Source organism: Aptenodytes patagonicus, chromosome 3, assembly GCF_965638725.1.
Source record: "Aptenodytes patagonicus chromosome 3, bAptPat1.pri.cur, whole genome shotgun sequence".
Classification (NCBI taxonomy): domain Eukaryota; kingdom Metazoa; phylum Chordata; class Aves; order Sphenisciformes; family Spheniscidae; genus Aptenodytes; species Aptenodytes patagonicus.
This window is the reverse complement of record NC_134951.1, coordinates 86,113,075-86,185,163: the sequence shown is the minus strand read 5'-3', so window position 1 is coordinate 86,185,163 and position 72,089 is coordinate 86,113,075. Positions and strand designations below refer to the sequence as shown.

Here is a 72,089-nt window from a genome sequence, read left to right as displayed (position 1 = left end):
GAACACACTGCATGCAAGGCCCATAGGCCCATCCATAGGCCACTCTTCCATTTGTCTCTCCTCACTGAAGAGGCATTACATTCAGTTCCTTCTTCCTCTTGGGATAAGAAGTTCCTTTAAACCTTTCTTGGTTATCCAGGACAGTATTAGGAAAGTTCATTTTCTAATGAAGAGTTTGATTTTTTCAGCCAAGACATCCAGTGTACAGAGTCTGCGGTCTGCAGGTCAGGACTGAGCCAGCAATGCAGATTCTAGATGATTTCCCTGAATTTATAGAATTTTTTAACCTTGTGACAGCGTCTCTAGCCCGTCAAGTTTTGTCCTGGTTTCGGTTGGGATAGAGTTAATTTTCTTCCTAGTAGCTGGTCCAGTGCTGCGTTTTGGATTTAGGATGAGAATAATGTTGATGATAACACACCGATGTTTTCGTTGTTGCTAAGTAGCGCTTACACTAGTCAAGGACTTTTCAGCTTGCCATGCTCTACCGACTGAGAAGGCTGGAGGTGCACAAGAAGCTTGGAGGGGGCACAGCCAGGACAGCTGACCCAAACTGGCCACAGGGACATTCCATACCATGTAGATGTCATGCTCAGTACATAAACTGGGGAAAGCTGGCCGGGGGGGCCGCTGCTCGGGGACTGGCTGGGCATCGGTTGGGGGGTGGTGAGTAATTGCATCGTGCATCACTTGCTTTATATATTCTGTTATTGTTATTGCTATTACTATTTTATTTCAATTACTAAACTGTTCTTATCTCAACCCATGAGTTTTCTCACTTTTATTCTTCCAATTCTCTCCCCCATCCCACTGGGGTGGGGGGAGTGAGCGAGTGGCTGTGTGGTGCTCAGTTGCTGACTGAGGTTAAACCACAACAAGTTTCATAGCTGCATGTCCACTTCCATGCAGATGTGTGCATTAGACAATATATTTTGACCACATTTTTTCATAATGGTGGCATTAATACTTGAATAACCTCATAATGACGTACATTCTCTTTCCTCCATCACTTTTTCTCCAAAGCAGACAGCATTTAAGAAGATTAATTGATTTTTGAGAATGAGTCAGCAAATTACATGTTGCGTTTTATCGTTATGGTACACAGAAAATTAGTGTTACAGTGTGTCAGTAATTCACGATGACATATAAATTGAACCGAATCCAGCACAGATCACAGAGCGGTGAACAATGTTCATTATTCAATTTAGATTTATGGACATCAAGAAGAATTAAAAAGAAATCTGTAAGTGTTATTGAGGCTTTTGCTGTTTTGTGAGGATAGTCCCTAAGTATTGCACATACTTAAACAATTAAAGAGGTTAAAAATAGTGCACAAGCTCAATGCCACAATGTAAATAGTCTTTCACCCCTTGCACTGTAAAAACTTACTGGACTGCTGTATTTTCCTTACTGGAAAGTGCAATCTTTAGTTTTGTAGCTGAAGTTTTAGATGAATCTTACTGTTTGTTGTAGGTATTGACTTCTTATCATAAAGGATTCTCAGTAAGATGCTGAACCCAAACACATGCCGTAAAACCCATGGGAGGAAGTTTTTCCAAATGGTTTTCAGTCTCCACAAAGTAGCTTTTCCTGAACTACTTACCACTTCAAAACTATGGGCTTGTTTTTTTTTTATCCTCTGATCTTCGTCTCTAGCAAGTGTGATGCACTGATTATCTTGCAGGAGCCACTGAACTCTGACTTCTTACTCCTTTGACGCTTCTTGTGTTTGATTGCTTCTCCACTACATCTCCCAGCCAACAGCAGGAGTAAGGCAAGGGAGAGGGTACAAGTGGGGAGAACTCCCTGTGCTTAGAAATGAACAAAGCCATGAATTATCATTTATTCCACAATTACAGTTTATGGTGCACTGGATGTATGTGGAATCCCAGAAGAATTGTGGTGTGTGAAAAGTCGGTTTCTTTGACTTCTCTCTGTCTTTGCAGTGATGCACTCTGAAATGAAAACAACCACGCAAACTATTTTTGGTGTCAGATTTCCTTTTCAGCCTTGTTTCTGCTCCTTAATCTTCCGCTGGGGTAGGTCTTCAGGGGTTCTGGTCTATAAAAACACTTAAACGCTTGTGTTCGTGTAATTTTTCTTCCTTTCACACAGAGTCAGATTAAAAATTGCTTCCTTCTGTTATGCCTCGTAATAGCCTATTCACTTTACAGCCTCACTAAAGCCAAAAATAAGAGGCAGAATGTGGCCTCTGGAGTGAAACTGAGCAGGAAGTTTGGCTCACTGTGTTCTGACAGGATGGCGGAACATCCTCTTCTATTCCCTGCCTTTTATTCGTATAGAATTGGAAGAACCTCTCTTCTGTATATGTTGTCCTGTGAGATGGAGGGACAGATTTAGGCAGACAGAGGACCTACAAGATTGTATCCCAACTTCCGTCTCTCCTTGCCATTACCAATCTGACACAACGGGCACTTAGGGTCATGCAGTAGGGGACATCTGAACTGTTGTGCTGCCTCCTGCTCTGCATTGAAGCTCCACCAGTGTATGAATATGTTGAACAAGAACACATACTGGAGTGCACAGGAAAACTGGAAAGCAACAAGTCACCGGGAACTACCGTATTGGTCTGATTCTGAAGGAACCTGAGAACAGAGTGGCTGAGTTGCTAACAAAATGTCTAGAACTGTCTAGAAAAGAGAGCATTGTCCTTGACACTGGAGAAGAATTATTTAAGAGGCAGGTAAGGGAAATAATTATCTGGAGAAAACCAGACTTTAGAAAAATAATCTGCTTGAAATATTCAAATTGAGGGGAATGCAAATCAGTGAAAATTCTTGTTAAGGATAATCAGTCTATTTCAATCTACTCCTCCAGTCTTCATGTGTCACGGAACATAGTTTGAAAAAGAGAACTGGTGGCAAGATACACTTAAAATAATGGCAGACAGACAATACATTCTATACACCTGTTTGTATTTTCCTATCATAAAAATACACAGATTGTAGAAGACCAACTTCGACTTTCCTGTGGAATTTTCTGCCAAGAGGATTTGCTAATTTAAAATGAAAACAAACAAACAAACAAAACCCAGCAACAACAAAACCACAACAGAAATAGTAATAATCCTTTTTTTAATAAGCTCATGTGATTTGAAAAGGCTGTACTTATAGAAAAGCTATTTCAGGACATAGTCCGTAATAAAGATGATAGTCATTTTTCTCCTCTTACCTCTTTCCTAGATATCTTATGGTCCTAGTAAATACCAGAGAATGCATAACTCCAAATCTTAAACTCTTTATAATTAAAATCAGCTGTGAATTTTGTATGCTTATTACAGGTTGTAGCCACCAAACATGACTTTTGGCAGTGTCCTCAGTCAAAGGAAGAACGGTGAGGCTAGAGTTGTTTCTTTGAAAAAAAATAAATTCAAACGAGCTATGAGGGGTGAATGGAGGAACAGCTTTTTGTACTGTGTTTGATATCTTAGTGGAGCTGTGGCATGTCTGTGTCAATAGAAACACTGATTTCCTTTATGCTGCTAGCTGTCTTTTGTACAGGAAAGGTAGAAGTCTTGCTTGCAGTTTTTTGAGGCTAAGAAAGTACTAATGCCTCGTCTAGAGGATTAGCTTTTGCCTGTAGCATGAAGAAAATACAAGGCCATTGCATGGAAGTTTGCAGATGATAAAAATTGGTGGAATGAAAAAAATGAGCAAGGTAGGTCATTTAAGAAGAGCAGCTGGTATTGCATTATGAACTAGGTGCATTTACGCATGACAAATGAAAGGCTGCATGTTTCGGAAGCAAAAAGACATAGATCCCACTTACATAGTGGTGGCTGTGCCTTGAGAAAGAAAGCTTCAGAAAGGATGGGGAAGGGCCAGGGGCTGAGGGGTAATTGGTTGAACATGTACTCCTGGTTTTACGCTGAGGCTGAGTAGCTAGCACAGTCCTTGGCAGTGTAGCAGAGGGAATCCAGAGCAGGGATGGAGAAGCACATTCTGCCATTATGCAGCATTAGTGCGCCTGTTACTGGGCTTCCTTGTTCTGTGCTGGTGTTAATACACTTAGGAAGGGAGAGATGAGAGAACAGTGGTGTAGAAAACTCATTAAGTCTCCCAGAATAAAAGGTAAGCAAGCTCTCAAATTCACCCATTCAGGTGGCTTGAGGTGACTTAATCACTCTTAATACACACAGGAAGATTTGTAGTAGGGCAGTTTTAATGAGCTCTGATAGGGGAATTGGACCAACTCATATTGGAAATAATGTGCCACATTTTCTAATGGGATGGTAATTAGCTCCTGGGACATAGCAGACATGATGGATTTTCCATCACTTCCAAGACCTTAAATTTGATTGTGCACTTACTTCTCCATACAATTAGTTTTGACTGCAGCTTATTTAAAGTGACTTGGGAATTGTTGGGTGAGGGTGTCTGCTCTCGCTAGATGAGTGTTTTCTGTTTTAAACTTACTTGTAGTTGATGTACAGTCCTGGTCTGCAGAAAGTTCCAAGGTTCAATTTTACTGAAAGCGCAAACTGCCTTTAAAATTGCAAGTGACTGGAACCTGTGTTGGCAGGAACGGAAACGCTCTCCCTCATTGTGGTCTTTCTCTCAGGCAGCACTAGTTTTTTCAGTGTGGTCTCTGCTCATCCTGATCACCTATGTCCTCGCTGGATCTCCAGTGAGACCTGGCAGATCACTATGTTCTTGCTACTATTTTTCAGCAGCACTTGACCATGTGAGTGTGATTCCCTGCACTGTTACACCACTTAGCCCTAGTGGAGAGTCCTGTAACTTCCACTGAATGCTGCCATGGTACTTTCGGTGTGACAGAATGGGAAATCGAATCCAAACCTCTTAAACTATATGTACAACTGTGGAAGGATTAGATGCTGCTAACTCAAGAGAGGTTGTTCCATTCCATCTTCTGTAACTGTAGCTTTCAATCCACTTGTGTTCAGTGTGAAAATATATTTCTTTCGAAGCTGGCTGTAACAAACTGAAGGCAAGTGCTGCAGTTACTTCAGCACATGTAATTTGCAGTGGTGAGGGGAAGTAATGAAATTACCTTTCATCCTGAAAGAGATGGATGTCTGTGGAACACATTCTGCTCCATGATACCTTTGTAACTTGTATGGGATTGTACTGGTGCGAGAGTACAATATATTCCGTGGTGTCCTTCCCATAGATAGGCTTGTGTTTGATAGGAGTGACGTCTCACATCTCAACAGTGCAAGAGGGAGCTCCAGGAAAATCAAAATCCTGTTTAATTTTGCAAAAGGGAATGTGTCTCACAGTGCCTACAGTTTTCTCGCCCCCCACCCCCCGCCTTCATTTTACTTGTACTCTCTACACATCTGCTTCAGTCCTGCGGGCTGTGCTGAAGAGATGCCATCCACAAGAAAACCCCCCATCAATTCACTAGGCACAGAAGAAGTTCTGGTAGGATCCAGCAGCAGTCTGAACCTGACCTTGGCTGAACTGGTCATCTAAAGATACCAAAGCATCCATTATTGTGGCAGGTTTAGTTGCATCTGTTCCATCTCACAGAAAAATATCTGTGAAGGGAATTATTTTATTAGCTGTAATTTTAGCTAACCACTTTACTCCCGGTCAGAGTAATCTCTCCTACTTTTATGAGTGACTATAGTAGCATAAATCTTTTAATATTGTGGTTTCTGGACTAACTTGCTGGTGGTTCATCACAGCAAGGTTTTCGTTTGTTTGCGTGTTATAAAACCAGTGTTTTTTTGGTCAGTTTGTTTTGGAGGAAATTGTTTGTTGTAAAGTCCCCAACACAGGGAAATGCATTAGTTCTCAAAGCTGTGTAAGGTAGCTTCCCCAGCCTGCCCAGAATCACACAAGACAGTGGTGCAGTTTAAAAAAAAAAAAAAAGGAGGTCACCTTTTCCCTTTGAACATTTTGAATGAGTGGGTTCAAAGAAAGGGTCTCAAAGAGAGTCTTGCTTTTCTTTTTAATTCAGTCCTGTTCAGTGTTGTGTTCAGTTCACATTTTAATTGTGTTTCAAGACTGAAGCAATCATGCAGGAGAGGAGGAAATCATCCATTCACCTTCATGGGTGTAGTGATATATGTTGTAGTTTCTAAGTTACCTGCATCTCTGACTTCCCTGTGGTCCCAGCTGCAACCTAGGGAGGATGTCTCCCTTGCTGGATAGTCCTGCTGTTCTCTCCCCACTGTGCAATCCCAGGCTGAGCCTGTCTGCAGTTCTCAGAAGACGCATCTCTACAATTGCAATGGAGTATGGCATGGAAATGCCAAAGCTATAAATGACCTGAGATGGTATTATCTACTCTGTGCTTGTCCATGTGCAGATTATAGCTCTGGAAGGGAGAAACAGCACAGTCTTTGTATTGCAACAAGGCTCTAAGTTGCAGAAAGGTATCTTGCAGAGCTGACACGCTTGCACTGCATCTGGATACAGAGCATGTGAGGTCTCTGCCCTCCCTCCAGCATCTCTGCCCTCTGCTCCCAGCGTGCATTGTGGACATGTGCCCTGACTACCTTGAGAGGTCTGATTTTGTCATAGAAACCACAAGTTAAAGCAACAGTATTGCTCATGACCTGTCAGGACTCATAAACCAAATCATTAGCTCTTCAGAACAAAAACATTTAGGAGTAACCCTCCGTTCTTTTAAGCATCCATAGCTTAACAGTTAGTCCCCTGCCTTTCACCAGGGCTCTTCAAAGGCCAACACCACAGAGCACTGCGCACAGCTGGCTCTGCTTGGTTGTGAGTTCATTCCTGTTAATAGAGATTGACTGGCCTCAAACCAGTAGGTGTTATCGACAGAGGCCTATGAATCTAGTCAAAATATTCCACACTTTTTCTTATGAGGTGAGGATGTGAAACTTCAAAAGACTCGTTATCTTCCCTATTTTGTTATAGAGGATTTACATTAACTGGTTCTCACTGTCTTGAGTCTGTAAAGGAAGTGGATTTTTATCTTGCTTTTCTAGCTCTGTAGACAAAAAGTCCTTGGCTATACATACAGCTGTCAGAAAGTTCATACAATACTTTTTGAGTTTTCCACAACTCTGGGGCATCTGTCATACTGTCACACAGTAAATGCTGATTTATTATATTGTACTATAGAGACCTTCTGCCAATCCATTCAATACTGGCTATTTAGGGTTCAATTTTTTTACACTAGCAAGCTTTTGAAGAACAGGGTGATGTAGACTACAAAGAAATTTTTCCTGCCCCTTCAGCCAGGGAAGGAACTGTTTAAGCAAAAGCAAAGATGGGTGCCCGTAGATAGCAAGGAAAAAGTCAGACAAATGACAGAAATTGCAAGTCTTGTTCAGTTAATTGAGAAATAACAATTCAATCCTGCTGTAAAAGTCTAGTGGTTTGGGGCTGGTGGTGGTGGGGGAGGGTATTTTGTTTTTTGACTCTGTGAGCTGGTTTGCCAGTCCTGACTCCTTGCTACCTCAGCAGCCACAAAACACAACCACAAATCCCACTGACACTGTGGCTGTAGAAAAAACTACAGTGAGTTTTCTCATCTGGGAACACGGCTGCTGTGTCATGCTGTTTTCTCAGAATGACTTTTGCAAATGTTTCTGGTGCTGCGTACCTTTATCGTACACTTCCTCCCTTCCTCTTCATTCAGGAAAAAGTTCAGTGAAGGGAACTCTGTAGGATTTTTTTACATCTCTCTCAGTGCAATGCAAAGGGGTACAAAAGCATCTTCTACCTCTCAATGAAGCTGCAAAAATGAACACAGCTGTCTTGTCTTCTTACAGCATTTTTTTAAGTCAAGAAGTTTTTTGGGATCATGCCCGCCTGTCCCGTGAACAACTTCTGAGATGGACCAACACGTTCAGGCAGATTGGCAGGAGGGCGTTGATCTCAGAGGTGTTATAATCCTACAAGCTTCAGGAAGAAGGCAAGGAGGAGGGGAGAGAGAGCCCTTATTAGTGTCTCCACAAGAAAAAAACCTGCGGTACAGATTGTGTTTAGACACCAGAGAGTCACATAGGAGAAAAACAGTATAATGCCCTAATGGCAAAAGATTATATAAGCAGCTCTGCCATCCTATTAAATATCAGCAAATCCAACCACAAAATAAAGCTCATAGTAAAATAGGTTTGATTAGCTTTGCTGCCTATGGAACTGCTTGTTTATATTGAGACAACTGCAGTAATTTCCTTTAATGGAGATTCTGAGAATGAAAAAAAGCGTTTATGTTCATTTTGGACTACAGGACACATCTGATGTTTTGACTTTTTCATCTCACATACTCAGAGGATGTGGAGGTGCTCCTCTGTTCCTCTGCTCTGATGGGACCATCCAATTTTGCATTCTGGGTCCCCTCATTAACAGGGACTTGCCACCTTGACAGACTGGTGAGCTCAACAGGACAGCAGAGAACTGTGAGGCAACACCCATACTATGTACTAAAATCTTTGCCTGCAAGGAGTCTGACTGACAAGATATTTAATATTTAGTATTTAATATTAATATGAATATTTACTTTAAAAATATTGTACATCCATTTACATAAAGCAGTAGTGCAACTGTGGAACGGCACACCTGAGAGAAGAAGGAACTTTGTACGGTTTAAAACTTGGGCAGCACAGACCCTCCCAAAGACTCCCAGGGAATGGCATAAGGAGGAGGAAGGGGGAGAGCACAGAAGGGGGGAGACTGGGATGATAGCATAACCTTGCGCCCTCCCTTTCTGCTGGTCCTACTGGCAGGTTGTCTCCAGGCTTCAAGCAGAGATCAGGAGACCCAGTGAGAGTGTTTATGTGGAAGCCCCTGCTTTGTGTCCTCAGTGGCACAGTGACAATCCAGCAACCATAAACTGAGGTCTGGTTCCAAAAGGACCCCCTTGGATGTTTCTTGTGATTGGACTGCAATTGCAGCGGTTAAGACTTTCCCATGGTTGGAGCACTAGGAATGTCTCACTTTCCCATGTGCCTTCCTTGGTGTCCATTAACATGTGAGATTGCCAGACCTCCTTTCCCTCAGTCATCGCACTCTCGGTGGTCTTCTTCCCTTACCCAGTGGACTGTTTTGTTTTGTTTATCAGCATCTCTGTCAAATTTTGTTTAAATTGTCCAAGGCATTGAAAAGATATGTGGAGGACAGACAGATACACATAGGAAGCCTGACACAAAATGTAAACTAGATGGCTCTTGAAACTGGCAGTGGGTAGTGCAAACTTCCTGTGCGTCAACAGTTAAAAAATAAAACAAAGAACAAAGATAGGGAAATAACCATAAAACATTTCTTCAGAAGAGTGCAGTTTAGTGGGAGGCAGTACTTGCAGCAGACAGCGGTTGAGACCAGTATATTTTTGTGCCCAATTTTTCTTCTTGCTGTTATCTCTCTGGGACAGCACCATACTCCTATTTCAGCTCGTAGCATCGACATAATGGAGCTCCTCCCAGAGGTGCTGCTCTCTAGAGCGGGTTGTGTGGTATTGTGCAGTGTTTGCCTTCCTTGTTTTTAACCAACTTCATTATCTCTCTGGTCTGGACTTTTTCTGCGTCTGTTTCAAATTGCCACAAGGATAAATCAAAGGTATTTGAATAATGGGTGTTTGGTGTGCCTTCTTGCAGGAAGTGATGGCTGCTTTCAGTATCTGAAGGGGGACATTAAAAAAAGCTCGAGCCACTGGAAGGACAATAGGTTTGGATTCCAATTTATTATCCAAATAATGCCATTTAGTGCTAGATGGGAAACAATTTGGAAGTGTTAGCTCAAATGTCCAAACTACCAAAAGTTCCTTCACAGCCTGGCACCCTCGTAGACAATTTCTTCATTCAGTCTCTCTGCTTAGGAATAGAAGCACTTCCCAGGGTTATCGCCATTAACCAGAGGTGTGGAGGCTGTTCATATTGTACCTGTTGAGTAAGAACGGACTGTCAGCTTCCTTAAATTATCACAAAAGTCCCTTCTTTTTTAATGGAAAGAAAATAGTTCAGTGAACTTTTTAGTTTGATTACTCATCAAAACCAGTGGCATGTTTGGTATCTATAGACAATTTCTGGTGACAATCCAGCAAATCAGAATCTTGTTAGAAGAACGTTACGAATAATAGCATCCCCTTATCAGCATAACTTTGAGGAAGAAAAATGTGAATACTTTTTCTCTAAGAGTTGGCTCAGGAAATAGTATTTTCTGATTGTGCATCTGAGGAAAACAAGCTTAGATATTACCTAAACAATTCTGTTTACAGATTATAGTTGTGCTGGAAATATGCTTACTTTATTATCTGTAGTTCTTTTCTACCAGCCTAATGTACTGTAAACTGTTGCTCCAATGACTGTCAGCAGTTCTGTTGCAAATATAATACTAGATTTGTGGGAGTTCTCACTGAAAGTTTATTTGCAATTTAATACCAAAGGGTCAACTTGAAACATTTAGTATTAAAAACCCCCTTTGTTTCTTAACGTCATACAGGAATAAAAGCCAGTATTTATTTTCCTCCGACTTAATTTTGATATAGGAATACTATTTCAGAATGCCTCCTCTTCATGGTACTTTTTTCTGCTAGTTGTCTTTGGGGTTTCTGGACATGAGTGCTGTGCTTTGGGCTGGGTGTGCTGAATGGTTCCTTAAGGCTAGTAAGTTCCATTACTTCACACACACATTCCTAATCACCTTGAAATGATAATAAATGACAGCTCATAAATTAATTGTTTGCACCTGCTTACTAATATTAGAGTCAGTTTGGAAGAAGCCACCTGTGGGATATTTTTTATTCTTTTCTTGTACGTGACAAATACGGATAGATAATCCAAGATGCTTCAAAGAACTGGTCAGGGAATTGCTTATTTTCCTCACGAAAAGATTGTGATAAATGAAAATGCTTGATTTTTATGAAAATCAAACAACCCTAAAAGGTCACAAGTCCCAAAACTGTGTAGGGATTTTCTTTAAGGGGAAAAACAGATCTTTTAATTAAAAGGTCTGTATTTTTACCTTTTACCAATGCGGTTTCTTTAAATTTTTTTGTTTGTTTTTATAGTGGGTTCAAGCAACTTCAGTTTCTGATTTCCTTTATATGAAAAAAATGTATCTACATATCTTGAAGTTTGTTTGTTGAGGTATGTTTTGTAAGATTATAGCACTGAAGCATTTTTTTAACATTTTAACATTAACTGAAGCTTTTTTTTTAACATTTTTTAAAAAACTGAAGGCAATTTGACCAAGTCATGCAAGTAAAATACCCTGTCCTTTGTCAGAGACTAAATGTGGATAATTTTAGATCAGGAGGAAAATGTTTTGGAAATGTATAAATGTCAGTATTTCTAAGACAGCTAAAACAGATACTGTCTGGTTTGCTGACTGAAAATTTCCAAAACAGTACAATAAATTGGAAGATTTAGTTATGCTATGTGGCATCTCTGTGAGAGTATTTTATTCCTACACTGTGAAAAAAACCTCAAGGTATAAAAAAAAGGCAAGAATATGATGTGTTTTATGGGAACTCCCCCAAAAAGTTATATGCCAAAAAATATGCAAATATATCTAAAAGGCCTGGGGACATATGATGGAAAATGCAAGATGTTAAGATGTTTCTCTACCTTTGACTATAAAAGTTGAATTGCTTGGTCAAAGTGAAGGGATAGAGGGAGAGTTCAGCAAACTGTAAAATGGGATTAATATACTCAGTATGTTAACAAAGTATGGAGGCTACTTGGAAGGATGGCTGTCAAGCACACAGGGATAAGTGAAAACTATTGAAGTGAGTACATAAAAGGCTTATGCTTTCCTCTTGCTAAAGGGAGATACCCTTCTAATAAAGGTGAAACAGGTTCAGTGTGGTGGGGAATGCATTAGGCCAGGTACACACTAAACTTGTATTTCTCGAACTATGGGGTTCATGGAAAGGCAATCTTGAACGGTTGAATCTACTTTTTAAAAACAATTTTTCACTACTGGTACTAATAGTACTACTATTTCTGGAAAGCATGCATTTATTTGCTTTTGCTGCCAGCAGCTGCACATGCTCCAGAGCAGGGGAGTCAGTATTTAGACTTGTAGCCAGTATTTGCAGATGCTTTTCACTCCCTTAGTCTGGTTGGGGCTTAACAGCTGCTCCCAGTGGAGAAGTGCTGATCAACATGGCAGTAGCATCAAAGGGGGGGATTTACTGCTGACAGCCGTGAAGGCATGGTTTGCGTGGTCTCAGATGAAATTTGTTTGAAAGAAGGGAAGGATAATCACATGAAAATGGATAGGCCCAAATAGAGAGGCATGTCTGCAAAAAATTTGAGATATGTTGGCTTTACTGTAACTAAATCTAGGAGTACTGGTTCCTAGAGTCCTATCATGAGACATGGTTTCCTCCATCTTTGTCCTACTCTGCAGGGCTACTCTGAAGGAAAAACTTGAAAAACAAACAGGGTGTAATACATACACTCAATAAATGTAACGAGTTTGTTTAGCCCTTTCAGAATGGGGCTCAGTACAGGGTGTGATACGCTGGAAGGAACGGGACAGTGGTTTTTTGGTGTCTTTTATCCTAGCCTAAGTGAGGTGGACACATCAGAACCATTTGACCTCTGAAGTCTTTCATTCTTTCAAGTCTGTTGATACTAATGAGGCTCCCAGGCAGAATGATCTCCCCTTTTCTGTCATATCTCCACTTTCTTTATCCATTCCTGGCTCCCTACCTCTTTGTTCTCCGCACCAAAAGCTCATTTACTTGTTTTCTTGCTGACTGTAGCTGCTGGGGTTCACTTCCTTTCTGTGCATTTTCTTCAAAAGCCTTGAAATGTCACATAGCGATACGTCCTGCTGAGATGCTCTTGTCTTATTGATGTACCAATGGGTGTTTTTTAATGAGAAAACATGAAAGTACCATGAGCCTTCCTCTGCGCCTCCCCAGACTGATCATGAGAAATTGAAGTCCACAAAGACTTGGGAATTCATTTTAAGTGTTCGGGCAAATATGCACAAATAAGAGTGTGTTCTTTAGGAAATGGTTTGAAATTGGTTTTTCCGAATAGCATACTTTGACTAGGGCTCAGGGCTCTGAGGTTGAACACAACCTGACACAATATCCCCAGAATAATATGACTAATGAATTCCCCGTACGTGATAAAGGCAACTTATGTCATGGACTTTGGAACAGAAGCTTGCATTAATTGTTCTCACTGACTTTCATCTCTGCAGTTAACAATTTGGGGCTCATATATATTCTCCAGTAAGAGCCATCAGATGCTCATGAGGTGGGTGCCTACTCTCTGCTGCTGATCTCTTGAGGAACTGATGCAGCAGCCCCAGCGATGGGGACCAGGTTCCTCGTCTCAAGGCTGGGCTTGTAACTTGGATGTGTGTGATTGTTCCTTGTTTATAGGCTGAGGCAGCAGTCATCCCAACAGTGCTTTTGAAAATCTGGTAGGTGTTTACTTGTGAATTTGGGAGCCTCACTTTCAACTCTCCTATGTCAAACTCTTGGTCTAAGTTAATGTTTGCTTTGGCTCCACTTTTTGTTCCACGGTGTTCATTGTGTAAGAGAGAGGAGAAGGCAAGAGAGCAAAAACCAAGCACCAGCAGGGTAGGCAGCTGTCTAATTGAGATGACTAGATTTTTCTCTGCACTGTGTTTTAAACGGATCTGGAGAGACCTGTCTGTCTGCCTGCCTGCCTGTCTGCAGTTACACTGTGTGAGGCAGGCCCATTGCAGCTTGCTGAAGGAATGGTTTGCTGGTTTCCTTAGCGAAGACCTTATTCTCTTGGTTCTTTCTACCCACCATGCTTGGTCTGTGCGTGACTTTTAATGAAGGGATGTGGTTGGTATCAGTAGGAATCACAGGATTTCTAGAGCCAGGGCAAAATACCCAGGACCACAGATTTCAACAGCCTCAGCTTTGGGTTAGCAACAGGATAGTTGCTATGACAAGGGGTTTTTGTTTGCTTTCTCAGTGTCTTTGAAAGTGTATCAAGCTGGAGAGGCGACATCACTAATTATTTGTGTCTACATTACTTTCAGTAGAAACTGAGGCACAGATTCTGGACCTCAGAGGTCCCAGAACGGTCACACTCGATTATATGATGAGGTGGGGACATGTGCTAGGCTGCAGCTGGGAGCATGCCTTTGACTGCTGCGTGCCTTTCTTGAGCAGTCTCCCCTGCCAAGATACCTCCCATCCTGCAATGTAGCATCCTGGTGTCCCTGCTGCTTCAGGACCCCCCATGCCAGATGGAGCCACTCAGCACCGCCATTGCCCTTGAGGCTGGCTGGCTGCACTGTGGGGGTCTCCAAACAAGATGTGGCTCTGTGCTGCAAGCACATGAGAGGCTGCGCTCTCAGCAAAGAGTAGGTCCTGTGCTTGGTACCTGAGATTCGCTGGAGTCTGCATTATAGTTTCAACTTTGTAGCTGAGAGTCATCTGCCAGCATGAAACTATAAAGTATGGGGCAGAGCCCGTCCCGTATCACCTACAGGCAATTCTATGTAAGAAAATGCAAAGAGCTACCCAAGGTCTGAAGAAAGGTTCACCTAATCACTATCCTGTCACCAGTGATAGCCAAATGGCGAAGCCTGGAGAGGAGTGTAAGAACAGAGCAAGCCTGTAGCGATCCCTCCCCAGAATACTCTCCCAAGATCCAGGGATTTTTGGCTCAGGGACTCCCTAAGACAGTGGTGGTATCTTTGTATTTAAGAGTCCTTAACAGATTTTTCATTGTGAATTTGCCCTTTTTTGAACATACATACATTTTTACATGTATTCCTGTGCTAAGATGTTTTGCAGCTTAACCGCGTATTGTATCATCAAGAACCTCTCGTTTGCTTTGAACTTCTTGCCACCTGCTAATTTCATTTAATGCCCACAGCTATAAGTGGGAATTATACTTTAAGACCAGACGATCCCTTGCTTAGCATGCAATGTGTACTGAAATGTGTGCTGCATGGGCAAATGGGAATCATAAAACAGAGATTCCCCTGGTCCATGCTTTGTGAAGGCACATCATGCTACCACTAAAACTCCTACAGCACTGCAGGAAGAGTTTCCACAGAGTGACTCACTTTGTATTGTCATGTACAAAAATTTAAATCCTGAAATCTAATGTGAAGCCTAGGGGAAGAGGTGTGGGAAAGGGATGATGAGGAAGGTTCAGATAAGACTTTGTTTTGATACATGCATTAAATATGGTAACCTAAAATCTGTTTATAGTTAGGTCAAAAGTTTAGAAGAAAATAAAACACGAGAGGAAAAGTACAGCAGGGGCTTCCCTTAAAAAAATATGTATCAAAATGTTAGATTGTCCTTGAAAATAGGAACAGTAAGATGTAACAATGGAGCGCAAGCAAGACTGGATACATAAGTTATTGATGGCAACAGATCTTTAAATTACATACAGCAGTGGGGAACACCCAGTGTTAAAAGATAACACGTGCATATCCACATATCGACACATGTTCTTTTTTAAAATCTGGCCTCCTGTGTTGGTGTTTTCACTGGCAGCAGGAAAATAAATTTTGCCTAATCTCTGATTTTCATTCCAGATAACATCTTCCTTTTTCCAGCTGCCAGTAGTTACAAGGATGTCATGCAAGAGTAGTAGCTTACTGGTCTGAACTGGTGCCTTGGCCTTGCAAATCTCATAGTCCCGACTCCTGTTCTGATGAGCTGAGGTGTTTCCTTCGTGGCTTCTGTACCTTCCCCTTCAGTTTTAAGGGGATTACCTGCATGAGTGAGGCTTATGGAACTGAGATTTTTCTGAGGAAAACTATGAATGCTGTGTGCTCAAATGAACTTTTCGTGCTATAAAAGCGTATCATTAATTCCTTCTGTATCATACTTGTGTGTATATGTGTGTGTCTAAACCTTATTGTGATCACAAAATCAAAGGGAAACCACTCCGGAGCTTCTAGGATTAAGGTTTCATTATGCCTAACATCCATCCCTTCCACTACAGACTCACAGGTTTTGAAACAAAAAAGCACTGTTTTGATGGATTAATACATTAAAGTTTGGGGAGTTCCAGTGATCACAGTAGTATGCAAAGCAAATGTAGAAACATCCATTTTGAGGTGTTTTACCCATCACTTTTCTCGAATGTCATCCCTGCCAGCAGGAGTCTGAAACAGACAGTTGCAGCTAAACCAAACGAAAAAAATCTTTTCCAGGACTGTAAAAATAGGATCGGAAGAGACTATGAGAGCTCCTTCAATCCACTCCTCCTAAGTGTTCTGACCAGATGATTGCCTAATCTCTTCTTAAAAACCTCCACTGATGAAGACTCCACATTCCCCCCAGGCAGTCTTTGAGTGCTAAACTAACCTTCCCACTAGAAAGCTTTCCTAATGTCGGATTTGCATCTCCCTTGTGCAATCAAAGCCATTAATTCTGTCCTATTGCAACAGGCATTGGGAAGAGTCAGTTCCCTGCTTTGCAGTAGCATTTTGTGTACATGAAGCTTCCAGTTTCCCCTCTGCCTTCTCTTTTCCAGATTAAATCTCTCCCATCCTTTTGATCATACCCTGCTGCACACTTTCTCTAGATCTCTTCCTTGAAGTGGGCTACCAAAATTGGATGCAGTTATCCAGACCATGCCTTACCAGCACTTCATGGAGCAGAAGTTTTATAAATTTCTTTTAATCTATTTAGATAGCTTAGTATGACATTTAGCTTCATCCATCAAAGGATGACCTTTGGCTTTTTTGTGACAAAGTAGTACTGTAACAGGAATGGCAAACTTGTGGTTGCTGAGCCACATGCAGTTTGCAAGTGGATCAAGTATAGCTTCCCTGTATCGGGCTGTATAGGATACCTGGAAGCATTCCCTGTGACTAGAGCCAGACAAATGGCTCAGACACTAGAATTTGTTTCTTCAGACTGAAGTGTGGAAGACTCGTTTTCAATTTGGATCGAATCCTGCAGTACTCCTTAAGAAACTGTGCTCAAAGAAACAGGGATGAACCCTGCCAGTTGAAGGCTGCCAAGGAATCAGCCAAGCTGCCGCTGTAAGACAGGGCAGTGGTTTCCCTGACCATCCCTGCTACAGAGAGTAAAATCTAGCCAAACACTCTTCATTTGTAGTACTTGTATTTAACTACAAAGGCAGCACTGTCAAGCCAGAAATTGTCTAAGCTGAAGGTATCCAAAGGGGCAATTTCTGCAGAGTTAAACCCATTGGGTATCACTGGGATGGAGGAACAGGACAGCCGAGCAAGGAATCTCTGGGATCCACTTCCGTGATGCATAACACTGCAAACGTAAAACACTGTTGAGAGGTAGGCTTAGATACAAAGTACTGAGCTGGTGTTTAACAACCAGCACCAAAGTGTTGCACAGCTCCATGAGAAGCCTGCGAGGGCTGCTTGTCTTCCCAAGTACAGACATGCATGTGCAGATGTACACAAGTTCTCCTCTATTAGTACAACCTTCGAATGAATAAACACTGATAAAAGATGCTTAAATATTGTGCCTGAACTATGTTTTGACAGCTGTCGCTTGTACTGTCTTCCCCCAGGTCTATCTTTTAATTACATCAGGTTAACACAATGTTTCATCTGTCACCCTTGGCTGATAGCAGAAAGGGACAAATTCAGCCATGGGATTAACAGATTTAGCTTTTCTCGCTGCCATGACACAGTGTTTGCTACTCTCCACTTGAATCTCCACTCGCTACCCACAGTCAGTTATCATGGTTAGAAAAAGAAATGGCCTGTCTAAGGGTTGAGCGGTGGTTCAGGGAATTGGCATGTGCTTTGTATGACACTGTAGTCCAGCAGCTAAGGCATTTTTAGCTGAATCTGCGGCATGTGGTATAATTCTAAATCCCAAGGGACAACTGTATTTTCATCAGCTAAAGGGGTCTGAGAATTGGCTGCAGAATGAGAAAAAAATAGTCTTAGCACTTGAGCGATTACTTAAGCTATGTTCACATCTTTCCATAGTCACTGAAGTGTTGCTGCAAATTGGAACTGCTCAAATATTCCTAGAGAATAAAATGGAGAGCCTTCAAGACTAATGTTCCTTCTATGTGCAGACTGCTAGATTGGGGATGGAAGTAGTTAGCTTTTAATGACACGTTTATGGAGGTTAGGTCAGTCTGCTGGGGAACTGATTCAGTATCACACATCTTCAGTGGTGGGTTCTGCAGTGTTGCTAGGATCTCGCATGTGAATAACGAGCCTTGGAAGTACCCTTTGCAAGTGGGCTGCCCACTGGAGAACAAAGAATGAAATCGCTTCAAAGAAAAAAAGCTCTCTAACAGCTTGGAATAGAATATATTTTTAAAATTACCCTGGAAAATGAATTTCCTTCGGAAAATTTGTAACTGGGAAGATCTCTAAATAGACTCTTTGCTGACTGTTGCAGAACTGTGTTAAGATGGAGCAAAATACAGTATGGTACAATAAATGTTATAGCTTGCATGTATAAGCTCAGAGTATTGCAAGGTTTTCTAAATACAAAACTTCTAAATTTAAGGAAGACTGGTTAGATTATTCTCCACTTTCTAGCATGCACTAATGTGCACTAGCAGAAAGTAATGTGCACACTTAGTAGTTTCTTTGTGATGCATCATTAAGTAAAAATAATGACATTTACGATAGTGATAATTCACTGGAGCTGAAAATTTGTTATCCTTTTGAACCAGATTTTATTTTACCTTTCTCTCCTCCCAGATCCAGGAAAGGGAGAGGAAGGGAAACACCTCCTGTTTTTTTTTTTTTTTTATTAAATAAAAGGAGAAGCAGTTCCACTTCCATGCATTGCCTTCCAGCTCCAGCCACCTCCCCAAAGGCCACTACAGTGGAGGTACGTCTGTCTGGCTGTCAGCCTGACACCTTTCATGGCCAGCTAGCTAGTGGTGAACGTTCACAGAACAGACCACACCTAGGGACTGATGTCAAACAGGGCAACTGCAAAGGACTGTCACTACTGTGTGTTGGCACAAAAGTCTCTTGAGTTTCCCATTTCTCTTGCACAAAGCTTCATCATTTTGTTCTTACTCCTTTTCTTGTTTGGACTCCTTCTTTCCCTTTGAGATAGTTCAGACATTACTGAGATAGCAGACAGAACACAGGTAACTTTTCTCAGAGAAGTAATGACTCTTGTGTTCATGTCTGATCTGCCATGACAGGCCTCCTGTTTCCATTCTGGACTGCAATCTCTCACACAGTGAGGGAGGAAACTGTAGATGACTGAGCATTCTCTATTCAGAGAAAAATGTCCCCTAAAGGGATTTTTTCCCCCCTTCCTGGAAGGGGTTGTCTGCAGGTCAGGTGGGTGAGTTGGAATGAATCACAGAGGAGAGAGTGAACGGTCAGTTTGGCGTTATCTTTTTTCTACCTCCCTTGTCTCTTTTCTTCAATTTCCCAGTCTCATTGAAGTTAGATCTTTCAAGATCTTTCCTGAGAGCAAGGAGGCACAGAAAACACATCTAATTTTTTCCTTAGTTGTCAGCCAAAAGCTGGTCAGACTTTAGCACCCGTGAAACTGTGAGGAGTCATTTCTCTGCTTCTGTGCTAGTTCCTGCTCATCTTGGTGAAATGCCTCCTATCTGTCTACCTTTGGTAGAAAGGAGAAACTATCTGAAATGCTCTTGAAACTGATATAAACCCAAAGCACCTTCCTGGATAGGGAAGAGGTTTGTGACAGCATGAGAGATACGGAGAGCCTTCCACAAATAGCCTGTGCACGCTGCAAATCTGAGACTTCCCTGCAGCAAGAAATGAAAGGCTGGGGTACACAGCGTGCACTGCGGCTGCTCAGGAGACTTCACCTTCACCTCCCCACAACCACATAGCCTGGCACAGGCTCTCCTTGGCTCAAGGGCCCTGTTCCAGCTAGGCTCAGCAGGGCAGTATTTCCATCGTGGCAGTGGCACTGGCTCACTGTTGCTCACTATCTCAAGAAGTGGTAGCCCTGCCCTTAAAAATCCCTTCTGCCAGAGCTGCTTTGCTGCTGCTCTGTGCTGCAATGGGCAATTGCAGCTGCACTGAGGTGCTGCTAACATTGCTGCAAGCAGCATTAACTTTGACTGAAAAATGTGCTGGTCGTTAAGGGTTATGCTCTTTCCAGGGACTGCTCGCTGGCTCCTCTGAACCTTGCAGATACCAAACTTTGCAATGTTAATATGAAGAGATTCTGCAAACTCACCAGGAATATGGGGCAAAGCTCTCGCCTGTCTCATCTGTGCTTTCGTCTTGTCCTTTCTTCCAGTTTGCAAAGCCCTTTGCTCCTTTCCTCGCTGCGTAGTAGATGATAGGAACATTTGGCTTTTTGCAATCAAAGCAGCTATGGGGGTCTCAGTGGGATTATTTTTACATGTAAGCATTGCACAAGTCCAGCTCCAGGAAAAGAGGCCAATATTTTCTTTAACACATGCTGGTATAAAATAGGAACAACTCTTCTAAAAGCTTAGAGGCTGAGATGGCCTTGAATTAGATCCAAGGACCTCAGATTAATTACAGAACTAAATCAGAATGAATGTTCTTTTATAGTTCTGCTGCACAATGGTCCCTGGATTTAGTGAACCTGGATGTCAAATATATAGATAAGGATGATCTGTACTGAAGCAGAATAAAGGGCACATTTACCTAGCTGTGAATTAAGGGTCTATCCTTTGCTGAATTCTGCTGTTACTTTACTGTATTTGAACAAACCTAAGAGCAAAATCAGATCTCTGCTACTGAGGAGAGAAGGTTGTAAGGCAAATTCAGCTTGTTTTACTCAGTCTTGCTCCTTTGCCAGAAATTTGTCTCTTCTCTCCTAAAAATGATGCTATTATATTTCTTGTGCTACAGAAACTTACAGCACATGCCACAAAGGTCATCTGTCCTTCTTTTTTAAAGGCTGTCAGGGTAGAGCATCTATTAACATTGTAAGTTTTAACTTGCAGAGTAAGAACCTGAATAAATTGTAAAGAACTCCCATTGCCTTTCATAAAGAGATGAACAGTCCTTTCATGCTTTACATAACTGCAGCATGCTTTGGAAACAAGGTTACATCTATTTGAGTCATTATGATGGAGACAGCTCAGGCAGCACTAACTGCAGGCAGATTTCCAAGCAGAGAAAAGAGTTGGGGCCTGCAGCATTTTCGGAAAGACAGTATTTGGGAATGAGAGGAGCCCCAGGACCTACACTTGCCAGGAGCCACTCGTTCACACAGAGGCCTGGTACGACTTGTAGGCTGATTGGCACTGTCTTACCCGCCAAAGAGGAAGCATCTCCGGCTGGCTTCCTACCAGCACACAGAATCTCTAATTTAGGAAAGCAAAGTACAGTTTTGCATGCCAGTCCTGAAAAGCTACCAACCCTGACGTGGAAACAAGGACAGGCAAATCTGTATAGCTCTAGCCAAGAATAAAAGCACACTCGCTTCTGAATGGAAACAATTTCAGCGCATGGTGAGATGGAGGGAATTGGTTTTTTCAGCCTGGAGGAAACTCAGGAAGTTCTGATTGCTCCCTCCAGCTAGGAGGACTGAGGAGATGGAGCCAAGCTCTTCCCAGAGGCGCATGGTGACAGGCACACAGTGGCATCAGTCACACACTGCAACGAGACAAACACCAGCTCGGTACAGGGACAAAAATGTCATAGCCAGAGGGATGCAGCCCGGGGACACATTGCCCAGGGAAGGTGGAGAGTCTCCATCCTTGGAGGTATACAAAGTTTGACTGGACAAGGCCCTAAGCAACCTGCTATCACTTTGAAGGTGTCCCTGCAGGGAGTGGGGTGTTGGATGAGACAAGCTCCAGACCCACCTCAATTTTTCTTTGATTCCAGGTTGTTACACGTTACTTCTTAACTAAAGTGACTGTGGAAAGTCACTTCACTCTGTTTGCCTCTGTTTCCTTACCTTCATATTGGAAATACTATTTTACTTCCATGAAACTTACGTCCTTCATTTTTATTGTCTTTTTTAGTTCCAAGGGTGCGCTTGGAGGTATACAAGTCATAAAGAAAATGCCAGTCTTTAGGAAGGCAGACTGAAAAAATTGCAGGCCAGTAGTTCAAATATTCTGACACTGCTGTAACACCTTAAAAAAAAGGGTTTCTTGATGAGAGGGACTGAAATTATGAAGTATATTTGTCAATTTCCCCCCTTCTTCTAGGTCTCCAGAAACAACGTGGTTTTTTCATCTAGATAAGCACCATTAAGTGGAGCAAGAATAGTGCCATCTGGTTATTCCCCATCGTGTCTACATGAGAATTTGCTTGAAATGATGTAGAAATGGCCCAGCGTTGACTTACACAGAGCTTGTGGGCATTTGCAACATGAGGCTGAATTTAAACAATAATAGCCGTGCAGGTGGAAGGCAGTATAGGACAGGTTACATTGAGAGATAGTGCCATTTCCTAAAATGTTAGTGATGTCAAAAAAAATTCTCCTATATAGCTACAACCACCTCCTTCCCCTTAGACCTTTTGCCCTTAGAAAAGGCAAAGCTTTTTCCAGTAGTCACGCTGGAAACATTTCATTACCCTTCCTGCAGGCAAAGTTTTCTCTATGTATGGATACATGAGAATGGTCAGATAATGAATGAGCTGATTGGCTGAACAACTGCAGGTGCTCTATAATGACAACAATTAAGCTATTCTGAAGCTATTACCATATTAAATTAACTTACTGCAAAGCTATTAATTAGAATTCATGTTCTAGAAATGAAACAGCACAGCAATTACATTGGTATTTAATGACCTGTAAAAGTAAAATATAAAAATGGTAAATTTCCTCATCTAATTAATTTAAGGCTGGAAGATGGTGGGTCAGACTGCTCCCCAGTGTAACTCCAGCCACTTCTGTACTTTTGCAACATGAATGATTATGATCCATGTTACCTTTTATCTTGAAAGAATAATTATTTGGCATCTGATAACTAAAGCTTTCCGATAGTTGTGCCAAAAACTAGAAATCAGGCAAAGTTCAGCTGGTCTCACTGTGAAGTCTGAAACTTGATACGGTTTTGGGAAAAGGCTCAGTAAGGTTTGTGACTGAGGTTGTCAGTTGACCTCAGCAACGTATATTTTACAGACAAGATCTAGCAGTGATTATTTTTTTGCATAACATTTTAAGGCTCTCCCTTTACTTATTTTCCACCATCACACCACACCACACACACCCCCCCTTGGCAGAAGTAAATGTAAGTGCTTTTGACTTATTATTTGCTATTGAATTTCTCAAATTCTGTGACATGGTGACTTCTTCAAGGTGTATCCTTGAAAACTGAAACAGATGTGTCCTACCTAGCTCTCTGAGGAGTTATAACGTCAGGACCTGTCTGTCCTTGGGCACAGAAGCCTTTGCAGCTGTATGAGTTTCATGAAGCAGTGGGGTTATTTCCCCTTGCGTGCTCAGCACGGACCATGCTTGGAGCTTTGTTGTTGCTCTTAAACAGAACTGTTAGGGTAGGCTCAATGTGCCTGGCAGCCAGTCCAGTCAGGACCCCTGAAACAGCCCTTGCTCGTTATTTTGTACTGCCTTGCAAGTGGGAACTCCAGATACCATCCAGTCATGAATCACAGCATTGTGAAATGAAATAAAGAGAATAAGCTGGAGCAACTGAAACACCTGTGGGTTGCTATCTGCAACAGCAATAGAAACTGGGCTAGACAGCTCCTATCCATGAGCTATCATCCAGCATAAGCTAAGTTTGTAGAGCAACCCACGGGTGTTGCTTTTGGCCTGAGGGAGTTCTCAGCCACAGCTTCTTCCAGCCCTCCTTGCTGTTGACTGAGCTGTAGTGTTACAAAAAGGATAGCTGTGATGCACATTACCCTTCTGTAATACGTGGCCCTAGATCCTGACTGCTTGTCCATGCATTTTCTATTGCATGCTTTTTGTGGAAAAAGCAGAGCCATGGCCCAGGGCATATACCAAAAATTCTCTGGATGAGAAGCTGCTATACTTACCCTGGGATCTTCCATAACAATGCCTATTTTCAGACTGATTTTCTTCCCTGGTGAGAGAGGAGAAACTGTGGGATTTTAATGATTCATTTTATTGATGGATCTGAATGTTTATTGTTGTTTTAACTATCAAAACGTACAGAGGCTGGAATCTATCCAGAGAAAAGAAGGCCATTTCTTTTATTTCCTTACACTGTGTGGGGCAGTGGCAAGGGAATATTTCCATCTTTATTACAATAAGCATTTGCCTGAGGAACAGTGGGGCACAGAAGTCTGCAAGTTTGAAGAAAAATAGGATGACAGTCAAAACTGTGAGCTGAGCGTTAAGGTGTCTTTTCTTATTTGATGCAGGTTCTTGGCTTTCTAATCTTCTCTCTACCTATACATTAATAGTCAAAACTGTTAAAAATAATCTTACTAACCCAGAACTTCTTGGTTGTAGTCTCCTTTACATCTGGTTTTTCAAGGATTGATGCAAGGACTCGGCATATTTATTTTTAATTGCAGTAAGTTATTGAGTGTGTGTCTATGTGCCTATGTGAAACTACAGATATAACTGACATGCCCCGTATGAAATCCCAGGAAGGTATTTCTGTTTAAATATCAAACATTGTTTAGCCTCAAGTGTTTTAAATCAGGCTTAATCCCTTTTGCCTCTTAACCAGACTGTAGTACCCCATAATTTTAAAAGTAGTTTCATATACGTGAGCAGGGAAACATAGTCTTGACAGACCGCCCTGGTTGTCCTCATAAACTTTTGAAGCAAGCTTTCAAGCCTTCAGAGCAGACGTAATGTAAAAAAGAAGTCAGAAGGCACATGATTTATGTCTCTCTCTTGAGTATCTATAAAAAGGGATGATGGGGTGTTGCAAAAATGAATTAATGGGTTGTACCTGGAGCTTTGTGATCCTTCAGACTAAGCCACTACAAATGTTCCGGTATTACCTTTTGCTTAGTCTCTCTGTTAGAGCTTTTTCTGTAGACACTGTTGCAGTGGATTGCGAGATAGAAATTCTTTGGTGAGGCTCTCATATGTGGCTCAATTTCCAAAACAAATTGTGTTCTGTATTAGTATTATTTTAATTGCTATTTCATGAAAATGGCAACGTGCTTGAACAACTTTTCCTTTTGGTATGGATGGTAGAGGCTCAGAATATAAAATTTCTTATCTCACCTTGGAGGCTATTTGTCCAAAGTCAATATATTTTGGAATGTGTATTAATAATTGAATCTGATCTGGATTTGTTCCTTGCAAATTTGGCACTAACTACTGTGTCCCTAAGTACAGGAACCTTCTTGTGCTAGGGTGCTAAAGTTTACTGGGGAAAAGGTGTCGCAGGTTCCACCAGTTGTTGTGTGGATTTTCACAGGTGCAGACAAAAATCCCAAAGTTCTGCATAACGCGTTGGTCTCACTGTAAAACCTGCAGTGGACTCTCCGTGGGTGCACTTTGCCTTGGCGGGTTTGTAAATTCAGGAATCCAGAGGGTGATATATTCCCCAGAAGCTTAAGGTTATGTCCCGGGGATCTGTCCACCTCAACAGAGCCATGCTTTTTCTTCTTACATGCTGCTTTTGATGATTAAACAGAGCCATCAATCCATGAGAGACAAGTATGGGAAACAAAAAGCTTGAAATAATTGTTCCCTACCGCACAAGTGAGGATTCGGTTTAAGGATCTGAGCCCACACAGCATTGTGGATGTTAATTTTAGATAGTCACCTTTTTGAAGCTTATCCTAACCTAATTAAGTGTCTGTTTTCCCCTTAGGGCTGGCACTTTTACTAGATGAGATAACAGCTGCATCTCTGTGAGAAGCCTTGTGAAGGGCAAAATATTTGTTAGCAGTTGCTATTTTCAGCCTTGCCAGAATAAACAAAGAGCTAGGCACCTGCGGTCATTTCTTTTAAAAAGTCAGCACAATTTGTACATACTCTGGGGTCAGTGGAGGAAGGCGCAGGGAGGACGGGCAGGCTCACCTGTGAGGCTTTGGGAAGATGCTTCTGGAGGGAGTGATAGGCTCTTCAGTTTGGAGACATATGGGATTGTTACGTGCTTAATAACGCTCTTCTGGGGGTGTTGGTTGACAGCCGGCTGAATATGCGCCGGCAGTGTGCCCAGGTGGCCAAGAAGGCCAATGGCATCCTGGCCTGTGTCAGAAATAGTGTGGCCAGCAGGAGTAGGGAAGTGATCGTGCCCCTGTACTCGGCACTGGTGAGGCCGCACCTCGAATACTGTGTTCAGTTTTGGGCCCCTCACTACAAGAAGGACGTCGAGGTGCTGGAGCGTGTCCAGAGAAGGGCAACGAGGCTGGTGAGGGGTCTGGAGAACAAGTCTTATGAGGCGTGGCTGAGGGAACTGGGGTTGTTTAGCCTGGAGACAAGGAGGCTCAGGGGAGACCTCATCGCTCTCTACAACTACCTGAAAGGAGGTTGTAGTGAGGTGGGTGTCGGTCTCTTCTCCCAAGTAACAAGCGATAGGACGAGAGTAAATGGCCTCAAGTTGTGCCAGGGGAGGTTTAGATTGGATGTAACGAAAAATTTCTTTACTGCAAGAGTGGTGAAACATTGGAACAGGCTGCCCAGGGAAGTGGTTGAGTCCCCATCCCTGGAAGTATTTAAAAGACGAGTAGATGCGGCACTTAGGGACATGGTTTAGTGGGTGGTGGTGTTGGGTTGACGGTTGGACTCAATGATCTTAGAGGTCTTTTCCAACCTCAATGATTCTATGATTCTATGATTCTAGCAAGGGTGAGGAATACACAGAAGAACGGAGTGCTTTGAAATTATTAATGCATCTTGGGACAAGCCAGTGTGAGACCCACATTGGCTATAAACGAGAGAGCTAGCACAAACAAACTGGGGGAGTTCAGACAGAGGCGAAGGCAGGAGAAAAGAAGAGAATTTTTTTTTTTTTACTCCTTTTTCTTTTTTGGTAATTAACCACAACTAGATTTCAGAACACATAATTTTAGACCCTGATTGTCTAAACAATATGTCTTCATCTCGAAAACAATTAGGCTTTGGGCTTAACATGCCTCAGAGGGTTACATAAACTAGATCCAGGATAACGCCTTACACAAGAAAAACATTCCTGACTGTGTGGGAGAGCAGATGGCATTTAGGTAAACTGTATTTGCAGGAAACCGCCCTGTGCCATTAGATGGCAAATGGCTACTGTCACTGCTGTTTCCCTGCTTGGGTTTGTGGGAAGCTGTGGAAAAAATAAGTGCTTAATAAAGTATGCCAAATGCTATGGTGATGAAGCAGAGAGGGTTAATCTGCAGACAGGAATTACAAGGGTCAGCACTGTTGTACGTTTACATTGCAGACGTGTCTCTGAGCAGTGCCTGTGGTTGGTGTGCCACATCAAACCCCAGCCTGGGCTACAGGGGAGGAGTGAAGGGGGATTTGTGTGCTGGCTCCATTCTCCAGAGCGGGCAAGGAAAGGCCAGGAGTGAATGCAGCCACAGGTGGGTTTGGATGGGGAAGAAGGATCTGCAGCTGCTCCCCATCACATGGCTGAGGGTATCTCATGCTGGGGAGAGCTGTGTGGATGGGGATACAGCCCTGAGACCCCTTAGGCAATCTCATCTTGAAAGGCAGCGAGTCTTTGGAAGACCTACACCAAAGTCTGCTCTGAATTTGACACCAGCTGTGTCTGCAGTGGTAAGATCTATGTTGTACTGGATAAGTACAGTTCCTATCATTTCCTATAATTTCCTATCAGTACTTAAAGGGGGCTTATAAAAAAGATGACGGCAAACTTTTTAGCAGGGCCTGTTGCGACAGGACAAGGGGGAATGGCTTTAAACTAAAGGGGGGTAGATTTAGACTAGATATAAGGAAGAAATTTTTTACGCTGAGGGTGGTGAAACACTGGAACAGGTTGCCCAGAGAGGTGGTGGATGCCCCATCCCTGGAAATATGCAAGGTCAGGTTGGACAGGGCTTTGAGCAACCTGATGTAGTTGAAGGTGTTCCTGCCCATGGCAGGGGGGTTGGACTAGATGACCTTTAGAGGTCCCTTCCAACCCAAACTATTCTATGATTCTATGAAAGGTTATTTGGAAGAGTGTCATGGCCCTGGAGGCACCCACAGGCCTTAATGGCCCTGATAAGCCTTACCTGGGACCACCCTGCCCATGGCCCAGGGCCTCATTTCAGCCCTTGGGGCTATCAGTCCCTGCTCTAGTGATGCTGCAGCAGCGCTGATCTCCAGCTCTCTCTGGCCCTGTTGAGCTAGGCCCATGTCCTGGCTTGTCCCTGTGGTGACAGTCAAAGCCCAGGGAAGAAGTCACTGCTTTGAGTGATGGCAGAGCGACGGGCCACTGGAGTGGAGGGTTAGTGGATGTTTCTGTAGGTCTTAGGCTATTTATTTCCATGTACTGAAGGAACTGGAGGAGTCTTGAAGGAGTTAGGCTGGAGCTGATCTCTCACTGCTACTTGGCTGGGTTGGGTTTGAAAAGAAGTTATTAAAGTGTCTGGTTTCTGTCTAGTCTGCTTACCTGGATGACTACATTCTCTATGAAGCTTTGTGTTTTTCCAGATAAAATTTATGAGTAAGTATGAAACCCTTGTGACTCAGTAACCGTGTGAGGCATTTGCCCAAGGGAAGTTTATCCCATCACCCTGTTCTTGGTCACTCATGGTCTAATTCCTTTCTCACAATAACCCTTCTGCCTTGATTTGTTGCAGGTTACACGTGGGTTTGGATTATTTGGGGGACTACTTTTGTATTATTACTGTTGTTACCCGTAGCATTTTTAAAGGAGGATGGGTATTTGAGGATGAAGAATATCCAGATGAAAATGCAGTATTTAATTCTGTTGCCATGAGTGAGAAAGCCTGCGAAAAGTCAGATTTTCTAGGTCAATAAATGAATATTTATTATTTGAAAATCTATTGTGAAGCTGAAGAAGCTCAAAACTTGACACTGATGAATAACCTGTATTGTTTCTGAACTCTGAGTTATCTAAAGGAAAAATAAATGTCTTCCTTTTTATGCCTGAGGGACTCTCAGGGGGCTAAAAGAGCCTGGTAAAACTATATATTCTACCTATTTGTAGAACCAGTGCTAAACGACAGAGAAAAGTGAGGACATTTTAAAGGCCTAGTGATCTGTTTTCCCCCTCAGTTAGTCTTGGAACGTTTCACAGCCTTTCACAACTTCAGGGTAGGTTGGGGCATTGTGGGAACCTAGGGATGGAGATGCCTGATCACTGAGCCTTACTGTTACCAGCAGCCATTCTAAAACCAGAGCTGTTCCAGCACGCTGTCAGTAACTCCAGCTCTTCATTTGCTTGGCTCATCCATATAAATGAGCTCCTCTTGCTTTCAAGAGAGCATGTTCAGTGGAGCTTGTGGAGAAGCAACTGTCTTTTTTGCCTTGTACATCATTGCCAATGCCAGTGTAAGGACCTAAGAAAAGAATCAGTCTTTTAGAAAAATAACACTAACTCTGTGCCCAATGCTTTTGGCACCCCAGAGACGGACAGAGTGCCATTCTTGATCAGCCAAGAGTGCAGAAAGAGATGCTGCTTACAGGCTCCCAACCTATCTTTGTGTTCATCCAGCATTCATCCGTATGGTGGTCTCAAGCTCCAAAGTTCACGGCAGTGGCACTGGAAATAAAGACTGACTAACAGTATGTGTAGATTGCTGAGAACAGTAACTATATCATTTAAAAGAACCTAATTTAAATTTCTAATCCTTCTCAGTTGATCTGGGGTATCTTGACGATTGGGTCAGCCTAAAAGTATCTCCAGTGTTACAAATCTAGTTAGCCTGATCTGATTTCTTTTCTAAAAATTGTAACTAAGGTCTGTGTTGTGAATCATCCTTTGCTTTTTCCACCTCTCCTCTGGAAGAAGGGCTATGTTTCCACCACAAGCCCTTGGAAAATGATGGAAGTCAGAAGGATCTGAGAGCCCCATGTGTGCTTTCCCACAGGATAAAAGGATGGAGCAAGGGTGTTTGGGATGCAGCTGGCTGAAATGATTACTTTAGCACTGCAGGGATCATCAGCATGTTGTCAAGGATGCGTCGCTGGGACAATGCATCCAGCAAAGGCTGGGAGTATAGTGAGGAAGGGCTACTGTAGATGTGCCCTTTTCTTATACTTTTTACTGGACCTTTAGTTACACCCAGTACAGCCACTCTGTAAAGTCCTAGATAAAACAGCTTTTAAAACTTGGCATATCATTATTTAACTAAGTGGTTAGTTCCCAACGGAAAGGTCCTTTCAGCTTATCTTTGAAAGACAGGGCTTTATTGTGCTCTGGCTCTGTGATAAATTCTCTAGTTTGCCCTCTGTTGAAGGGAGATCTGTTCCATAATTTACAACTTCTTACTCTTGAATTTTTATGCTCTGAGGGCTAACACCTTTAAATGTGGTGCGTCCAAAGAAAATTCATCTAGGAATAACTGACTCAAAAAATATGCTTATTATATGTATTTAGTAAGATGACAGATTCTCCATGTTGTTGCCAATCTGTAACGTTGAGATCTGCACCTCCCTCCCTCCCTCCTTGCACTAACTAAGGATTTACTCCTGGAATTCAAAGTTGCCTCCATTGTTAAATCTGATAGGTTCCAGCTAAAAATTGACATCAAATGAATATATCTCCACATTGTAAAAGCACTCAATTCATCTCTTTTGCCTAAGGGAGAGTAACACAGAAGGCAAAGCTCTTGCTGTTGCCAAGAAGCCTCCAGTCCAAGCTCTTGGGAAATCTGACTTAGTAAAGAATTTTTTTCTCTTTTGTTTATAAGTTACAAATTCACTTTTTTGATAATAGAGTCGAGCCTGAATAATGTAACAGGAACTGTGTTAAAAGCCCTACATCCATGCTTAAAGCAATTGTTACTGAAATCTCAAACCACCTGAGCAAATCCACTTCAGATTTGGCTCTTTGTACTTTATCCTTTTGAGAACAGAAACCAAGTTTAGAGTCAAAAGTTAATTTCTTATCATGGACCGTGTGAAAAAGAGCATAACGCACAAACATATTCTGTGCTACCCCAGTAGCTGTGGAATAGCTTTCTATAGGGAAAGTGCTAAGAAAACCCATATTAAGCCCTTGCATCACATCTAATTATTATCCATGAACAGTGAAATCAAACTGAATCAGAAAATGCAAAGTACATTTATGGGTGGTACTGTCTTCTTCCCTTGTGAAATAGGAATGGACTAATATGGTTGTGGGGCAAATTTAAAATTAAAAATAGCAGTTCCTACTCTGATAGCTACACGTTTAAGCGTGTGTTTAAAGGATACATTTTGATTGGTTAAAGCAAAATTAATTCTAAATACAGAAGTTAAAGAACTATCTGTTTGATACATCTTTTTAAAAATCCAGTATGAATACAAGGTTCAGAATGATTTATTAAGCACACTAAAGCTGGAGTCATGCATAAGCAATGAAGGAAGGCATGCTGTAGCTCTCTTCTGGCTTTGCAAATTCTGCTGCTGGTTTTAATGTTCCTAACTTTTAAAGCTATTCTCCAATTATGTTTCTCTCTTCCTTTACTGATCTATCTCATGCAAATGTTGGTCCATCTGTGATATGCCATATGGTCTTCTTAACAATATTATTGTTTAAATTTGGGATTATTTAAAAAACATTTCTTGAAATACTCTCTCCTTGTACTCCGAAGAATCTTCTTTTAGATTTTATGGATTCCACCAGTGTTTGCTGAGACATGAAGCTTAACTTTGGCCTTTGATCAAGTTGTCTGTCACTCAGCTTTATTCATTCTGGTGCTCAATACACAGTAGTTTGTCAGATAACAGTAAACTGAAAATATGTTTTCTTTAAAAAAGATTTTCTAGGTATGAAAGTGCTGACTGAATGGTCAAAATGAATGAATGGAAAACTCAAAAGTTTTGCAAAGCTCCTGTCTTTTGCATGAAGTGTGTGACTCGGTGCAGGCTTGAATCCAAACAGTATTGAAAATTAAGGGAGGAAAGAATGCTGCAGCTTTTTATTTGGGGGAAATATAATCTGAGTCCAGCTGTGAAAATTCAGAAAGAGCTTGTACAAATTTGAAAAGAGAATGCTTAAATGTTAGTAGGAAGGTGAAATGTAACCAAGGGATACACGAGTGGAAGGAAATAGTGGAGGGTGGTTTAAAGCAATGATTAAGTAAATTGGTTCTACTGGGTTGAGTGAAGAGAAGTTCTGGAGGTCTCAGGTCCAAGGAAGGAGGTAAAGATTGGAGATAGTTGGACGTGGAGGCATGAAAGCACATTTTGGCTTTACCTTCTGCTTTATTTTTGAAGTTTATGTGAAGATCTGCAATATCTCTGCCCTTCCAACTACATTCAAAACCCTCTACCATGAAAGCTGGGATTTGGAGGGGCCCTGCCATTTGGGGAAAAAGATCACTTCGACATTATGCCCTTCCTTAGGGAAAAGGGGCTTATACCTATCTCTCCTGGATTGCAGACTGGGATCTGCCATAAGCTGAAGAGGGATATGCTGTTCTTGGATGGGGGAAAAAAGGGTGCTGTGCTCCTCTACCCAGGCATGTACTAGGATCGAGGGGCAAGGCTTGTAGGGATTTGGGTCTTTTTTCCTGCCCTCTCCATATGAACAATTGGATGCCTCGCCTGGCCTCTTGATGTGGTGAGCCAGAGAGCAAGCCGCTTGCCAGGTTAAGCCAAAAATACAACATCGAGACGGTACTGAGGGACTGCATAGAGACATGCTCTGAGCTTGTCACAGATTCTCAGTAGGGTTCTTTAAACCACTCTGGGAAACCTTTTCTGTTTCCGGGCTGGACTCCAAGGCTACATGTATAACAGTAAATACAGCAGGCTGAGATCTACCTATCTCCAGCCCATTGTCAAGTGGCAGAGTTGTGATCATTTCAATATCATCACATTCTTTTTCTTCTAGACAGGGACGGTCTTACCTGGTGTGTTTCCTGGGAACTGCCGCCAACCCATGCTGTCCCCCAAACCAAGCCTGCACATGTGGGACAGGGCTGCTGGGTGCAACTAAAGCCCAGCTGGTGAGGTGCAGGCTGTTAAACAGCATGGTTGTTCATTTACCAGGGCATAGGTCTGTGGTCTGACCCCGCTTAGTTTATTATTTTTGACGTAGCCCAAGTACTACATCCCCATAAGCATTTGAATGTCTTTCTGATTTGGGTTCTCCTGTTGCCAGCAAGAGCCAGTGCCTGATGCTTCCACAGATGGTGATAATCCTCTTCCTGATTACACCTGGAAGGAAACTTCTTCCTAAGCACTGATGGTGAGAAATCTGTCCCGTAAGTAATTTCCAGCCTACATAGAAATGCAGTTTCTACTTAGTGGAAATGCAACTTCTGTTCTGACTCATGTAAACACTTACTTCTCTGTAGAGCATCTTGAACCGCTTGTCTTGTTAGTGTAGTTTTGTAACAGTCAAGTCATCCTGTTAAGGCAAAGTTGTTCAGGGATTTGAATGAGTCTGATCATACTGCTATGGTTTAATGCTAACATTATTAAGTTTCTGTGTATTGTGGTGGGTCTACCTTAACAGTGAGTAAAGATGAGTAAGGAACATAAAGGATTTCTTTAGTCTCACTTGCAACTTCGATGTATTAGAGTTTTGGTTGCTTATAGACATAAGCTACTGAGGTATGTTGTGTTCCCTTACTCATAATTTGTTTTTCTGGACACACTGTCCTTACTACTGATTACCTGCACATTGCTTGACTGTTTTCCTTTTGAAATCCAAGAGGAAAAATGCTGTAACAAATAATCACATAAACATCTTGTAAGTGCTTGGAAGTTAACAAGGAAATGAGTAATAGCCAGCATGGATTTGTCAAGAACAAATTATATCAGACTAATCTATTTTTTTCTATGACCGTGTAGCAGGCTGTTTGGATAGGGGAGAATCAATAGATGTCATGAGTCCTGACATTAGGATGCTCTGACGTTCCTGCAGATAAGCTGGGGAACATGCTCTGGATGTGAAATTTCTCATGTGGTTGGTTTTGTGTTCTCAGTGCATAGTTCTCCGTGGGTCACTGCCAAAGTGGAAATAAGTAGTAGTGAGGCATTGTAAGGGTCTGTTATGACTCTGGGCATACTCAATATTTTCTTTAACAGATAACTGATAAAAGAGGAAGGATGTGTATTACACTTGCAGATAACAGTAAACAGGGAGAGACTGAAAGGTGTGTGATGTAGTTCTTCCTATCTAGTAGGTCCTAGGGAAACTTCCACTGGAGTGACTGTGTATAGCTCAGGGTACTGTATTGCAAGAAGATGTGTACAGCTGTAACTGGAAAGCAACAAGAATGACCAGTGGCATGTGAGGGAAGGCTGAAAGAGCTGTGGTTGCTTAGTCCAGAGAAAAAACAAGAGGAAAGGCAAGTCTTAAGTACACAGAAAGCTCCCTTAATGAGGAAGGGAATAATTTGTTCTCTTTTCTGTGGCGTATAAGATGGGAAATAATGGACTTAAAATTGTATCAGGGGACACCGAGGTTTGACACTGGGTAAAACTTTTAACATTCAGGATAATTAAGCACTGGAACATGTTGCCTGGGGAAGATGCATAATCTCTCCTACTGGGGTTTTTAAAAAATGAGCTAGACAAAAATCTGTCAGGAATGATGTAGTTACAAGTTTATTTTTGCCTAAGGGCAAGGGGATGGATTAGATGAAGTCTTGAGTCCTTCAAGTGCTATTGTTTGTAGTTCTGTGTGTCACTGTTGAATTCAGCACTTCCCTATTCATGTCTAAAAGCTGGCTGAATACATAGGGAGCCCGAGTTTTTCACTCAGACCTCTCCCCTGTGCTTTTCTCTAATCCACAAAATGAAGCCCAGAAGGGGTAGATCTAATTATGTTCTAGTTTAGAGGCACAAGTATTAGGGAGGTAAGAGAAAAAGAACAGAAAGTTGGGTGAGAAATATCTTGCCTTCCCAGTGATGTCCTGCCAAGTGTACCGAGTTCAGTTGTCTTATGCTCCCAAATGGCCCATCTATGATTGCATTAGCACAAAGTATCAACATCTGAGAAGAGTTCACATGCAGAATTCATTGAATTAAAATTTAAGGCAATAAATGAGGGCTTATAATGTATTGGCAGCATTATCAGTAGCAGTATTGCCAGCATATTGGTGACTGTGATGGACTGGCCGCTGGGGAATTCATTAAATTCACAAGAGTCTCCCCAAATGATTCCACTGGCTAAAATACTAAATGCTGCCCTTGGGAGCACTTTGGCCATTTAGTTTCCAAGCAGAGCTTACTCTGAGAACAGGATTATGCTACTGATGTTTGCCTGAATTTGGGAGTAGAGTCAATTTATGTTAGGGTTTTTCAACATGGAGAATAGTTTCTGTTTGTACAAAGCTTGCCACCTTTCTAAACATAGGGCCTGTGAGAAATAACTTCATGAGTGAAAAATACATTACTTAATACCAAGTGCCCAAAAAGCATAAATATAAACAATAACCAATATTGTACTTGTGCAATGAAGCTTAATCTAAAGGCCATGTTGTTTTGGTTGTGTGGAGGATGGCAGTGATTCCTGTCTGTGCAGTCACCTTTGCTGAAAGAGGAAAATTGCTGAAACTTTAAAATGAATGTATAGAAATCCTCTACTTTCCTTCTTAAGCTGATGGATACTTTAAGGTTAATGGTTAATGGTGCTAAGCCAAGTGTATCTGCATATTTGTGAATGTGTACTGGAGAAATTCTCCAGAGATTGAGACTAACTCTCTTCAGCAGTGTGAGTCTGTGGAATTGTTCTTGAATGAATTCAAAGTGCAGTGGGTCACAATCTGGATTTAATTTTCTTATTTGTAAATTTTGATTCTGGTTTAGACAACTGGAGATGGGTTGAAGGAGAACAGACCTTCTCCACGTGCTGTGATTGTATCACAAATTGCTTTCTTGACTACAAAATTGAGATCTGTAGTAACTTTCATGGGTCAGTAGCTGCAGAGTCGATTTCTTTAATGGAACTAGAACTATAATTCAACTGTAATGTAGAAAAGATGAAGCATTTCTGGATGAGGTGACTGATATTTTTTGGACAGACCCTTACTGTTATATACTAAATATTAAAGAAAACAATCACAGCAATAATAGATATCAATGGCTGAAAGAGGACAGGAAATCTAGGGCTTTTTCATCTAGTATGGGAACGTATTTCACAGCTAAAAGACTGCGAGTCTGTCCTTGCTATCCCATTAATGATCTCCCTCTTTTGAAACTTGCTGATGGGCTGGTTTTCTTCTGGGACCCTGAAGACCACCACCTGAATCACTGTCTGATAGTAGGGTGAGCGTTGGGGTAGGAGAGAAGTTTTCTCCCACTTCTGAGTTTTGTTTCACAGCTCCAGGTAAACCCGAACACAGTTGCCGTGCTAGCTGGCATAGCCTTATTGTTAGAATACAGTTTTTCAGTTGGGCTCTTCTTTTTATCTTGCACAAGATGCACTCCTGGCTTGTCAAACCTGGGAAATGATTGACTCATCTATTGTATTGCCCTGTTCTCAGTAAATTGCAGTGCAATTCCCAATTTACCTGCCATATGGCCAGTTCTTCTTAAAAATCCAACTGCATAAGCAATTTGTGCCCAAGAACACAGGACAGAAGCACATTACTTACAAAGTATGTAATCAAGCAGTGTGATCCAACGCATTAACTGGGTGACACCCTTCTCTTTATTTGGACAGTTTACTGGCTCTGGGGTTTCAAGTGGGAGCTGTCACTTACACTTTCTGACAATAAAACTTAATTGAAATTTCATTCCTGTACCAGCAAGTGCTGGGCCATCAGATGGTTCCTCATTGTTATGTCCACATATTCTGTGCTGGATAGCAGCAGATATTGCCTGCGCTCTTACCGGGACAACTGCTACATGTACTTTGCAAATTTTTAATATGCATATCTTATTGTCTAAATAATGTAAAAATAATTGCTTCAGTATTTACTAAATAGTGTAAAGTAATAAACTTCCACAGGCAATTCTTAAAGTTGGGTTTTTTTCCTTGTTTTGTTTTCTAAATCATCAGTAAGACCCTAGCAGCTTTTTAACCACAATAAACTAGCGGGTTCCTATTCAAAAATCAGAATTTCTGAGATTGTAAAAGCTGTGATCCAATCAGGGAGGTAATTCAAGTCACACTGTCTCAGCATATCAGTATGTGCAATATAAGTACCACTTACCCTGAGGCAAATGCCTTCCAGGATGTGGGATGGGATACCCAAATTGGGTAGATGTTAACAGGACAAACAAATGGAGAAAATCTGCCTATTATCGCAGGTTTATGAAAGGCAAGAAAGGATACATACTGTGAGGATGTGCATAAACACACTTTACTTCTCAAACTCTGGCTTAGGACCTTTTGGGCCGGGAAATACACTCACCGTGCTGTGCTTAGAAAAAGCGTGTGTCATGAGCTCGCTCCTTGCAGCGGGGCAAGCCTAGTCATGGCAGAAAAGGAGGATGATCACTGAAGCCGTTAAAGCTGCAAGCATGGGTTGGACCCTGCTTCCCTGCCTGCCTGTGTCCTTGGAGGTCTTTTCCCTTTTGGCCATGCACATGAAGAAGTGTAGCTTGGACTCTTCCTCGTAGCTGGTTCTGTGACTGCATGTGGGATAATGAAGCAGCAGAGGTAAAGTTGCTGCAGAGGATTCTTGTAAGAGCGAGAATCTGGCCTGCTCTGAGTAAATGGCGAGAGGGAGCTTTCATGCAGAAATGGACATAACTATTTAGGTCTCTTCAGGAGTTACAAGTGTGATACAGAATGACAGAACCAGCTGCCTACTTAGATATAGGAACTGAGGTCAATCACAAGGACAGCTTTTGGAAAACTGAGTGTAGTACTACATGATATGGTGCCTGAGGGATTTCCTGACCACTTGCAGGACTGGGGATGGGAGGTTTCCTAGCTGTCGCATTTGAGCAACTCATTTGCATCAAGAGACATTTTTGCACTTACCCTCCATATGTGCCTAAAAGTCTTGTTGATGTTCCCCAACAGCTGTCAGGAAGGTGATGAAAAGAGAGAGAACAAGTAATCCCTGTCACCCCTGGTGGCTTTATAGCAATTTCTAAACTTCAAGTGGCAGGGCTTTCCTCTTTGCTTCTTCCGTTGTTTTTGCTTTACTCTGTTGTCTTTAACTGGGGTGGCAAAGGGCATTTGGTGGGGTGTGTGTGTGTTTCTGTATGTACTGCTTGTTTTTAACTCTTTGTCCAGAACAACTCCCAAACTGAAAAGAAAGAGAAAAGATCATTATGTTGTGGTGTTTTGTGCAGAGGTGGGCTATTACTCATTTTAAGAGTCCAACCCAAGATGTCATTTCTGATATGTAGTTTTTATCCAGAGTGTCTTAAAAGACAAACTCTTCCTTGTGCAATCAGGAAGGTAATTGAGAGACTAGTTGAGATGCTTAAGTTAGCCAGGGGAGAAACAAATAAACTAGGGTCCCTCCAAGAGGGACTCGTCCCTAAAACTTACTCCCTCCTTCCTGTTCTCCTCTGTCTTCATTTTAACATCCTGCAGGTCAAAATGCAAGGCCTGTGGGGCTGTCCCAGAAAGACATACTTTCTTTGACCTGGTGTGCAGGGAGCAAACTCCTGTTGTTAGTATTGCATCAGTACAGCTTTATTCTGCTTTCTGCTGTACATCTGATCCATAACTTTGGTATTTACTCCAGTTGCGGAACTGTTGGCAGAGCTGTGTGAGATGGCTCCAGTAAAAGCAGGACTGCTGGGATCTACACTATTGCTAAACTCAAACGAAAACAAAATGCGTATCTTCACAGTTCTTCCTATTGAGATCAGAAGTAGAAGTAATAAATACAGTGAAGGAAGCTGTTCTCAAATTATTTGGGATGTTAAGTGGAATGGGAAAGTGCTTCAAAATATTTCTCAGATGGTTTCTGTAAACATTCCTTGAATACCTCTCCTGTGCCTAGGTTTGGTGTGTGTTTAAGACAGGGGTACTTTCTAGAAAATTAGTTTTTGTCTTCCCTTTGGTTTGTTAGAAATCTCACAGAGGCTGGGGAAACAGAATTTCAATTCCATTTTAAGGCTTCAAAAGAAGCAAATAAAGTTTCAGAGGAACATCTGGAACTTAGCCCCCAACTCTTCACCAAACTTCTCTAAGTTTGCCCATGACTAATTGTTTTGGACATATAAATGTGATGCCAGCAGCAGACAAGGGACGTTTCTTTGGCTGACTCCTGTACTACTATAAGGTTTCAGAAAAACAGAAAGCAAATTTCAGTTAGGACTCTATTGCTATTAGTGCCTTCCTTGATGCAGCCCTTGACGGTATCAACCCAAACTAAATTCACACAGCATGTGTGTAATTTGACAGAATTTAATCAGACCATGATCTGGTGGTTTCTGTCCTAAGTTCTATGTCTGGCATGTTCCTGTGGACAAGAACTCTAAATGATAGAGCTACCCACTGGCAGAAAGAGCAGGACTGAGATGAAGGAAGGAAACACAGATGTACAGCAGTTTCCAGATTTTTTAAATTTTTTTGAGAATGGAAGAAGTTAGAGTTACATAGAAATGGGCACAGAGTAGGAAACTAAGGTGCATGGAAGCAGGAAGGGGATAAACCATGCAGAGCCCAGCAGACAATGAGCAGAGCTTCAGTTTGATATCAAAGATGAGAACAAGCCAGTGAAGATGTCTGAGAAGTGTTTGGGGATTTTTTTGAATAAGTATGGGCAAGCTGAGTTCTAGAGATGGCATGAAATACGTGATGAGGAGAAGGTGGAACAGGCAAGGCATCAAGGTGAAAGAACAACAGGTATTTGGGGGCGGGTCCCTGAAATAAGGTTCTGGAGATACTGTGAGGAAGAACAGGCAGGACTGTGTGGTGGCATTGAAATTTAGGGGAGAGTCAAAGGTTATATGTACTTCTAGTACATAAGCATAAGGGACAGGAAAAATACTGAATCTGCCAACAGTTAAAGACAAGAGAAAAAGAGCTGGAATTTCCTTGACACCAAGGGAGTTTCTTTCAATCATGATATCAGTAAACTTTCCAAATGGCTCTGAAAATATTTGTTGAAGCATGACTTATCTTCTTTCAAAAACATTTTTGTATTCCAAGAGATAATACTGTTAGAGCCCTCTGCACCGGTTTCTGTTCTGCGACCTTTTTTTGAGGTGACTAATTCCCATGGAATTTCAGGGATTTGACCATGTAAATACCTTTACTTCCTTTTGAAAACCAGCTACCTTCTGTTAATGGATATGTAGAGAACCAAATCCTTACCTGATTTAGCTCAGATACTGCAATGTATGGAGGAAATCTACTAGGCTATCACCCAAATGTTTGAAAAATGTCTATGATTAGAATAAATATATATAATAGACATCTGAATTTTTTTTACTTAACATTTTAGGGTTTTGGGTTTTTTTCTTTATTAACTGTAACTGAATCAATCTTTAAATGTTAATTTAGTTAGAAGTAATGTGTATCTCAGATGTTATTTAAACATTTCCTCTACCAAGAAATGTTATTTTAAACAATTAGTAAGTGAATCACTTGCAGAGGTCTCTGCAGAACTGAAGATTAATACTGTTTTCTCCAGCATAAGACATTCATATTCATCCTCTAGAAACCAATAGAGAACACTGTCTACCCTTCTGGGAAAATGCAAGTAATTCTGTAAAGTCAGGGGAAGTTTACGTTACAATTGTCATCTAAAATTCAGACAAGTGAAATCATAAAAGCCAAAACAAAACAAAAACTGTCTAATACAGGTGAATGTCAATGCCCAACAAGAAAAAGGCAGCGAAGCTGCAGCTCATCTGGGTGACTTCAGCATAACAGAACTGCATACATACAAGGAGTTTAAAATGAGGGAAGAATCTGAATGTGAACAAAACTGAAAATCAAACAGTATACTGACTAAAAGGGAGGATGGAAAATGCAAGTAGCTAGCTGGTAGCAAACATTAGCTATAGCAGATGTGATTGCCGTTAGCTCTAAATGCATGTTAAATTAAAGCCAGCATCTGTTCTCAGAGGGATGGCCTCAGTCATCTGAAAAGAAAGGTTCGTTTGGAAGCCAAAACTTTAGAAAAGAATTAAAGGCGGGGTTTGGGAGAGGTAGAGAAACCTGATGTCTGATAACCACAGGCAAATATTCACAGTCCTGGATGGTCACTCTGCAGCTCTGAATGAGCGGTGTTACATTTCACAGGAGCTGGTGAACATACATCCTGCATGTAAAAGTCAACAAAACCTTTTAAGGATGTGAATGTAAGATTCAATGATTTGACTTCTTTCTAGACCATCAAAAGCTGAGCAAGCAGTAAAGTAGATGCTGGTGACAAATGCTGGGAAAAGGAAAGCAAAGTCCCAAAGATTTCCAAATAATGACTAGCGTTTAACTCTGAGTAGCACTTACACAAAGAGAAACAAAATGATTACCATAGCAGGCATCATAAAATACTGGGACCTAGAAAAATGGAAGTAGTAAGAATGAGTAACTCAGTCAAAAAATTCAATCGCACAGTTACCAAGGCTGGATGTAATTTCAGAAAACTGAGGAGAAGGACTTCCAAAATGATGAAGGGATTACAAATTGTAAAATAGGTGGTAGGAATTATCATCAGAGAAATCACAAACAGAAAAGAAACTGTCATCTAATCAGAGTGCTAAGAGCTGAGGAATAAAAAACGAAGTGGAGGAAACGTGCCTGGCTGGGACTTCTTAAAATTGTTCCTAGCCACTGACTGAGTAGTAAGGCTGATCAGAACTACCTAACAGCAGGAAAATGTTACAGTAGAAGAGGTAAAGTGACCCAAACTGTCAGTATTTGGTATCCTGCTCTTCCCATCGCACCATCAGTTATATAGTACTGGCTATCTAAATTTATTTTAATGAATAGTATGTTGAAATAACCGTTTAAAAGACGGTCATAGCAAACTTGTTTTAGGGTCATAAATTCTGAAAAGAATGTGTATATCTAAGAGTTTATTTCTTGCTTTGGGTCTTGTGGTGAAACATTAAGTTCAATTTTATTTCAGCTGATTTAACCACCCTTATCTTAAGCAACAAAACTATGCTTTTGAACACCCATCTACCTTATTTCTACAATATCTTACAGATTTAAAGCAAAGATCAGTTGCTCAAGTAACAAGTCAAAAGTAAGAAGCTAGATGGCTTTGTTTAGTGAGGATCTATAATAAACTTAGGTAATCACTTCTCACATTTTAATTTCACTGTAGTAAAGTTTAAAGTGTAACTAACAACAATGTAAATCTTGAATTTGAAGTAACTATAGTTTACTGCTCAATAGTGTGGAGCAAGGAAGTTTTTAGAGTTAATGAGTCAATGAGATCAAAACGAAAACTACAGCAAATTCAGTCAAAATACGATTATATATGAAATCTCCGAGGGCTATGGGAAATTAGGAAATAGGGAGCTTTTAGTAAATATTTTGGCTTTGTGACACTTTCCATTGTGCCTAGCCATTGGCTCTGTCAAGCATGTAACAAATCTGTAACCGAGCCCCCGTGTTCATGAGGATTGCTCAACTTTCAGTAACACTTGAAAGCTCTTACAAGCAGATGGCTGGGGGACTTTAAGAAACCATTTTGGTTTTACGTCAGTCTCCCAGTGGATAAGGGCCCACACTGTAATGAGTACTAATTAATAATCTTTCCAGGAACTCTGACAAAGAACCATGGATTGAATGCATGTGGAAAAATTAGCTATTCTTGCTCAAAAAACTGAGTTTTCAAATCAGGGTTTTCACGTGTAGTGGGACAAGATTCGATTCTTCATCGATCTTCTTTTCCTAGTCTGTGAAGCAGTCCTTAGGCAACAGTTTTAGCTGAGATCTTTCTAGGAAAGTAGTTTTCCAATGCATTGGCTTTCTTAGGACTGAATCAGAAAAGTAGTGCAAAGCTACCAGAGAGAGTACTGACACTTCTGCTACTTCACTTGGACACCCCAGCTCTACCACTGTGGTTCTACTTCTTGGGATGCTTATGGGGTATCAAAAACAGGCATGTATTCTGAAGTATCTATGCTACTTTTGGGAAGGCTGTGCAAGAACTCTTGGGGATATGCTACTATTATGTGCTTCTCCCAGCATATTGCCATGTCCCCTGCACAAACATAATCCATACAATTTAGCCCTTACAATTTAGAAATGATGTCTTTATGAAAAATCAGTGTAATACTTCCATTAAAGTTGAGAAATCTCTTATTAAACCTTTGACGTTAACAACTTGATCACAGGGGTACAGGATGCAAGTTATAATGACAAAATTGGCTAGCTAGTACAATGTAGTTGAGTGTAGAATATTACAGGATTTGTACAAAAGGGGATTTGTTGCTGCTTTTTTTTTTTCATATTTTATACTGGTAGTAAATATCTCTGTTTTGCTCTGTTGGGTTGACATATAGAATCTTCTTGTCATTAGCAGGTACTTCTTGCCAATATATTGGTTTATGAGTTTTCAATAATAAATCAGTGACACGAAGTTCTTTCCCATTTTTGTTGACTGGGAGTTGCTGTTTGAATATTAAGTAAAATTTCATTTACTCTCACAACAACATAGATATTATCTGAAAAGATTATTATCCCAGAAGGTAGAAATTATCTGTTAACGTCTCCATGCAATAGTAACTACCTTGAGTCCATATTTGAAAAGACAAAACCGAACTAAAACATGTAAGCATGATGCTGACGTTCTGTTCTTGTGTAATGTTTCCTATTGTCTTCCTAGTATGCATTTTCTGTCATTTTCATCATTCTCCTGATAAAATTATGCTATTACACAATAAACATTGTGTAATATGTTATCCCAAATAAAATTAGCTGAGATTAGTTTCATTATTTAAACAAAAGAAATATTGTTCCTACCATATTTGCTTCTGGAAATTGAAAAGTGAAGATGGGATAGGGGATAGAAAAAGGACTGGGAATTTGCCCTTGAGTTTCAACTCATTTGGGGTTGAAAATAAACTTTATTTTTAAAATAAACTTTTCTTAAGTAATGATCTTCAAATCGTGGAGACTTAGTGTTAGCAACTCATTATAATAGCCACACAGTAAAAATGTTTGGGCAGCGTTGTGTTTTAATGACAGTTTTGCCCATGAGAACTGCAAGATCTTATTCCATCAATAAAATCAGAATTACTGCCATGTATAAATGACAGTCTGAATCCATGTGTATCAAAGAAGTCCCTGGCATTAGAAGAAAAGAAAAAAATATATTTTGGTCTGGAATTGGAGCTGATGAAACAGAGGCACCCTAAATAACATTTAAGAATTGCTCTGGCCAGAGATTCCTTTGATATATGGGTAATTTCAGCTGCTTACCTTTAGATTAAAAATATTAGTATTGGTGTTCTCAGAAGTCAGCACCAGATACTTGAATAATCCTCACAGATGTTAGTACTTTAAATAGGAAAGGTACTGTCATTCCTACAAAATAAACACATAGTAGGATGGAAATAAAAAAATCCCTCAAAGAGGTTCAAGTGTAAACACAGGCTCTTGCAGTAAGTACATGGAGAACTACAGTGAGAAATGAAAAAGTTGGGGAAAGAAGTCAGATTGTAAATTATAAGGAAAATGGGAGTTGGTAAGCCTGTCATTTAACCCTGAGGATAAACGTCCTAAATGATGAGATAGTTACGAATGTAAAGCCGGCAAAGGAGACGAAGTACTCAAAGATTGAGTGGAAAGGCCGGGGGGGCAGGGGGGGATGAAAAGAGACACCTAAAAACTAAGGCAGGAATTTTGAGCTCTCTTCAGATTCAAGTCAAAGAATGTCTCTGAAATTTGTAACAGGGATATGGACTCTAAAAAAACTCAGTAGTTAAACAAAAGACAGTAAGTTCATTGATCAAACTGGAAGTCATAAAAACCAAACCAGAAATCAAAAGCGAACATCAGAGGCTAGTTCAACCATCGTAACAGAAGAGGGGATGTGGCAGGTAGTAGTTCAACCAAGGGAACAGAAAAGGGGATGTGGCAAATTCTTCATTATCTCTAATCCTTAAATCATGATTTAATATGCTCATTTGTTCAAAGTTTCTGGACTGTGGGTGCTGACCCCCCGCTTTCCCTAGTGTCAGAGAATGCAATCAGGGAGTTGCGAAGCGTTGAAAATTTACTGCACACTTCCCTACTCTTTGCACACCCTTAGTCTTCAAGGTTAAGTAACTTCCATCAACCTCTCAAAGCTCTCCCAGATTATATAGATTTACTGTCACCAATAATTCTTAAATTATTTTATAATAATTTGTGAAAATCTGACTTAAATGAGAAACTTCAACCTAAGAAACTCTGAAAGGGCTCATCTAGCTCCGGTCACCATATTTAGTGACAGAACAGTGAAACAAATACATCATGATACAGATTAGCTGATGAAAGTCTATGCTGTTACTGGCTGTGACTGTGTGTTTTAAGTAACTATTTGTAATGAAAATGAAGCATGGAACTATTTTCATGAGGGATAAAACCAATGTTAAGAACGTATTTTGTACTTGGCTGTTTCTGTAGTATGTTATTACTTCTACCTTCTTACTTCTACCCTGGACAAGTTTTGTGGGTACTGATTGCATTTGCTACTTCTGTCTTCATTTCTGCTTCTTGTGCTGTTTGGATTACTTTTGTATTCAGATACCGACACTGAAGTCATGCTGTAGGTACCACTTAAGAACCATTTGTTAGAGATTCAAATAGTACTTTATTTTAAAAACCTCTTCAGTAAATTCACCGATGTATTAAATGTGCGTGATGAAGTCTTAATTTAACTTGTATATATTGCAGCTAAATGTAACAGGCCTTACAAAGTTTAAATAGCGTATGTTAATCCAGACAGCAAAAACTTGTAATTACATTGTGTATCCCGGAAGTTTGTTTATTACAAGTTCACTGATGTCTTTGTATTGATTAGGAACACTTAGTTTTCCCAGAAAATCATCCTCTTCGTCTGACATACTGTTTTCCAGGACACTAAGTTCAAGATCAGACATGTTAGACGGCAAATAAGAGCTAATTTGAGTTACTGACTGGCTTTTTCCTGCAGAGGTCTGCCCCTTTCCTATATTCAGATCAGCATCAGAGCTAACTTGTTTGCTTCTCAGTGTAGATACTTGTTTAACATGCTGATCGCCCCTGTTCTCTTCCTTGTTGATCTGTTGGGCTTCCTGCTCTTCATCCAATAACCTTGCCCGAATGGAGGCATCATTAAGTGAATCAACAGATTCACCACTAGTTCTCTTGCTAGTTTTTAAGTCACAGTTTCTCTTCAAAGACTGGACTGGAGATGAAACTGAAGGAACTGGCAGAAGATCTGAAGTACTTTCAGCCCTTTGACTTGTCTTTGAAATTCCAGACCTGCTGGATTCTGACTCTCTATCTGACCAACCTTGCTTTGGCCTTTCAAGCCACAGAGGTTCAGGACTGCTGTCAAGAGCTTCCGAGTCTCTGCCCGTACACTCAGCACTGGTGAAATCTTCTGAATAAACTGTGTTCTCAGGACTAGCAACAAAGTCATCTGAGTATATGAATTCAGAGCTGTTTTCAACACTCCTGCTGGGGCTTGGTTTATGATCACTTACAACAGATGCATCATCATGCTCCGTGGTTTTACGGTGGATTAAGTGTATTGCTTCCTCATTACTTCCCTTTGCGTTAGCACCTGATGGGAAAGCTGCTGGGAGTTGGGCTTTCGCATACGTTTCCTTGTGAGCAGATTTTAATACAGTTTCCTCCAGCAAGGGGGCTGTAGTTAATTTGCATGGACGTTCCTTGCTTGCAGTTTCATCATTCTTCAATAGACTTGCAATAGCCTGTTTCTGCAGGTCAGGGGACACATCTCCAGTCACAGAAACGTACTCTGCGAGAGCACTGTTTTGTAATGAGGTCTCAACAGTTTTATCAAACTGATTATTCTGCTTTGAACCGTCCCCCTTGCTACAATGCCTGTAAGAAACCACATCCTGTTCTCCAGCATTTCTGTGCAGCTTTCTTTTGGATAAAGGGCTTCTCTCCTTCAGCATCTCCATTTGCTTTTTTCTGTACTGCTCTCTCCTTTCATGAATTATCAGCTTATCAGGATTGGTCTGCTGCAGCCGTAGCCTCAGTGTATTTGTCAGCCCGTACAACAGTTTCCTTCTGGGCGGTCTGTTTTCCTTAGTTTTGCAGTTCCTTTCAGAGCCTCTCTCCCCCTGGGGTACAGCTTTCTTAGGTCCTCTCCTAGCCCGAGAAGACCCTGGTGAGGTGGCCTCGTGCAAGCCTTGCTTGACTCGAGGGCTGGCAGCTCCACTGCTCCCACCTGGCCCCACAGGTGCCTCCGCAGGCTTGAGGGCAGAGGAGTGGCTGGGGCTGGGGGGCCGTGAGGCCATGCCACTACCCCCAGGGGCCTTGTAGAGCCAGGCCAGATGGGGGTGGACAGCCGCAGGCACAGCGCTGCGGGTGAGCACCGACAGCTCTGCCAGCAAGGCACTGAGTAGCGGAAGCTGCCCCAGGGTGTTGTGGAGCTGTCGAGGGCTGGTGGGGTGCAGTAATGAGGGCCCAGCACTGGGACGTGGGGGGCTCTGGCCTTTGTCTTGCTCCTGCGGTCTCCAGGCCTCAACATACTCCCATTTCCCCGCGGCTGCTGCTGCTGGTGGCAGATGGGGGTCAGCACCCTCACGGCTGTAATACAGCACGGGAGGGCAAAAGATGTTGCCCTCCAGCTCCTCACCCTCCTCCTCCTCCTCGCGCCCCGGCTCAGGGGAGGTGGCAGGCGGCGTGGCAGCACCGGGGCTGGCGGGGCTCGGCGGAGGCGACTCCTCACTGGCCTCCAAGCTGGTGAGGCGGTAGCTCAGGACCAGATCGCCGACGGGGCGGCCCGCGGAGTCCCGCAGGGGGAAGCAGCCGCGGCGGCCGCAGGAGGCAGGCGCCCCGGGCCGCTGCAGCAGCTCGGCGGCGGCGGGGGCCAGGGAGACGCCGCAGCTGCCGAGGAGGCGGGGGGGCCCCGGGGCGAGCCCGGCGGGCAGCGCCAGGAGCAGGGCGCGGAGCGGCCGGCGGCGGAGCGCGGCGCAGAGCGAGCCCCGGCGCCAGCGGAAGAGGCAGCGCTTGCCGCGGCCGAAGGGGAAGGCCCGCCCCGGCCGCAGGGGCGGCGCGGCGGCGGCGGAGCGCAGCAGAAGGGTGGGGAAGTCCAGGAGGCGCAGCGCCACGACCGGGCGCAGCGCGGGGCCCGGCGCCGCCACCCGCACCGCCTCCACCAACAGCTCCAGCGCGAACAGCCCCTCCGCGCCCCCCGCCGCCGCCATGGCGGCCCCAGGTCTCGCGAGCCGTGCGTGCGCGAGGGGCGTTAGGTGAGGCCGCCGGCTCTCTCGCGAGAGGAGCGCCGCCCGCGCCGCGGCGAGGGCGTTCAGCCTCCCCAGGGAGTCGTTCCCCCCCGCCACCGTTGCCCCCAGCAGCGCGCCTTTGCAAAGCACCCTGGGAGTTGTAGTCCGTGCCGGGTGGGCGTTGGCGTGCCAGGACAGGCACAGGAACCGCTACCCGCCACGCCCTGCAGCGCGGGGGTACCACGGGCCCAGGGACTCTGAGGGGCTACTTGGCCCCTGGTCCCACGGGTGGGGAGACGAGCAGTACTCCGTGGCCTCCTGTGTGCCCCCAGCGCGGGGCTCGCGGCAGCCATGTTGTGGCCTGCCCTGGCCGGAGGCGGCGGTGGCAGGCCGGGTGGGGGGCAGCGGATGCAGCCGGTGGAAGCCGGGTGCTCCCTGGTGTCTGCTCACAAGCGCCCTGTGTAGCGTGGCGGCTGCTGTCGTGCTCCTGCTCTCGGCTCTGAAGGCAGCGGCCGAGGCCCTGGTCATGTTTTCCCCACTGTGGATCACGAGTAACGGCCACAGGAGCAGGGGTGGGATGGCACGCTGTGCTCCATCGGTCAGCAGGAGTGCTTGTGGAGGCAGGGAGGGATGTTAAACTGTTCTCTGCTTCTTTGTGTCCTCTTCCCACCCCAAGAGAAACATCGGGGTCTGTGCCAAGGGCTGTGTGCTGAAGAGTCTTTCCACAGTTGAGAGCGCGTACATATCTGACATTTTAAAAACTCTGGTTCTACATTAATTAGGTTTTTCTAATCAGCTGTAAATGTCACCTCTTCATATTTAATGTGTCCATCTCAGTAATGCCCGAGTGCCTTGGACATGCATTAATAAATTCCTATTTTCTCTCCTGTCTGCATGTAATCCGGGAGTTGCAGTGGACACCCTTGTGGAGAATTTCACTCCTCGCCACCTCCTGCCTGGCGAAGACTGCCCTTCCCTTTCTGATCTCCCTTCCCTTACACCAGAGTCTCCTTGCCACAGGCACAGCAAATACTTGCAGAGCTGGGAAGAAAATTGTTTTGTTCAATTAGTAAGTTGACTCTAAAACAATGTATCCTAAACTGATGGTGTGCGGTTAAAGTTACAGTACACCCTCACCATTTACCACCAGGGAAGTAACTAAAAGAAAGGCCAATCCTCTCTCCGTTTGTTCTTTTTATTCCCTCCTTTTTTCCCCTTTCCTTCCTCTGCCAAATCACAATCACTTTTTAGAAAAGCAGAAACCAGCAGGAAATGGTTAAAGAATCCAAGCCTTCACTGTTGGTCAGATCTCTTGATCATTATTATTTAAAGGACACCTTTCATTAGCTGTTATGTCTGAGAAGAGAGTTAAGGAGTTTGACCTCTGAATTGTGACCAGGGCTTGAGAAGCAAATAATTAAGTTGTTCTCAGTTCTTCCACTGCCTCTATTCTAAGCACATGAGTCTAAGAGCTACAAGTCCTCTGCCGTCAAGGCTGCTAGTGTTCGGGTGTTGCCATTGTACTGGCATTGTGGCAGACGAAGCAAATGGCCAGTCCATTTCGCTGCCACATTCATCTCCTGCCATCAGTCATCTGCTTTCCTTGTGTTTCCTTTTCCTCCAGCCCATTCCCATCCCAGGAGGGTCTGGCAGTTTAGTTGTCATTCTCCGTAAAGGAAGAATGACAAAAGACCCCCTGATACACTGAAAGCGACGGATATATTTAACAGTGGTCAAATAGTCGCTCTCGAGATCCCCGGGGAAGACAATGGATAGGCATTTTGCCCATTTTACAGATGGGCATACTGTGACTATGATGTTTAGTCCAAGATTTCTAACCTCTTAACTTTGAAACTTCCAGCCTGTGTAGGCAAGAGACGCATCTTTGTGTGTGGTAACTGCGACTGAAGTTAGGGGGTCAATTATGGAGGAACCAAAGCCTTGTTTTAAGATGCTGAGCCTCTGCACTCCAAACAGTTTCATGTGAAACTGAAATTTTCAGTTTCATGTCCCTGAAAATCAGCCCTATTCCTGTATTTCATTCTGCACAGACAATGTAAATAAAAATTACTGAATACTTGTGAAAACTATAGGTGTTAATAAGCTGTGTAAGATCAGTCAGCGAGTTAGTGACAAAGCAATTATTTAAATAGAAAGGGATATTGATTTTTAAGTTTATTCTTGTTGGAGTATTTTATTAAGTCAATCCTCTGGTCACAAGAGCATATTTATCTTCAAAATAAACAGAAAACAACATTTTGTTGTTGAGTTGCAAGTTAGAAAAAAAGACTTTTCTTTCCAATAGTCCTAGTTTCTACTAACCACCATTTTAAAGAGACTTGTGATAACACTTCTTTAGATTGCATGTCACAAAAGAGTGGTTTAGAAAATAGGCATGCCTCAGAGAGGCAGGGTTATGGAGCCAAGTTTCATTACCTGCTACTGCCCCAAAGACAGCAGGTACATATTAGGATCTATAGTGGTTACATTCAGTAACTTTTTTAAAATAGCTCTGGTTCTTCTCAGTGCAATCTCTTCAGTCTTCCTTTCTTAGAACTAGACTTCAATTCTTCTGTTTTATTTTTTCTAAAAGACTGGAAGACTGAGGAATTTTGCTGATTCAGTGAAGTCTTTCACTGACCTTATTTGTATGTTTGAAGTACTAACATTTCGTCTCAAAAAATTCCGACCCAGACAATTGGTATCATTAGCAGCAACTCAGCAACTTTGGTTCAAATCTATCTTTTGAAGGCTCTGAAATGCCTTCTTTTGCCCTTAATTTCTGTAAAATTTCAGATTTATTGATCTCTCTACACAAAGAGATCTCTCTATACACTTGTATACCTGTTTATGGATGGAGAAGTATGACTATTAAAAAAAAAAATCTTAAGAAAACATGGATTTTTCTAGATCTACAATTAAATCTACTTATTCTAGTGTCATTCTAAAGATTGCGTTTTTTACAGATCAAATGCTGGAGTAAAGAGGCATTGTTCACCTGGATATAAAATTGCTCTTCTCCGTGCAGAATCTGCAGGGCGATGCTTGGAATTTGTGCAAATATTTAGCCTGGTGGCACTCTGATTCAGAAGGGGGTCAGACAATCTGCTGGAATATTCATCTGCAACATAATAGCGGTTCTTAAAATAGTCCAGCTTAAAATGCCTCCCAGAGAAGACTTATTTAGTCTTTTCTCAGCTGTCTGTTGAGTCAGCCGCTTGCAAAAGGGCAATAAACAGGAAGAAATTCAGGAATAACGATGGCAGCCCGATAACTCTCTCAGTTTTCATGAACTCTTCTTCAGTTCAGAAAAAATGGAAAATTATAAAATACATGAGCAAAGCATTTGAGGTTTTTGCAATATATTTAGGTTTCTCTCTTTAAGAATCTAGGAAAGGTTTCAAAAAGGAATAAAGTCAAATGAGAATGTTCAATCTATTCAGAAATTACTGATTGCATATGTTTCTGTATATCGTGCAGAGTTTTGCAGGGAGCTTTGCTGTTTCCTGTGTCCAAATTCTACTTCATGATCCTTAAGTTTGTGCTGACCCAGATCTAATGATGTATGGAGCAGCCTAGGAACAGTTGCAATGGTATTATTACCACAGGCGTTTTGATATCCATCAAAATGAAGGATACCATGGTTTCTCCCCGCTTCTCAGGTTGTAGCCTCCTGTCCACAAAGTGCCCCATCGGTTGGGTGGTCAGGACAGCTGGTACAGAATCTATTCAGACTTAAAGCTCCAAAATACCTCCCTTGCGTTGCTACCCTAAAGATGCTTGTTAACTCCTCTTACTTCAGTATGATAGCTCTCATGTTTATTTTCATTCTTTACTATCTTTAGCAGGCTTTGGGAGTGTTAAAATAAACATTATTTGCCTAGTCGTGTGGCCCTTCTCCATTTGGCAAACACCAGTCTGTTTCCTGTCTTTTTAATGATTTCATTGCTGTCCTTAGTATTTTACTCTCTCAGAGTGGTGAGACTTAAGGCTTATGGCAGAGTTACTTCTGCAAAGTCAGCAGGGGTGGCACACAGGATTGTTTTCTCATTACCTCAGGGGGGGAAAAATGGTTGGCCTTCAAGATATGTGTGAATCTGTGGCTTTCACAGCCAGCTTGGAAATACAACCCATGCCAGCTTGCCTTCTGATTCCAAATTTCTTCAAGGATTAATGGGACTGCGGCAAAACACAGCTTCTCCTTCTGTACTGAGCAGTCCTCAACGTCTTTCCTGGATCTGAGGAAACTCAGTCCAAGCAGACACTTAAAGGAAACATGGGAAAATCTGGCAAATACTTGAGAGAGAATGACACTGTGGGAGCCAACAGGAAGCAGGATGTCACAAATACAGGAGCTTAGACAACTATATTGAACATGACAATGAGACATATCCATAAGGGTCACATCTGAGGTGATTTCCTTTATTTAAAAAAAATTCTTATTAAAGCCAATAGACATTTTTGCTTAAAACAGAACAATAGTGAAGGGTCAACCTCAGGATTCAGCCCACTGAATATTCTTTGCATAATGCCCAGCAACATGCAAAGCCAATTTCCTTAAATAACTGGGTGTCATTAGCACATGGAGGCTTTACCATCAGTCTTTCCTTTTATTTGCTATAAACCATCATGAACTCATTTGGTATTAATGGAAACCCCATGGGTTCGCATGCTGTCATTTAGCATTAATTAACGTGTCATTGTTTAAATTGTGTTACTCCCCATCCAATAGCTGGGAAGCTCTCAGATAGTTCTCAAAGGGATCGATTTATTTTCTTTGGCTTCATGGTTGCAGCCCATACTTGTCACGCACATATGTACTGAATGATGAAAGGATTCCAGGTGCTTAGCCATCCAAAGAGGACAGCTTAATCACATAGCAACACAGTTGCGTGCATATGTTTGAGAAGCAGAGAAAATCTGTACCTAAAGTTTTCTTCAAGGTGTGTGGGTCCTTACAATTCCTGTTGTAACTGTAGAGCAGGATAGGTCCTCAGCCCCTCTCAGGGTTTAGCATTCTCTCTGTAGGCAGTGATTTTTCAGACTCGCCACCTCCTAAAAAGCTACGTTTACAGCATTCCTCTAGCTCAAGCTGGGAACCATTGGGGGCAAATTGCAGTTCAAATATCTGACAGAGCTTCTGACAGCGAAAGCTCTTGTGAGCCTCAGGATGGTTCTTAAAGTCAATTCAACAGTTAGATGAGATTTCATTAAAATAAAAAATTGAAGATGTCTGCAAATATTTGAGTAGGAAACAGTTAGTATTGTGTGCATTGTACCATCACACTGATGACACTCGTTTAATCTGTCATAATTACCATTGTAAAGTATGTTTTTTCAGAGGTTTACAGTACAGCTGTTTTGTTCACTGCATATTTTCAACCTCTAAGGTGTTTCTCTTTTTCCCTTTAAAAACAAATTAAAATCAGTTTGACTGCTTTGAGAGCTCTCCTTTAGAGAGAGCAAAACAAAAAGAGCCAGGGATGTTGTTATGCGGAGCTGCAGAGCTGGACCAGATCCTCCTCACTGGTTGTGCACGAGACTGAGTGATACTCAAGAGCCTGTGCCTGGTAGGAAGGAGGCAGAAATATTCCATCCCACTTAGTGAACAGGAGGTATGAAGCTGCTTGTGGAGGTCGCAAAAAGAGGAACCAATTAGCCCTGTATTTTTCATGTCCCTTCTTGTTTTCCAAGGAGACATGGTGGCAATCCCCTGGTTCAGTAAGGTAGACTGTGAGAGAAATGGCTCTCTAATGAACGTTTGTCCCTGGCTTGCCTGGCAGTGGGATTTCCACTCTAAAGATGAGGTCCTTTTCTTGGCTAACAGCTTTGCTCCAGGGATCTCAACAGCAATGTCCCTCCCGCACGCTTCATCCCTTCAAGCTTCTGTCTTTACTCTTACTCTGCCAGGCGGCAAGTATGGAGTACTTCCCACTGGTGTCCTGCTAATGTCTGTAACTTGCTGACTCTTACTTACCATGGTGGTGGCTGTGATATGAAACTTAAATGTATGGGTAGGGCAAAATCATGGCCTGTTACATTGCTTTATTGATTAGAAGGAAAGAGTAAGCTGTGTTTTAGGATGATAAATGTGGGAATCTGGAGATCTAGCTTCAACTCTCTTTTTTGCCATAGGTTTCCTTAGGAAGATCTAATTTCTCTGTGCCTGAGTTCCTCTCATAAGACATGACCGGTGTTTCATAGAGATGCTGAGTGGATAAGTACCCCCCGGGAAGGGAACAAATCTCTGGGATGCACAGAGGACAGCAGCAGCATCCCTGCCAGCCCTGCAGGCCCCTGCCCTGGGGAGTGATGGTGAGTGGCTATCATTGGGATTGTTTTGCTTGCCCCTGAAATGCAGTACCAAAGCGTGGTGGTGAGGCCACCAGCCCTCCACAAGCAGTGAAGAGCGGCTGGAAGCGAGCAATTCCTTATTGCAAGGCCCGACCAGCTCTTTCCCGTGTTTCAGGAGTGGGCACTGCAGCACAAGGGGAGACGCTCTGAGAGGCCGGTGCATCTGCGTAGCTCGCCGTGTTGCCATGCAGGGCTCTCAGGCACTGAAAATGTGGCAGCCTGCCTGAGCTAATTATCTCCCCAGCTCTTGAGAGGGCTAGTCCAGGCACGGCACCGTGCTGATGCAGCTGTCCTGCTGCCGGTTCCTCAGCTGGTCCCGTCTGGGAGATCCCAGGGCTGCGCTCCGTTGCAGAGCCTAGCTATGCCTGTAGGAACTTTTCACAGGTAGTCGCAATGCTGGAAAAGTATTTAATTCACTGCTATGCAAATAGCCCTGTGGGCTACAGCTATGGAGGAAAATAGGTTTGTTTCTCTTGTGCTACACCGTGTAGTCTGCGTGGGCAGAAAGACAGAGCGCTGTCTGTTGTAAGCCCCTGACACAAGGTCAGACAAGAGCTGTGCCAGTGCAGAGGCCTGGCTGGCCAAACTCCCCCCTTGTCTAACTCCACTGACCTTCTCTGAGCTAATTCAGGAGTGTCTTTGGCCCAGTAAGTTCAGCTAAAGCAGCTGTGATTGCCCTAACACAAAGTTTCCTGGTTTTGCTGGTATGTATTTTAAGCTTATTGCTATTTCAGTGCAGTTTCATGCATTTCCTATTTGAACAGTTCCTGTCAGAAGCATGTATTGTTTGGGAAGATGTGGCATTAATTACTGCGTGAATTATTTGTTGTGTGGGTACCGTGGAAGAAATAGATGGGAACTATTCCAAATGGTCTTTAATGAGTTCAGTCATCCAAGATCCTGATTTCCATCTCATAAATAATAAACTGTCCTCAATATGCTAATTCAAATTTGCCTTTAAATTGCTTATTTTAATTTTGCAGAGGAAATAATCACGACGAAAAAGTTCTGAAAAATGCAAGCCTGCCGTGTTTCTGTGGCAGGGCACTCAGAGGTTGCAGTGTCTCATCCTCTTCCCCACACTAAGACCTGAGAGAGTGAGCATGTGACTAGGCTGGTAATGGTTTCATGTCGTGAAGAGTGAAATTTGAAATGTAATGAATGAAAATATATATGAAATCTTTGCTCCATAAAGGAAGGGTCCTTAATATAAGCTTACGCAGTGAGCTCGTTGCCGTCTCCTTTTGATGGGATCTCCAGTCTCAATTTCCGCTTGCTGATCGTTTGCTGTTCGGGCCAATGGAGGCCAGAAGTGCTGCTCTGACAATAGACCTAGCCTCTGGCAAGGTAATGGTGTGTGCTCAGCAGTGACCCATCTGCTTCATCAAATGCAACATCACCAGTCTTTTAGACAAGTCTCATCTAGTCTTGCAGTGGCGGGTGATGATTTTTCAAAAAGCCTTCTCATATTTGCGGACACTTGTACGAGGCATGAATGTACCAGTAACCGGACTAATGATTTACCACTCTGCTAACTATAAATAGAAATATTTCTGCTCCAGGCAGGCAAGTCATTACACTCAGAGAGTTTGGTACTGATGTAACAGTTAGCCATGAGACTATTTTGTTCTGAAAACATCCTTTTCATTCTTTTTTTTTTCTCCTCACAGCATTTAACCTTCAGTAAACACATATCATGATTTTACATGAACCTGTGGTCTCTGGGCTGTCTGTAAGTCCAGACTAAACAATAGCACATAGCATAGCAAAAAAACTGCAAGAAAAGTAAAAGAGGTGTATTTTGGACATGTATTAGCTGGTCACACATCATTCAGATTTGTTAAGGTTCGATACCGGATAAATAGACAGGAATAGAAGGTTTGGATGGTCCCGCAGGCACATCTTACTGGAAACACAGTTGCAGAAATTTAATTTCAAGAGACAAACCAGTGAAAAAAACCAAACAGGTTACTCTATTTCCTGCCCTGGAAGGAATGGCAGCTTTTTGAAAACATTAATATCCTCAGTCAGGCATTGCAAATATTAGTTCTCAGTTCCTTCAAGGAATAAAAAGAGATAAAAATAGAAGCCACTCTGAAACCTCCCAGAGGCTGACAAATGCATTCATTCACTTCTTTATAATGACATCTTTCATGAAGGCCTTAACACTGGAAATTCTCAGAGGAGGATTCCTTCCCCCCAATGCTTTCTCACTTCTGTTGAAAGCTATCTGTATCATTGCGAGCAGACAGGGGGTAAAATACTTTCTGAAAACTCAGCTGTGCTTTTGTAGGCTGATCTCAAACAGGAAAAAGGCTCATTCTCCTGAGTGCACCGAGAACGCGGTGCTGCGACCTGGAACGGTGTGGGAGTATCTGGCTGCGGTGGGACAGCCCACCTGTGAGGGGGTGGCTGCGTGCAGTTCTCGGCAAGAGGTGAGCAAAGTGCAACCTCTGCACCTCAAATCTGTGTGTGAGAAACACACGCTGCACAAAACAGATGTCAAATTTGCAGCAGCTTTCATTTCACTCTCTACTCCTCTCATTCGTATGTCTTCCCAGTTTGTTCATCTCTACTGTAAGGCCTGCATTCATCCTGCTTAGCAGAGGCAACCTAGTCACATTTGACCTCTGCTTCAGGGAGGGAGAGAGGCTCTTCCAGAGCTGTCAGATCTTCAGATTAACTGACTCCCTCTCTGAGGAGCCTCTTTTTGTCTGTTGATTGTACAGGAACCAAGGCTTGTTTAGCTCGCTTGGTTAAGTGTCCACAGTTGAGTGGGGTGATCTTGATCTCTACACTTCAATCTTTGGTAAGGTTGGCAGGCAAACAGAGCAGTCAGTTGCTTTATTTTTCTTACACTAATTTTAAGAGTCTTTTTCACAACCGGAGTGTAAAGCAAAGCCCAGCACATTGCTTACATTGACACCGGGAGTTAAAGCTGGAGCCTGAAATGGTATCGTTACTGCAGGTGGAATTCGTCTGACCAAATGCAGACTGAACATAGAGATGAATAGAGATGAACCCCGAAAGACTCTCTTTCACTCCTCACACTATAAATGAACCTAGAACCAATAGCTCAGGGGTAGTCATGTGCACCTAGAGATATGTAGGTAACTTGCATCCACAATATCTGCAGAGCTCCCTCCATGGCAGTCATTCCAGAGCAAGGGGTCGGCCACACAGGTGAACTAAAGGTATAGGACTGAAGGGCAACACCTGAGTTATTGAGTCAGTGCCTCTCAAATTGCAGAAAGGCATGCTGCAGATGCGCAGTCCTGTGCACTGTAGCTCATCTCACCCCGGGATGCTGTACATTTCCAGGCTTCTCACAACAGACTCCAAGTCTGTGCTAGAAGACCAAATGCCACAACAGTTGTGCCACAGGAGGAGAACAGAAGAGATCAAGGGCATTTCTAAGTCCTCCTGGCTAGCAGGAAGTTTGCTGGGTGACATTTGCAGACACTTCCAGACCATGCACTATGCTGCAGAGGAAGACAAACAAAAACCAGCAGTCTCTGATGAGCTAATCTGGAAGAGGATTGCTTCCTGGTTCCAAATCTGGTGATTAGCTCAACCCTGAGCATCTGAACAAGCGTAGACAGCTGATGGATGCTGATACCTCGAGGAGCACTGATGAACCTTGCGTCTCTCAGTGACCATGTCTACACCCTTAACTGACCCAACATGAAATAAAATACTCTATCTTAAATCCCTGTGAAAAAAGATTAGGAGGGTCAGGAAAAAGTGTATCGTTCAAGAAAAATGTCAGCCCTGGGAGTATAACTTTAATTATTAAACTATACTGGTCTAATTTTACTCCTATAATTTCCCATGTACACAACAAGATCTCCAGTGGGGGGTTATTTTTTTCTTTTATAAACAAAGACTTTGCTTTGTTATGTACTGCTGTTTGACACAGTCTCTGATTGTATAAAAGGCAGATCTTTAAACAATGTGCTGTGATCTTATCTGATCTGCAAGCTGGAGGATATATCAACAATATAATTTGTGGCAGGATATTTGCATAGATGTGGTGAAGTGTGTTGGAAACTCCTGTGAAATCACACAGGCAAAAAGGAGACAGTATTAGCTTAAATAAGTGAGGCTATCAGCTTAACAGCTCCATGAATATGTGTTCTTTCTAGAATAGGAAATCACAGTTTGCAAGTACTTAAAGCCAGCTAAGAGAAAACACACTGATTGTGATTTTCTGTCACTAACATATTGAATCACACAGGGAACCAGTAACTACATACAGAGAGTTTCAGCTGTCGTTCTCGGGTTCGCGTGTGGCTCCGTAACTCCATCGCTGGTATCCAAAGGCTGTTCTTGGCCCCAGAGAAAGGAGGGCTGAAGGGCTTGGCCCCAGAGAAGGGGGGCTGCCGTTCTGAAGTTGTTAGTAGGCAAGAGGTGGCATTCTGCAAATGACCACTGCCGTCACAAACAAAATTACTCGGTTCCTCTGCTGGTATTCTTGCATTGACATTGCCAGCGCTGTTCAGGAGACCAAGCTAAATTATCATAACAGACCCTTCTGGCCAAAAAAATCTGTGCATCACTGAGAGGTACTCCCTTTGCATCAGGGTCGAGATACATATTAGCATAATTTAGGGACAGAGTGCAGCTCATGTCGTCAGTGAGTCTACTCATACCATGGAAAAAAATGTACTTTAGCTTCTACAGCAGAATAATTCACATATTCTGCACTTGCTTGAAGAAAATAAGCTGTGCTGTACTCTACATAATAAAGGGCTTCTCTTCTTGAACAGTACTTATAGTTGTAACCTAGCAAGAATACTAGGGAAGCTGGAAACATCAGCTTTGCCCAGACAGCCAAAAACTTTCCTTTATATTGTGCCAGTAGTTGCACCATCTGGAGCCCTGATGCCGTAATGGGATGTGTGAAGGCTACAGATAATGTAAAGCTCCAGATCTGGAATTGAAGCTTCCCCGATGTGAGGAGTGTTGGTGTTGGTTATGCTCCATGTCTAGCTGCTTTTTAAGTTGCAAAAGATTTCCATTTCTAGTATAACACCCTGTAAAAAAAGAGCATGCACTGACTTCTCTTGTTAAAATTCCTTTCAGTTTCTTAGGGTTTTTTTCCCTTTATTAGTTAAGAATGGTAGAGGTCGGTGGAGCTTTGTAAAGGACCTTTTCAGCAAGGGTGAAGCATATTAATCACGCTGCAAATCCTGCCTGCTGACTGATGGGGTGCCTCTCTGTGCTGGTGTACAGGCCTGTCAGAGCCCTGGGGGAGCTGTATGCACACGTGGGCACCTGATGTATGGGTTATCTTACAGGGATGGAGAACAGCTGAGAGTTGAAAGAGTGAAAAGCAACAAAGTTGTGCCAGATGCAAAAAGTAAATGAGCAGAAGGAAACCCAAAACTATTCATTTTCACTGTCACTTTCTTTGTTACCTCTTTGGACAAGTGTGATATCCAAGTTAACCACATTGTCCTTTTTTCTTGTCCTTGACTGTATTTGTATCTTTGCATTTATTGTTAGGTTTTGTCACGTTATCAGCTTCCAAGAGCAGTACGCCAAATCAGACGTTTCTGCTCTAAGCTGTAAGTCTCCAAGTAGGACGAATGAGTTTGGTTTCTTCCCTAAAAGTTCAAAATGTCCTTGCTTGCTCCTAGGGTCCTCCATGGGCTGCTATTCTGGTTAAATTCAAGAGCTTGGTTCCGGAGTCTTTGCTCCATGAGGGAGATCAGGCTTCTTCCTTTGAGAGCTTGCTCCTGACCTGAATGACGAAGAGACTGAAACAAGGGCAGGGTGAAGCTGGGGAAGGTTTGCTCGCTGATGGAGCTCATTAGAGGACTTCGCTGCCTTGCTACTAAGCCTTTTGGTTCTGCCAAGTTTCTTGATGAGAGCTGCAGGAGTAACAATAGAAAAGTAGGTCAGGAGTAGATCTTGTAAATCTACTCAAAGAGCCAAGAGTACAGTTTGTGTAGAAGAAGAAGAAAGAAAGGAAAAAAACAAATAGGAAGATTTTGGGGTGAAGAGGAGAGGAAGGCCAGAAGCTTAGGTAGGGCTTCCTATGTGAACCTTGATGTGTAATTATACCCCTGCTTACAGATTGCTTTCTTACAGTGTCTGAAAAATTCTTCAGTGTCTTCAGCAGGGCTTTCATTAGCACTTCTGAATTTCTTCTTCTGCAATTGCTGTTAGCACTAAGGCCAGCCTGCCTGCCTGCAGGGATTTTGACTATACACTGGATGAGCAATGTGCTGGCCTGCTGTATACACATTTCAAGTGTGTAGCTGCACCCCTACTGAGACCCGGGGAAAAGCAACAGCAGAAAAACAAGAGCTTTTGCAGGATGGACGGTTTCCTTTGAAATGAGGTAGGCATGTGATTTCTTTAAAGGGGAGAAAATCAATAGAAGGATTTTTTAGGTTGGAAAAAACACCATCCCCAGTGTTGTCTTTGGGAGTGAACTTTCAAAACACATCTCGGTTTGGGCAATACGCAGTGCTTATCCAGCACGCACACAGCATACACCTCGACTTTTTATTCAACTGAACTTTTTGCCACTCTGGCAAAACTTCTAACAAATAGCTGGTGTCATGAGTTTTTTCTTTTTAGGCCTAAAATCCTAGGAGGTTTCTGTAACACACAGTTTAACCCCTGACACACTGAACTGTAACCTGATTTTAAGCAAAAACTGACTGTGGCTCTTCCAGCACGTGCATAATTCCAGCTAGCTTCCAGCAAATATTGTATACATCTACATTATATATGTATTTCTTCTGCTTTTTATTAGAACCCTTGTTGGCTGTTAGGGTTTTTGCCGTTCATTTCTTTTTGAGTGCTTTTAACTTGTTTTTAATTTTTGTTTTCCCAGAAGTTAGAATACAATTTTAAAAAAGCATGTTAATGTGATACACCGTTTCAGCTGAAGTAAAAGCCCTTTAGCATACGCATTTAGTCAGAGAAAATGGGACTTTCTGAGAGAGGAATGGGATTTATTCTTACCAGTGTCATCCTTTCATGTGGAAAATTCCCCTTAAAAATGATGTTGCATTTGGGACAGCTTCTTGTGCATCGGGCAATTTCTGCATTTGGTGGTACAAGCCAGCACATTTCCCCACCCTCAGTCAAACTGGGTGCAGCTCTGCCTGCTGGTTTTCCCCTATAAATAATTAATACATCAGTTGATAGGCAATGAACATTTTATGAAGGCCATTTAAACAAAACAGAACGACATCTTCCTTGCATCTATCAGTGAGAGACTTTTTCATCTCTCCTGCAAATTCTCTCATTTTCCTTCTGAAAGTTGGAAACCTCTGCCAAGAAAACACAAACGGGAGACTCTTCATTATCATCATAACACAGAGTTTTGAAGGAATGCTGTCAAGTTAGACAACTACATTGCTGCCTGAAATGTTTTACCTCGTAGTGTTACGAGGGCAGCATGAAACTCACTGAGAGTTTAGGAAGATACATTTCTCCTTGTTTTTCACTTTTACTTCCTCCTTCTGACAGTGTTTTTCTCACTACCTAGCCTCAAGGTTTCCCTACAGCCCATCACTGAGCTGCCTGTCCTTGTACAATGAGGGCACAGGCCAGTTTTAAACATACAGGTGCAGAACTCCAGTACGTGCGCAGGAGTCACAGGTGTACAGCAGTAAAGCTGTTTTGAAATTAGCATTGGGTTTTTGTTTTGGTTTTTAGTTTATCTGAAAATCTTAGTGGTTCCTCTTTAGACAGCCCTGTATTTATCTGGAAAATAGGTCTGATGTGGACGGGGGTAGTTCTCACCCACAAATTCCCCTCTCCCGCAGCTGCATGCTACAGCGTGACCTGGAGCCCTGTGTAAAGGCACAGATATACCAGGGAAGGAGCAGGGAAGTCGTACACTGAGGAGTTAGTAGCCTGCAGGGAGTGGTAGTGATGGACAGGAGCTATTTATATTTTGGGCAGTGACCACAAAAGCCCACCACGAAGCGGCCTGGGACCACTGGCTGTACTTGTTTCTGCACTGGAAGAGTCCCCAGGGAGCAGCACACCGTGAGTGGCCTCACACAGTTGGCAGAACTGACCAGCCTTGTGAAAGTCTTCCTGCATATTCTCACTACTACGAGTGCCAAAATGCATATTTACTATCCTGTCAAAATGTTCTCTGCTCAGGTGGAAGTTTGAAACACTATATTTTTCTGCTTGCCCTTCATCTGGACTTGTTGCATGGCCACGAAGGTGCTGTGTGCTGTTTCCAGATGGCTGGAGGTATCTGACCCACCTGCCAGGTGCCTTTTGTTTCTGTTTGCATGCCCTTGGTGTTGAGGTGTTTACGTGTTGTTGTTCGGTCCACCCTCAGCATTCCCCTGGGCAGTGCTGGTACCTGATCGGAGTCACGGGTTGGTAACAACTGTCGCTGGCTGAGGATCTGGCCCATCATGTGCTGCAGTGTCCTGGCAGAAAAAAAGTCCAATAGATGAAATGCAGTATATAATCTGCAGTTTTCAATGAAGGATTTAATTAATTTATCTCTTGGCATTTTATGCTTGATTTTTGCATGCTTTTCAAATAAAATCATAGAATCATAGAATCATTTAGGTTTGAAAAGACCTTTAAGGTCATCGAGTCCAACCATTAACCTAGCACTGTCAAGTCCATCACTAAACCATGTTCCTAAGCACCATATCTACACGTCTTTTAAATACCTCCAGGGATGGTGACTCCACCACTTCTCTGGGCAGCCTGTTCCAATGCTTGTCAACCCTTTTGGTGAAGAAATTTTTCCTAATACCCGATCTAAACCTCCCCTGGCGCAACTTGAGGCCATTTTCTCTTGTCTTATCGCTTGTTACTTGGGAGAAGAGAAAAATGTAACACTTCCTGAGCTACAGCAGACTCTTCCATTTTTGTTATGTGTCATGTCTTTTCCTCACACCGTCTTTCAGTGGCTAGCATTTCCCAAGTGTTTTCTAAGGGAGCTGTATAATCTTTTGATTATAATAAGTATATAATAGTTGATGCAGTTTTACCTAATTTGCTATTTGTAGTGTACATTAACTTAATGTTCCTTATGAGTTTACAAGATTGTCTTTAATAATGAATTATGTGCCTTACTGAATAGGTTTTCTTTCTGAGGGAGCTCAGTACTGGTTTTTAGTTAAAGAAAACCCTGAGTGTCCCTTATCTTTCTCCCTCCCTTTTGTAATTATTATTATGCTTATTTTCTAGGTCATTTTCAACCAAAATTATGTGGCAGACCAATGAGGAGTTAAGATTTAGATAAAGCAGAACTGATAAACCAGTTACTATTTTGGGGATAGGCACAGAAATATTTGGAATGCTATGAAGCAGTTGTTACGGTCTTTTAACCCCTCTAAGCTGGGAGTTACTTGGGTAGGGGGAGAAAATGAGTCTATTTTTTTCCCCGTAAGTTGGATGATGCATGTATATGACTCAACTCTATGAGCAGAATAACAATGATCTTACTGTGTTCTCACAGGAGTATTTCTCAAAGATTTCCTATATACCTGAATTTTGTCCCCCATCCCATTGCTCTGTCTTTTAATTAAATTTTACGCTGAATTGATTACATCTAGATTTTCCCATGGGGCTGCAGAAGTGAATTTACTTTTATTCTCCTATCTGTAAAGCTTGTTGTTTAAATCTTTTCTCTCTCTGTCTCTTTTTTTTAAGAAGATTTGCTGATTGCAATTTGATTACCTGTTCAGCTTTTTACAAATTATGTTACTCTAATCGAAGCCTAGAAATAGAAATACAATAAATGGCTCTAAGTTAACCTCAGAAATGTTTGATTTTATATTATTCTGTTCTGCTCATCTCAAGATTCTGTGTTATAGTAGATGATACTTTTTAAGCCTCTGTAGAAAATACTAAATTAAAAAAAACAACAAAGCAGAATACTTGCACTTATTCAGTAGCTCTCCTCAGAGACTGCAAATGTGGACAAATGCTGAGTCTATTGTCATTTTCTAACTAAGACAGCTTATCTTGGTGGAAACCAGGACTTTTTAAGTCAGACTTTCAAAAAAGCTCCTAAGGAGTTTAGAGGCATGAGTCTCATTCAAAGGCAGATTTACACCCGCCAGGGATTTCTCTTATATGGGGGGGACGACATTATCAGGGGAAAAGCAAATTCACTTTGTATATGTCTCTGAGTGAATTTTGCTTGCGGGCAAATCTGGCTATCTGCAGCAGAAACGTGATATTCTTCAACACTTCAAGCTGTCCCGAATTCTCACTTCAGCATTAAGTTGTGCGTAAACACTTGTCTGGCTGGAAAGGCTTTTCTTCACGGTATGCTTTCCCAATGCAGTGGTCCCTGCAGCACTGTCCCCAGCAGAGTGTGTCCCACGTGTTTCGCACAGCAGCATTTCCATATTAACTGTGTGCTGTGGGACGCCATGGAGCTGCTGCTCTCTGGCTGTTCGCCTTTCAGTCCCACGCTCCTCCGTCTTCTGATGTATAGCACAGAAACCGTGTACTTCACTGCAGCTTAACTGAATTACTGTTGTGTCACCCAGGCCCCGTAATGCTATAAAGGCTGGTTAACATATATATGAAAGCCATGGCTCACCACTGCGCTTTCTGTGACACATGCTCTTGTCAAAGGCTTTCATCACACAAAACCATTAAAAAGTCGTGACCGCTACTGAAAAGATCCAGGAACAGGACTAACAAGTAAAGAAATCAAGAAGCGGCCCCCCTTGGGTTTCGGATGGGGAGGGGAATCTCTTGATTTAGTTACTTTTTATTTTCTATGCTCCTTCAGCACACGGCACTAAAGCAGTTAATGCCTCACTGGGTTCACACTGAAGGCCTCGTGCTGCCAAACACCTGCAATCAATAGTTGATCATTTGGCTGGGAAGTCAAAGGCAAGACACATGCGATGCTGAAACCGCATCACCCCCTTCTCTGAATGCCACAAAGCTGCCGGAGGGGCACCCAACGGTGCCTTTGGGTATACAGTAAGCTGTAGGGTGCATGTTTGTCTTATGTGTGGTCAAGTTAGGTACAGAGAGTCTCTGTGGAAAGTATCACGTTCCCCAGGATCAGAAACAGCGTACTGCTCGTTGTGAAAATGCGATGATGACAACAATGCTGCTAAAGCACACCGAAGGCCAATTTGCAATATGTTGCTCGTATTGTTTGCTCGAGCAATTATTATAATCCATTTGCCTGTAGATGTGCTTTCTGTTGTTATATCATTAACCTTAACAATGTCAACGTGCTCCCCGTATGTGGTTCCATTATACAACTTCACAGGGTAAGAGCACGGGACACGTCTCATACGGGTAAGAGTGTTCACAGCCCAAGCTTTACTGATGCCTGAGGAGAACATCAAGTCCTGTGGATGGAGCCTGGCTGTGGAGAGGCGCTTGCTTCTCTGCAAAGGGAAATGGGGAGCCATTTAATCTGCTACTGCCCGACTGCTGCGGGGGGAGGAGGACTTTCTGCCAGAGGTGTGGGTCCTGGTAAAAGGTGACATGCCCAGGGAGTGGTGGTGTCCGCAGGGCGGTTTGGGCAGAGCAGCCGCAGGAGCACGCGGGAGATGCTTCTTTCCTCCTTTATTCAGCAGCATTACTCCTAGTTAGTACCTGTGGAAGTGAGAGAGGATATGAACCACATTTTCAAGGTTTTGAGCTTTTTAGAGTGCTGTGAATGCGAAGAGGTTGTTTTGAGGCTATTAGCCACTTACACGTATAATAGAAATAAAAAAACGTAGACGAGCAACCTCAGACTGTTCTCTTCTGCACAGAGTTCTGCTTACAGGACTCAGACTGTATACAGAGAGTCTTTACAATCAGCTAAAATGTCACACAAAATATGATTTGTAAACATAAGCTTTTTTCCTCTCACAGCTCACAATATAGCAATGACGTGGGTATTTTTTTTTTTCACTGAAGTAGGAAAAAGCTTAATACTGGTTCTCTTACCTCCAGATAAAACAGGTTGGTCATTTCCAGTGGGATTATCATCAAGAAGTTTTCTACGTAAAGGTGGCTATTAGTTACTGTATCCAAGATTTCTAAGTATATTTAATAATATCTACTTATCTAAAGGGCCAGTCAACAAAAATTACGTGATGCTGAGGGATTTAAGACATTACTGAGCAGATGTCTTTAGCTAATAGTGTAAGAAAAGGGACAGAACTGCTATCCAAAATGCAGCAAGGCTGCTTTGCTCCCAGCACCTAGCCCACACTGCAGCAAATAGCGTCCTTTCATCAGCTGTACTCCAGCAGCCTCTGTTGAATTGCCCAGTCTTGCATTGCACCCCCGGCTTGGGGCTGGCCTGCAAGTGCCTGCTGGGGGATGACTGGGGTACTCGCAGCTGCACCTCACACCATTTGCAGTAGGGGTAGCCACTGGATATTTTGGGGCTTTCTTTATGCCTCTGCGGCCTTTCTTTCTTACAGCACCAATCTAGAGCTGGGAGAAGGGATCTCAGCCTGGCTTTCTGCTTCCTACGTTTTGGAGAGTGCCTGATCTCGCAGTGGGTATCTGGACAACGCAGCTCAGAGGAGGATGCCCAGCTTCATTCACACGATGTGCTATGATGGCCCTAATGGTTAGTGATAACTCCTGTAGTAGTCACTGATGGTCATTTTGCACAGAAACATTCAGGTACTGTGAGGATGGACTGCAGGCAGACCTCCGGGCACGATGCTGCCCAGTTTCCTACTTTCACTTCTGCCTCTAAGAAGATGTTAATGATTTTTCTTGGAGTATCTACATAATATTTCCGATATATGGGAGAGATATTTGACTTCCTAAAAAGGGTTGCAATAGGTCACCCGTTCTACATGGACTTTGTTGAGGATCACTGGCCAAAAGCTGACTCTAGTCAACAGCTTTTGGGAGATTTACGCTGGCTTTAGACAAGTGTCAGAAGCCCAAAGAGCAAAAAACTCGGGCTGTGGCAGTGATTTGTTCTGAGGCCACTCCATATCTGACACACACGCTCTGGTGTCTTTCTTGTGTTTGCTGCGTCCAAGCTGTTACTGTCCCAGTTGACTGCCCCATTCCTTTGTCATAGTTTTATCACCAGCAAGTAAGTGGTGGTGGAGTGAAAAAAGAGACCTGTAACCATGTCAGGTGCTAGTGTTGGTGTTTCAGTGCAAACTGCTCTTCGCTGCTGGTGTACTGTGTGGGGTAGCAGACCAGGCGCTCATCTGCCTGCTGCCACCAGCTGGGGTGAGGGGACGTACGGCAGAGGGCAGGGCTGAGGCAGTTTGCCCTGGTTTGGGGAAGACCCTGTCCTCTAGCCCAGACCTTGGCATTAGTCTCAGCACAGTTTCCATGTATCGGCACGCTCTCTTCTATCTAAATACACCTGCAGAAATAAATCAAGAAGTTTTAATTGGCCTTTCAGCAGGCCAGTCACTTAGCATTATCATCAGGCAATTGACCATGGGCATGTTTGCCAGTGACCCAAAGGAGGGCAGAGTCCTCTCTCTCGCTCTCTCATTTAGCCTCCTACAGATGGATGCTGCTGCTTTCGTGCCTGGGTGCTGCGGGAGACCAGGTGATGCAGCTGGGTGCAGTGCTACCTGCGAGCAGGAGGACCGACGGGCCTAGGCGAGGTGGCACATCCCCCTCTGCTTAAACCCTGCCTGATGAGCACTACTCTTAACCCCATGCTGTTTCTCTTATCAGCAGCAAAGCGATTATTGATGAGATTCTCAAGGCTGACTAGAAGACTGAGCTATATAGCTGCCATTGAAATTAATGACAGTTATACAGCTAAACCTGCCAGCTGGCTTTGGGAAAACCAGCTTCTCCCTGTCTGTGCTTGTTTACTGGAGAGCATTGCTGTAAGAAGTTATAAAGCAGCAGAGAATGCAGTAGTATTCAGTCGCTGTAGAAGCTAAGGAGAATTAGATGGTCTTTTTTTGCCAGATCCCCAGCTGCGGTAAACTGGCTGCTCTCTGCCAATGTCAATAGAGCTATACCAGTTTGCTCCAGCTCAGGATTTGGATCTTTCAGGCTGTATCAGAGTATCTGCCGTTTCCCTTTGCAGGCAGGTGAAACACTAATGAATATGGAACAAGATCTTGCAGTCAGGGGATTTTAATACATAAAAATATATTAACAAAAATCAATGCAGGGCCTTGCTCCTGTCAGCATTTGTTCTGTTTTCTCCCCCCACCCCATTCCTTCTTTGTTCACTGTGATTGCATCTGCATCGCTATGGTAACTAATGAATGATTATTTAATTTACCAATCTCTGGATGCGGCAGTTCAGTGTTTAAAATATTCCAGCACTGTCTGTCATACACATATGCACAAATATACAGTCTGTCACACAGGAAAAACTATAGGTGCTTGATATTCTTATTTTAAACTAAATCTGTCTCTTCAAACGGGACATGAGAGCTTTATCTACTGTGATGATGGCCACAAGCTAAACAGTACGTGCAGATAAACATAGTTGTATTATTTCATGTTTACTGTCAGTATGTGTCAGCTGTCAGCCAGCACACCTGAAATGAAGGCAGCACCATATACATCCCAGAGGATTTCTGCTCAACTCCCAGGTCTTAAGAGTTATTGCGTGTTCACAGGAAGTTTTCAGAAGAAAAATGGTATTTCATGTTTGTAAGAGCCAGTCTGAAACTTATTTTGAAGGAGTAAAAGGGGAAGAACAACTATCACGGGCTTTTCAAAGGGATGGTGGGCCTTCAGCCACCTGAAGTCTTCAAGAAAAGGGTAAGTAATTGCTGGAGGAATGCTAGGGCAGCTACACGCTCTTCCTTAGGGCTGATGTAGGTGGGGACTGACTGGAAAAGGTAGATCAGCGTCTGTTTCATCATGTTTTCTCCCATGTCTCTACCTATTTCAGTGCTTTGATGAGCTGGAGATTTTCAGGAGATCCCTAGACACCCAGGTACGTTTTTGCTTAGAGGGGACTCAGTTTTATCCTATCCTAAAGAATTGTGCAGCTGACTTAATCTGCAAAGGGAATACTTTCCCAGTAGAATGTACTCCTGCTAAAGGTGAAGCAAGTAGTTTTAATAAAGTTACTGGTTTCTTTTTTTTCTGTGGCTGCTTGAGGAAACGGGGGTGAAAGAGTGAAGGGACAAGAGCAACAGTATACATCCAGGCATGATACGCTCTTACGCCTGCTGAGAGGCTGCAAGAGAAGTGACATGTTTCCCCCCTGGAGCTGGTGGGACCTGAGACCTGACCATTTCAGAGGCACCTTGCTCGGGGCCTGGGGAAGAAGGTTTGCCTGGGCTTGAGGAGAAGGAGGAGATTTCAGGTACTCTGGGAAAAGCCGTGGAAAGTTTAATGCTACGCAGTACTCCAGTTCTGCTCACATAGGAAAACACAGCAAATCGGACTGTGCAAACACCCTGTTGCCCACAGGCTGCAGGAGGTAGCCTGCTTCTTTTGCCCATCCTTTGAGCCATCCTAGGATGCCCAAAGGTAAAAATTCCAGGCTGCAAGCAGTTGTTCCCGCCTCACTTGGGTGGGATGTGCACATATGTATATATGCACACTGTATTTGTAATGGCACGACTCAGAAACAGCTGTTTTGCATAGGTGAAGCTGAAATCTCCTGGGTGCACTCCACTTCGCCCAAACCCTGGCCCCAAGAGCAGCTTTTGACACGATGGCTATGCTTCATTGCGGTTTCATATCTGAAACAGCAGGACCAAGGACTCCTAAATCATGTTCTATTGTTGATATATAAGTGTGCAGTGATCCAGACAGGTAGTTTTATTGCTGGTTACATGAAAAAATAACTGGTTGTATGATGGCCCCTGGTTAACCTATGGTAAGGTGAAAGCAGGGGCACTAGACTAGAATGAACTGTTATATCCCAAGGTTGATTTAAGGCTAAAATGGGACCTAGATCCACCCAAGTTGCGAAACTGTGTGGTCCTCTGCAACAAATGTTTCATTTCATTACCTATATCCGAAGCAGGCTGCTTTAAAAAGAAATTTCATTCCTGAATCCTGATCCCCCCCTGAGCATGAAGCAGTAGAGCCCTGGCAAAGAGACAGGTGAAGTATAAACCATGCAATTTCTCAGCTCCTGCAGCTCTCTCCCTCTATGTCTATGTTAAACCTGGGTCTCTGCTCCCAAACTCCAAAGAGTCTCATTTAATCCGGGCTTGCTTTAGAAGCCCCTACAGTTCAGGACATGCCCGTTATGTGGTGCACTGCTGCTCACCTGGAAACTATTGAGTGTCACAAAAGAAAATTACAGCCATCTTACAGGGATGAGTCATCTCTAACAGCTGGGTGAGAGATGATTTTTCTAGTTGTACACAACTTTGAGGTTTAAAAAAAACAAACCCTTTTCTGTTCCATATAGGGCTGAAACACAGTTCCTTCTATTTTTATGGGAAAAAAATGCAGAAAGATCGATCTTCACTTAGCATAGGCAACAGTTCATTAATCAACTCACATCAGGTGAATAAGATTCAACGTTGCTGGCCTCCCACATTCCAGAAAAGTGCTCTGACCACAGAAATATCAGGGATCTCCTTTGCAATCTTCAGTTTCTTATGCAAAATGGAGCAGTGCCAACCTGTGAAAGTGAGAGGCTGACTTTGGTAGGTAGTTAATAGCTTGGTGATTTATAGTACCTGCCTAGTACACAGGGGTCCTAAGTTCAGCTCTGTGAGAGCCCAGCCCAGGGCTTTAGGCTATTGTCGATTCTAAGTTTCTCTTGGGTTTTGACCATAAATCACACCCTAGAGATGAGAAATCTTTCCTGACAAATGTTCTGGCAATGCTGCTATGTTTCCCTGCAAAACACTTGTTTCAGCCACTTGATACTTTCTGATAAAAAAACATTTCATTGAAGAACTTAATGAACTATCTCTAAGTGTTTGCAGCATTGGATCTTTCAAAGACCTCAGAAAAATTAAATTAATGTTACTGTATTTTGGATTGCAAAGTCTTTTCGTAGGTTTCCAAAGACCCTTTTTTTTTTTTCAGGGTTGTCCACTTTATATGGCTTGGTAGTATCTGATATGCGTCTCTGATATCTTAGCTCTTCAGAGGACTTTGGGACACAAGACCCTGGTGCACTGTGTAGTAAAAAGAAAGAAAATTTCCAAAGCATGGAAAATACACACTTCTGTGTGGATGAAAAATGAGAGGAAATAGCTATTTTCTCCCATTTTTAGTAGAGCAAATTAAGAGAAGTCTGAGTACTTGATGCCACAGAAGGGTTTGGGGCTGTCTGAAGACAAAGGATAGATTTGGTGGCTTTACTGGGATCCATGTAGGCAGATTAAAAATGCATCAACTGTAAAAGCAGAGGCAGGCTGCTCCAGAGTCTGCAGTGAACTCTGGTGTAGCACAGACCTGGGATTTGCCTGCTGACCTGGTTGGGAAAGGAGAAGATGGCCTGCTTTACTTCTTTCTAATGAATACCATCTGTAAAGTGTAGCTCTTCTTGCTCCTAAGCAAGCTGCCCTGCTTGTTTTCTCACCTGAGGACTCTCCCCCACCTTCAGAAGAGGTCTGCTTAGAAGGCTCTTGCGTGGGATTTCTCAGCTCTTAAACAAATGAGAAAGGTGGTTGAACCTTTAACAAATCCTTCCCTTCAGCTGTTTGTCAGACTGAGGAGATAAATAACACTGGCTGTCCCATCCCAAGTGCTTTTGCCCAAGACAAGTCCTATCT

General features: G+C 42.7%; 1 protein-coding gene across 1 annotated transcript; it reads right to left on the bottom strand.

The window, feature by feature from the left end:
* Window positions 1-45,480: 45,480 nt before the first annotated feature.
* MAP10 (microtubule associated protein 10) lies at window positions 45,481-48,108 on the bottom strand. The gene has a single exon (XM_076334121.1). It carries the CDS (start codon window positions 48,085-48,087, stop codon window positions 45,661-45,663), a length of 2,427 nt encoding a protein of 808 aa, XP_076190236.1. The 5' UTR covers window positions 48,088-48,108; the 3' UTR covers window positions 45,481-45,660.
* Between the last annotated feature and the right edge of the window lie 23,981 nt (window positions 48,109-72,089).

Excerpts from the sequence above, each read along its gene's own strand:
- MAP10 (XM_076334121.1), bottom strand. The coding sequence starts at position 48,087 with ATGGCGGCGGCGGGGGGCGCGGAGGGGCTGTTCGCGCTGGAGCTGTTG.